The 72,089-nt window shown below is 33.2% G+C and overlaps 2 protein-coding genes across 2 annotated transcripts in view; both read left to right on the top strand.

Annotated features, from left to right (window-relative positions):
• Nucleotides 1-11,932, top strand: part of LOC131957328 (zinc finger protein 62-like) — a 12,733-nt gene extending 801 nt beyond the window's left edge. Inside the window, exons 2-3 of the mRNA XM_059322061.1 lie at nt 10,120-10,966; nt 11,870-11,932. Coding sequence (XP_059178044.1) covers nt 10,120-10,966; nt 11,870-11,932 — 910 coding nt within the window. The remainder of the gene's footprint in view (nt 1-10,119; nt 10,967-11,869) is intronic.
• Nucleotides 11,933-30,122: 18,190 nt separating this feature from the next.
• LOC131957327 (zinc finger protein 271-like) lies at nt 30,123-65,388 on the top strand. Its single transcript, XM_059322060.1, has 6 exons — nt 30,123-30,570; nt 62,770-62,942; nt 63,103-63,196; nt 64,178-64,639; nt 64,862-64,994; nt 65,163-65,388. The coding sequence occupies exons 1-6, from the start codon at nt 30,123-30,125 to the stop codon at nt 65,386-65,388; spliced, it is 1,536 nt and encodes a 511-aa protein (XP_059178043.1).
• Nucleotides 65,389-72,089: the final 6,701 nt, after the last annotated feature.

The following is a 72,089-nucleotide window of genomic DNA, read 5'->3' as shown; positions in this document are numbered from 1 at the left end:
ATAAAGTTTACTAGAAGAAGTAACCTAAATAAACATAAAGCTACACATTCAGCAGATAAGTCACATGACTTTAATATGTGTAATAAAAAGTTTGCTACTAGGACTCTAAAACAACATAAAGCAATTCATATAGGAGAAAGGTTACAAGAATGTGGAGTCTGTCATAAAAAATGTACTACAAGAGGTAATCTAAAACAACATATAGCTATTCATTCAGCGGAAAAGTCACACAAGTGTGATGTATGTCAGAAAAAATTTGCTTCAAAGAGGAATCTAAATCAACATAAAGCAATTCATTCAGGAGAGGGACTACATGAATGTGATGTATGTCATAAAAAAAATATTAACAGGACCAACCTTATTAAACATAAAGCAATTCATTCAGCAGTAAAGTCACATGAATGTGATGTATGTCATAAAAAATTTACTTCAAAGACTCATCTAAATCAACATAAAGCAATTCATTCAGAAGTAAAGCCGCATAAATGTGATGTGTGTCATAAAAGGTTTTCTAGAAAGTCATACCTAATGGAACACAGAGCAATTCATTCAGCAGAAAAGAAACATGAGTGTGATGTATGTCATAAAAAATTTGCAACAAGGACTAACCTAAATCACCATAAATCTATTCATTCAGAAGAGTGGCTACATGAATGTGATGTGTGTCACAAAAGGTTTTCTAGAAAGAGGTACTTAGTGGAACACATAGCAATTCATTCAACAGAAAAGTCTCATGAGTGTGATCGATGTCATAAAAAATTTGCTTTAAAGAGGAGTCTAAAGCAACATAAAGCAATTCATTCAGGAGAGGGGCTACATGAATGTGATGTGTGTTGTAAAAAGTTTTCTAGAAAGTCCTACCTAAAGCAACATAAATTAATTCATTCCACTGAAAAGTTACATATGTGTGATGTATGTCATAAAAAATTTGTTTCAAAGAGTCATCTAAATCAGCATAAAGCAATTCATTCAGCACAAAAGTTATATGAGTGTGATGTCTGTCATAAAAAGTTTACCACCAGGGGTAACCGAAATCTACATAAAACAGTTCATTCAGATGAAAAGCTATATGAATGTGATGTGTGTCATAAAAGGTTTTCTAGAATGTCATACCTAAAGGAACACAGAGCAATTCATTCAACAGAGAAGTCTCATGAGTGTGATGTTTGTCATAAAAAATTTGCAACTAGGACTAACCTAAATCACCATGAAGCTATTCATTCAATAGAGAGTTTACATGAATGTGATGTGTGTTGTAAAAAATTTTCTAGAAACTCCTACCTAAAACTACATAAATTAATTCATTCCACTGAAAAGTTAAAAGAGTATGATGTATGTCATAAAAAATTTGTTGCAAAGAGTCATCTAAATCAACATAATGCTATTCATTCTGGTGAGAGGGTACATGAATGTGATGTGTGCCATAAAAAGTTTACTACCAGTTCTACTCTTATTACACATAAAATAATTCATTCAGCAGAAAAGTCACACGAGTGTGATGTGTGCCATAAAACATTTACTACAAAGGGTAACCTAAATATACATAAAACTATTCATTCAGAAGAGAAGCTACATGAATGTGATGTGTGTCGTAAAAAGTTTTCTAGAAAGTCATATCTAAAGAAACATAAATTAATTCATTCCACTGAAAAGTTAAAAGAGTGTGATGTATGTCATAAAAAATTTGTTTCAAAGAGTCATCTAAATCAACATAAAGCTATTCATTCTGGTGAGAGGGTACATGAATGTGATGTGTGCCATAAAAAGTTAAATACCAGTTCTTCTCTAATAAGACATAAAGCAATTCATTCAGCACGAAAGTTATATGAGTGTGATGTTTGTCATAAAAAGTTTACCACCAAGGCTAACCTAAATCGACATAAAACAATTCATTCAGCACGAAAGTTATATGAGTGTGATGTTTGTCATAAAAAGTTTACCACCAAGTTTAACCTAAATAAACATAAAACAATTCATTCAGCACAAAAGGTCACATGAGTGTTATGTGTGTCATAGAACGTTTGCTACAAAGATTTTCCAAAAATCAACATGAAGCTATTCATTATAGAAAAGTACCATATAAGTGTGATGTGCGTCATCAAGGGTTTTCTTAATATAAAAAAATAAAAACATAAAAAAAATTCATGTCATCGCATGAGTGATTTGTGCTATTAAAAGTTTGCTACAAGGATTAATCTTTATCAACACAAAGCAAGTTATACGGCAGAGGTTGCATGAGCGTAATAGAAAGTTTCTGTTGATAATTACTCTAAAATGCCATCAATTAATTGATTCAGAAGTAGGTCAAATTAAACATTTATGAATAAAGTATGTGTAAACAAACTCATTCATAAATAGATTAAATTATATTTTTATACTGTAAAATGCTGCAAGGGGGTCAACCTTTTATGATCTCCACAAAAATGTTATCCACTTTCAAAGATCCTCCCCTCCCTCTTTTTTTTCCATTTTTGATATACATGTATATATATATATATATATATATATATATATATATATATATATATATATATATATATATATATATATATATATATATGAAATTATTTAGATTTGTGTAAATTAATTCACAAAAAAAAAAGACAATTCATTGTGTGGGTATGGAATTACCCTGTGTGTTGAATTACTACATGTTACCCTATCTGTTTTATGTTTGCTTAAAAATGTTCAACACATACTTCGACTAAATAGGGGAGACTTTTTTTTAAATATAGATCTAGTAAATAATACAATAGTTATTAAGAAAAATGGCAGCTACTTTTAATGATCTACTTAACTTTGTCTTACTAAGCCTACTGTGAGAGAGAGTGAGCCTTAATATTATACTGTTAATGTAACTGATATAACTTTTAAAAATAATGTTTGAATATTTTAAAATTGCAAATAAATAATTAATACTTCTTTATTGTAAAATATATGTCAGCAAACTTGATATTCACAATCTTATAACCATGAGTTATTGACAAACAATAATTATTGGGAAAAATGTTTGAGGTACGTAAAAGATCCTCCATAAAAATAAACCATCGAATCAAACCCGTGATGCGATTTTATCGATTTATTCTCTGAAAGTAGTATATCATAGAAGACAAAACGTAGACAGCTGTTTATGTTATAGTAAGTTCAAAAACCAGAGGCCTAGCTAGGGCGCTTTTTCGGGACTAAAATCAGAAGAATTAAAAAAGGTGTTATGTTTGGCGTATTGTGAAAAGAATATGCATACCGCATAAGTCAGCATTCATGTTTTTGAAGAATATTTTAATTTATGTTTCTTGATTATTTCTGAAAATATTATTTTCGAATATTTTTTTTTAATTATTTATTTATTTATTAGTTATGGAGCTACAGAATAGAAAAAAAAAGAGAAGCTGGTGTAGAAGTATTACCAAGTGTTTTAGGGATCAAGCATGAACTACCTGTGGATATCCAGCCAGATATTGTCAATATAATTTCAGCTGAATTCATAAAACCAGAGGAGTTTACAGAAATTAATGACACAAAAGCAAATGTATTGTCAACAGTTCTACTCTAATTAGACATAAAGCAATTCATTCAGCATGTAAGTCATATGATTGTGATGTTTGTCATAAAAAGTTTACCTACAGGGGTAACCTAAATAAACATAAGACAATTCATTCAGCACTAAAGGTCACATGAGTGTTATGTGTGTCATAAAAGTTTGCTACAAGGATTTATTAAAAAATCAACTTGTAGCTATTCATTATAGAAAAGTACCATATAAGTGTGATGTGCGTCATCAAGGGTTTTCTTAAAATAAAAAACTAAATTGACATAAAAAAATTCATGTCATGGCATGAGTGATTTGTGCTGCTAAAAGTTTGCTATAAGTATAAAAGTAATCTTTTCAACACAAAGCAAGGTATACAGCTAGGGTTGCATGAGTGTGATTTGTGTCAAGTAAAGTTTCCTTTAATAATGACTCTAAAATGCCATCAATTGATTGATTCAGGCAGACATAGATCAAATTAAACAGTTATGAATATATTTATAATAAAGTATGTATAAACAAATTCATTCATAAAATGATTAAATTATATTTTTAAAGTGTAAAATGCTATTTATGACGTCCACAAATATTCCGTCCAATTTTGACGAACCTCCACTCCCTCCACAAGCGCTTGGCGTGTAACATTTGGGTGAGCCTTTCGCAGTGTGTGACCCACCCAGCGCCACTTCCTCCTTCTTATTTGCACAGCCATAGGCTCCTGCCTAGCTTTCCTCCATAGTTCTATGTTCTGCACTTTGTCCTGCCATCTCAGTTTCAATATCTGTCTAAGGCATCTATTCATGAAGGTCTGTACTTCATAAATGGATAACCCCTAAACAATACAGACAACATGAGAATAAAGTGTTTCATAATAAAGTTAGCTTTTATCAAGCAAATTATTCAAGAGAGAGGTCAAATTTATTTTCTTTTTGTGTAAACAAAAATCTTGATTTCTTTCTGAGATCTTAAACTTGAAATAAATTAACACACACAAAAAAAACCCAGATAAACAATGCATTTTATCCATTTTAAAAATATAAAACCTGATGTTTTAACTCAAAGAAAATCTATTCCTTTGAGAAAATTATGGGACATTTTTTTTCCCAAAAAAAAAAAAGACTGTTCTGTGTGTCTTAGCAAGTTTACTTAAAAAAATCCTGTAAAATTTAAAAATAATTCATTCAGAAGAGAGGTCATATTTAAGATATTTCCATAAAAAATCTGATTTTTTTTTTGTTCTTCACCATGTCCATTTGAAAAAGATTCCTTCTTTATTACTATTAGCATTAGTGAAATTATTAGTGAAATTTGCATGATCTGTGTGTAAGATATATTTATGAATATCATCCATGTTGTGAATGATTTCATGTTTGCAATCGTTTTATTTAAATCTAGAATTTTTGTTTTTTACTTCCTTTGATAATCTTGTTAAAACTTCATTAAAATCAAAACTTTTTACATAATATAGTTTAAATGTTTTTTCTGAAAAGTTGATAATTTTGTATATGTCTGTACTGCTAGAGAGGCGTAGCGACCCATATCGGGCACCCGGCTTGAAGTTTCAATTTTGTGCCCACCTCCCATTTATTTATAATATATTTATTCATGTTGGTGGAAAAACGCCCTTCCCCAGTTGAAAAGGTTGGTGGCGCTTTTTACCAGTCACTAGTTTTTGCTTTGGTGCCACACTTTGACTCTGTGTGATAATTCATTACCTCAGCTTGAATTGAGCTTTTAAATATATTTTTTTACTTTTACCTCTTTTTTTAGCACCCCCTTAGTGATGGCGCTAGGGATGGCCGCTCCACCCGCCCTCCCCTAGCTACGCCACTGCGAGAGAGTGAGCTTTAATATTATACTGGTGATGTAACTGATATAACTTTTGAAATTAATGTTTGAATATTTTAAAATTCCAAATAAACAATTAATACTTCTTTACTGTAAAAGGTATGTCAGCAAACTTGATATTCACAATCTTAGAAACATGAGTTGTTGACAAAAAATATATTTTAAAAAAAAAACGTTTGAGGTACGTGTATGAGGTCGTCCATACTGGACATCACACACACACTGGGAGGTGGGGGGAGGATTTTTGTAACTAGGAGGTGGGGTTCAGAAAGTGATCATACACTCCGTATTTTAAAGTAATGTACACTGTCTCAACAAACTATCCGTATGATAAAAAATATATCATCCAATCAGCAATCCTATTTAGTCTAGATCTACGTCTACCCATCGCGATTTTCATCCTAGAATAAGGAAAGACAACACTGTTCTAAAAATAAACCATCGAATCAAACCAGCGAAGCGATTTTATCAATGACGTCAATGTATTTTCTGAAAGTAGTATGTCAAAGAAGACAAAACGTAGACAGCGGTCTATGTTAGGGGGCATCCATAAATGACGTTACGCTTTTTTTTTTACGTTATTTTTAATATTTTACCTCCCCTCCGTCACACATTGTCACAAAAAGCCAGACCCCCCCACCCCCAAAATGACGCTCACCTCAGCCTACAACGCACCTTAAAATTGCAGTTGAATTTTTCTTAAAAAATCGTGTCTTAACGTCTATATTATATAGTTAAAATAATTGAGTAGAAATACAAAGCCCCAGCTAGATTGATTTTGGTTATCTTATTTTTGTAAACACATGTGACATTTCTCACGTGTCGGACAAACGAGCAACACTTCACATTCTAAATCATGGGTTTGTGATTTTTTTTTCTAGATCTTTTTGTAATAATAATATTATTTATTATGTTATTATGAATTATGGCTTTAATACAAGTATATTATATATTTTTGTGTCAAATATAATAGATAATTGAATAATAAACCAAAGGCAATGTCTAAAAATTAAAAAAATATATCAATAAAGGCTAGAAATTGACTACAGCCTTCTGCAAATAAGAGTGGTTTCCCCTGAATTTCTAGCTAAAATCATAAAATGTTACCAAAAAACTTAAAACAAGATGGCTTCTAAAGTAAATGAGCTTGGTTGCCAAGTAGCATCTGATGAAAACATCGCTAATCTTTATTTATTACTGAAAAGTTTTAATACAAGTGTTTATAAACAGGTACATGAATGAAGGGTTGAAACATTTCTGTAATTTTTACTACTAGATCTACTACTAGAGTCTACATAAATCTTTCTAAAAATGTGAAATAATTACAATAATTAATTTGATGAGTCACCCTTTTTTCACACTAGCCTCGGCCGATTTTACGTACCTAAATGATAGATTACCAAACATAGATCTACTAGAATCTGGACCAATTTTAAAGGGGCAAAGCATAGCCACACAAATTTTATTAAATTAAATTAATAAGTAATAAATTAAGCAATGCAACTCTTGAACTCACTCACACACTGAACAAAACAACTGTCAACTGAGTCTAAAAATTGAGGAGTGCCTGAGTCCACTGCTAGTAGGTCTAGTGCTAGGCCACTAGAAACTCTAGTCTAGTGACTAGTCATAGTACTTATATATATAGTGTAGTATATGTATACAATGCTGCTAGCTACTGTCCTGTAAGTGAGAATCCCTATTTGCAGTGCTTACTAATAAACATACTATGTAGTTTAGTAGTACCACACTACTACACTATGTTTTATTTTAGTTTTAATAACACATGGCATAAGTAATATAGGTAGCTGAAGATAATAAAAATAATTTAATAAAAGTCACCTCATATAGATCTAGTTTCAATTGAAATTTGAATTACAATACAATTATTATGACTAATTAATATTCAATAATACATTTTGTTTAATATGTTTCCTTTTAGCCTAACCTTCTCTTTAAATGTAAGACTATACATATTTCAGATATAAGATAGGTCTACTCATTTTGAAAATGCTATGCAAAACTAAAGTAGGCCTAACTGCTGTTTAGACTCACGAATAAATGCAATAGATGGATCAAAGTAGAAAATTAATTTCATTTTACCCAGAACCCATATAAAATATAGAGAATAAAAAGACCCTTTGCTCAAATTCCTTTTTTTTTTAAATATGTAGACTTCTCAGTTATAATGCCCATACTTTATATTTTTATTTTTGAAACAATATGGTAATAGTAATTCGGGGTTGTTTGGTTCTGTGTCAATAAGTGCCATCCATAAAAAACTTGGAGTAAAATAAGATTTCAGACTTAACATAATAATGCAGATGAAATTGAGTTCATCTGAATCTATCCATGTGTGCTCAACAAATAAAGAAATAGTCTGGTTTGTTTTGTGTCTACACATCTTTACTTTCCCTACCTTAAGTCAGGTGTCCATCATAGCTGGTTGATGTTATACTTTTTTTTCTAAATTAAAAACAAAACAAAATACCTGAATGGAATATCATGTATTATATAAAATCGTGCATAGCATATAGAAAATAGTGTCATGTTTTAATTATTTAGCCATTTTTATTATATCCAAAATAGGACCCTAATGGAAAACTATAAATAAAGCACTTGTGTTACGATGAGATCACAGCACCAACCTAGAGGCCAGGCAATGGAATAAATAGGTAACTCTTCAGCTGCAATAACAATGAGGAAAAACTAGTAGTGTGTGACTGCTCTTAATATTCTTGACACAAAAAGCATCCATTGTAATGCTGTTTGACATAGGTGTTATGTTAGGCTTATTGTGAAAAGAATATACATAGCCGCATAAGTCAGCATTCATGTTTTTGAAGAAAATTTTTATTTATGCTTCTTGATTATTTCTGGAAATATTATTTTCAAAAAAAATTATTTAATTATTTAGTTATGGAGCTAAAGGATAGAAAAAAAAGAGAAGCTGATATAGAAGTATTACCAAGTGTTTTAGAGATCCAGGTGGACAACCAGCCATATATTGTCAATATAATTTCATCTGAATATATAAAACAAGAGGAGTTTACAGGAATTGATGATACAAAAGCAAATGTATTGTCAACATGTGAAAACAAAAATCATGATTTATTATCAGAATTTACAACACATGTAGACAATAAACCAGATAGACTTGATTTATTTTCAGTTTTTGAAGATATAAAACCTGATGGTTTGAATGCAGGTTTAAACCTATCACTAGAGACAACTCTAACTGATAATATTTCTCATATAAAGACAGAGATATCAACTGATTTATCAGAGCTTAACCATTAATGTCCCGTAACGCCCGCTGCCGCCCGACACCGTTAATGTCCCGTAACGCCCGCTGCCGCCCGCTTACAATAAGCATAGAAAAATTAAATTTGTTTTATTAAAATTTGGCCTACAAATCCTAATTTTTAACTAAACAGGAAGTCGGATGGTTTCAGCATCCTTTTCCGGTCTTGTAATTTCAATGGCGCTTTTGAAAGATAAAAAATAATAGTTTCTTTCTATCTCGAAATTTTCGACTCATCTGTCGTATTTTTAGTAGATTTAATATTAAAAATAAAAAAAATTAATGCCTCTAAACGTATCTAGGCATGTATTTTATGAATTATATATGTTAAACATAACCAAATTGATATTTAACTGTTAAATTCGATGCATAGTTGTTAAGACAAAAATAAATAAAGTTGACTACCGAAAATGACCTGTTTTGAATTTTCTCAGACATTTTTTATTTTTATACTGTACTTTTACCGAATATAATATATTCTATTTAATACTGTTGGAAAGCCAGGTTTATTCCCAACATTAAGCAGTACTTTTTATCTTAATTTTCAATTTCATTTAGACAAAAACAAATATTTTGTGAAACTATTCACTTGATCATACAGAGTTATGCTCCTTACATTGGGCCGTCATGGGTGGAGTTTTGGTAGAATGAATGGGACATTAATGGTTAAGAATACTCAGATAAACAACAATGAAAATCAAACATCAAATCAGGTTGAATTATTAAAGCAGTGTAAGAAGAAAAACTTAAAATCTTCAATGTTTAAAACTCTTCTAGTAAAATGTAAAGAATCACACACAAGTGTGAGGTCATATGAGTGTAATGTGTGTCATAAAAAGTTTGCTACAAGAAGTAAACGAAATCAACATAAATCTATTCATTCAGGAGAGAGGCTATGTGGATGTTATCTGTGTAATCAAAGGTTTCCCTTAAATAGTAAACTCAACCAACATGGACAATTTCACAAAATAGTGAGAGCACAAAAGTGTGATGTGAACCATAAAATGTTAGGTTCAAAGAGGAATCTAAATCAACATAAAGCAATTCATTCAGGACAGAGGCTGCACATGTGTGATATTTGTCATATAAAGTTTACTAGAAGAACTAACCTAAATAAACATAAAGCTACACATTCAGCGGATAAGTCACATGAGGGTAATATGTGTAATAAAAAGTTTGCTACTAGGACATATCTAAAACAACATAAAGCAATTCATTTAGGAGAAAGGTTACATGAATGTGGAGTCTGTCATAAAAAATTTACTACAAGAGGTAATCTAAATCAACATATAGCTATTCATTCAGCGGAAAAGTCACACAAGTGTGATGTATGTGATAAAAAATTTGCTTCAAAGAGGTATCTAAATCAACATAAAGCTATTCATTCAGGAGAGGGACTACATGAATGTGATGTATGTCATAAAAAATTTATTTACAGGACCAACCTTATTAAACATAAAGTAATTCATTCAGCAGTAAAGTCACATGAATGTTATGTATGTCATAAAATATTTACTTCAAAGAGTAATCTAAATCAACATAAAGCAATTCATTCAGGAGAAAAGCTGCATGAATGTGATGCATGTCGTAAAAGGTTTTCTAGAAAGTCCTCCCTAAACCAACACAGAGCAATTCATTCAGAAGAGAAGCTGCATGAATGTGATGTATGTCATAAAAAGTTTTCTAGAAAGTCCACACTAAAGCTACATAAGTTAATTCATTCCACTGAAAAGTTGCATGAGTGTGATGTATGTCATAAAAAATTTGTTTCAAAGAGTCAACTAAATCAACATAAAGCTATTCATTCAGCAGAGATGGTACATGAATGTGATGTGTGCCATAAAAAGTTTACTACCAGTTCTACTCTAATTAAACATAAAATAATTCATTCAGCAGAAAAGTCTCTTCAGTGTGATGTGTGTCATAAAACATTTACTACCAAGGGTAACCGAAATCAACATAAAACAGTTCATTCAGAAGAAAAGCTTCATGAATGTGATGTGTGTCATAAAAGGTTTTTTAGAAAGTCTTACCTAATGGAACACAGAGCAATTCATTCAGCAGAAAAGAAACATGAGTGTGATGTATGTCATAAAAAATTTGCAATAAGGACTAACCTAAATCACCATAAAGCTATTCATTTAGACGAGTGGCTACATGAATGTGATGTGTGTCATAAAAAGTTTTCTAGAACGTCATACCTAAAGCAACATAAATTAATTCATTCCAATGAAAAGTTACAAGAGCGTGATGTACATTATAAAAAATTTGCTTCAAAGAGTCATGTAAATCATCATAAAGCTATTCATTCAGGAGAGAGTGTACATGAATGTGATATGTGCCATAAAAATTTAAATACCAGTTCTTCTCTAATTACACATAAAGCAATTCATTCAGCACAAAAGTTATATAAGTGTGATGTCTGTCATAAAAAGTTTACCACCAAGGGTAACCGAAATCTACATAAAACAGTTCATTCAGATGAAAAGCTACATGAATGTGATGTGTGTCATAAAAGGTTTTCTAGAAAGTCTTACCTAATTGAACACAGAGCAATTCATTCAGCAGAAAAGAAACATGAGTGTGATGTATGTCATAAAAAATTTTCAACAAGGACTAACCTAAATCACCATGAAGCTATTCATTCAATAGAGAGTTTACATGAATGTGATGTGTGTCATAAAAAGTTTTCTAGAAAGTCCTACCTAAGGCTACATAAATTAATTCATTCCACTGAAAAGTTACCAGAGTGTGATATATGTCATAAAAAATTTACTTCGAATTGGAATCTAAATCAACATAAAGCTATTCATTCAGGAGAGAGGCTCCATGAATGTGATGTTTGTCATAAAAAGTTTACTACCAGGGGTAACCTAAATCAACATAAAGCTATTCATACAGGAGAGAGGCTCCATGAATGTGATGTTTGTCATAAAAAGTTTACCACCAAGGCTAACCTAAATAAGCATAAAGCAATTCATGCAGCACGAAAATTATATGAGTGTGATGTTTGTCATAGAAAGTTTACCACCAAGGCTAACCTAAATAAGCATAAAGCAATTCATGCAGCACGAAAGTTATATGAGTGTGATGTTTGTCATAGAAAGTTTACCACCAAGTTTAATCTAAATAAACATAAAACAATTCATTCAGCACAAAAGGTAACTTGAGTGTTATGTGTATCATAGAAAGTTTGCTACAAGGATTTTCCAAAAATCAACATGAAGCTATTATGGAAAAGCACCATATAAGTGTGATGTGCGTCATCAAGGGTTTTCTTAAAATAAAAACTAAATTGACATAAACCCATGGCATCACATGAGTGATTTGTGCTATTAAGGGGATATGCGCGGAAAAAAATCACAAAATTTCTTGTTTTTCGTCATGATCGGTTTCTTGCACTTTTGGATACTTTGTCCATTTTTGTATAAAGAAAATAATAACTTTAAAGCGAAAAAAATATTTTATGTGTTTGAATTCCGATTTTTATGAACCTATTAATTAAAAAATAATCAATTTTTCCCAATCTTACAAGCTCTCTATGAAAAGTTCTATATCCGTCATTATATTGTATTTGACATCATTGGAAAGCTGGATTTCTCATGTGTCTAATAAACTTAATTTCCTACATCTCGGAAACACCCAAAGCTTACAATCGGCTTTGCAGTTTACACAGATATGGTACTTTCCTGACCTAGTTTTCGTTACTTTTGGCTGTTTTTCTCAGTTCGCATGTTTTTAACACTAAAAAGCCTACTACTTTTTTAATTATAAAACAATGCCAACCATATTTTCAGTAATTGTTCTTGATGCAAAAATACAACTTTTGTCACGAGGGAATTGTGATTGCTTTCATAGAAAAAAAGTATTTGTTAATTAATATGCAAATTTTGAAACTTTTGAATACTAAAAAGGGTACGATTTTTTAGACCTTGTAAAATTCTTACTAGTAATTATTTCAAAAAGTTGTCGTGACAAAAGTTTTAATATATACTGAAATATAAGCAGTTTAAATTTAATTGCTATGGGTGCATAAATAAAAAAGCCTTAGTATTTTCAAAAGTACCGAAAAATTCAAAATGGCGGAGGTTTTTTGGGTTTCCATGACAACCAAAATTGTTTTCGACCTTTTTTTTTTGCTGTTTAATACTTACTTTTATATGCCAAATATGATAAAACTATTCAAAAGGCTTTAGATCTTAGACTGTAAAAAATAGAAAAAAACATAGCATATCCCCTTAAAAGTTTGCTACAAGGAGTAATCTTTATCAACACAAAGAAAGTTATACGGCAGAGGTTGCATGAGCGTAATAGAAAGTTTCTGTTGATAATTACTCTAAAATGCCATCAATAATTGATTTAGAAGTAAGTCAAATTAAACATTTCCGAATCAAGTATGTGTAAACAAACTCATTCATAAATAGATTAAATTATATTTTTATACTGTAAAATGCTGCAAGGGGTCAACCCTTTATGATGTCCACAAAAATTCCCTCCCCCCCCCCCCCCCCGACTCCTCCCTTTGACTATTTACTTAAATACCTAAAAACTGACACATACTTCGACTACTTCAACGTTAAGTTCAACATGCCGACCTAGTCAATTTTTTTGTCTCTCCCCACCCCACACCCCTTGTGCTGACTTCATACATGGATGACCCCTAAGCAATAGAGACAACATGAGTATAACATTGTTCATAATAAAGTTAGCTTTTATCAAGCAAATTATTTAAGAGAGGTCAAATTTTTGTTCTTAATGTGTAAACACAAATCTTGATTTCTTATGAGACCTTAATCTTGAAATAAATTAAAATACACAAAAAAAACAGATAAACAATGATTTTTATCCATTTGAGAATATAAAACCTGATGTTTTAAAGCAGAGGAAATCTTTTCCTTAGAGAAAACTGTAATTGACATTTTTTTCCCAAAAAAAAAAAAAGACTGCTGTGTGTATCTTAGCAATTTACTTAAGTTATGTCCAAAAAAATCTGAATGTTTTTTGTGCTTCACAATGTCAATTTGAAAAAGATTCCTTCTTATTACTATTAGTATTAGTGAAATTACTAGTGACATTTTTGCATGATCTGTGTGTATAGTTATGAATATCATCCATGTTGAGCATGATTTCATTTTTGCAATTCATTTAAATTATTAAATCTAGACCATTTGTTTTCTACTTCCTTTGATAATCTTGTTAAAACTTCATTAAAATCAAAACTTTTTACAAAATATAGTGTAATGTTTTTTTTCTTGAAAAGCTGGTAATTTTGTATGTGTTTGTACTGCAAGAGAGCAGAGGCGTAGCGACCCATATCAGGCACCCGACATGAAGTATCAATTTTGTGACCACCTCCCATTTATATTATATTTATTCATGTTAGTGGGAAAAAACGTCCTTACCCAGTTGAAAAGGTTGGTCGGGCTTTTTTACCAGTCACTAGCTTTTGCTTTGTTACTACTTTGACTGTGTATAATTCAATACTTAAGCTTAAAATTTAAATGAGCTTTTAAATATTTTTTTTACCTCTTTTGGCACCACCTTAGTGATGGCGCTTGGGACAGCCGCTGCGAGAGAGAGTGAGCCTTAATATTATACTGTTGATGTAACTGATATAACTTTTAAAAATAATGTTTGAATATTTTAAAATTCCAAATAAATAATTAATACTTCTTTACTGTAAAATATATGTCAGCAAACTTGATATTCACAATCTTATAACCATGAGTTATTGACAAACAATAATTATTGGGAAAAATGTTAGCGGTACGTAAAAGATCGTCCATAAAAAATAAACCATCGAATTAAACCCGCTATGCGATTTTTATCAATTTATTCTCTGAAAGTAGTATATCATAGAAGACAACACGTAGACAGCTGTTTATGTTATAGTAAGTTAAAAAACCAGAGGACTAGCTAGGGCGCTTTTTTCGCGACTAAAATCAGAAGAATTAAAAAAGGTGTTATGTTTGGCATATTGTGAAAAGAATATGTTTAGCTCCATAAGTCAGCATTCATGTTTTCGAAGAACATTTTAATTTATGTTTCTTGATTATTTCTGGAAATATTTCAATTTTTTTTTAAATTATTTATTTATTTATTAGTTATGGAGCTAAAGAATAGAAAAAAAAGAGAAGCTGGTGTAGAAGCATTACCAAGTGTTTTAGGGATCAAGCATGAGCTAACTGTGGATATCCAGCCAGATATTGTCAATATAATTTCAGCTGAATACATAAAACAAGAGGAGTTAACAGAAATTAATGACACAAAAGCAAATGTATTGTCAACATGTGAAAACAAAAATCATAATTTATTATAAGAGTTTACAACAAATGTAGACAATAAACCAGATAGTGATACACTCAATTTATTTTCAGTTTTTGAAGATATAAAACCTGATGGTTTAAATGCAGGTTCAAACCTATCACTAGAGATAACTCTAACTGACAATATTTCTCATATAAAGACAGAGATATCAACTGATTTATCAGAGCTTAAGAATATTCTGATAAACAACAATAAAAATCCAATATCAAATCAGGTTGAATTATTAAAGAAGTGTAAGACGAAAAACTTAAAATCTTCAAAGTATAAAACTCTTCTAGTAAAATGTAAAGAATCACACACAGATGTGAGGTTATATGAATGTGATGTGTGTCATAAAAACTTTTCTACAAGAAGTAAACTAAATCAACATGAGACTATTCATTCAGAAGAGAGGCTACATGAATGTGACATGTGTCATAAAACTGTTTTCTAAAAGAGCTTATCTAAAGAAACATAAAACAATTCATTCAGCACAAAAATCACATGAGTGTGTTGTGTGTCATAAAAAATTTACCACTAAGAGTAATCGAAATCAACATCAAATAATTCATTTCCCAGAAAAGTTACAAGAGTGTGATATATGTCGTAAAAATTTGTCTCAAAGAGTCATCTAAATCAACATAAAGCTATACATACAGGAGAGAGGATACATGAATGTGATGTGTACCATAAAAAGTTTACTACCAGTTCTACTCTAATTAGACATAAAGCAATACATTCAGTAGAAAAGTGGCATGAGTGTGATGTTTGTTATAAAACGTTTTCTAAAAGAGCTTATCTTAAGCAACATAAAACATATCATTCAGGAGAAAAATCACATGAGTGTGATGTGTGTCATAAAAGATTTACTACCAAGGGTAACCGAAATCTACATAAAACTTCTGTTCATTTAGAAGAAAAGCTACATGAATGTGATGTGTGTCATAAAAGATTTTCTAGAATGTCTTACCTCAAGCAACACAGAGCAATTCATTCAGCTGAAAGGTCTCATGAGTGTGATAAATGTCATAAAACATTTGCAACAAGGATTAACCTAAATCAACATAAAGCTATTCATTCAGAAGAGAGGCTACATGAGTGTGAAGTGTGTCGTAAAATGTTTGCTACCAGTTCTACTCTAATTAAACATAAAGCAATTCATTCAGCAGAAAAGTCGCAGGTTAATAAAAATGTTCATAAAATAATTCATTTACCAGAAAAGTTACAAGAGTGTGATGTATGTCATAAAAAATTTGTCTCAAAGAGTCATCTTAATCAACATAAGCAATTCATTCAGGAGAGAGACTACATGAATGTGATGTGTGCCATAAAAAGTTTATTACCAGTTCTACTCTAATTAAACATAAAGCAAATCATTCAGCACGAAAGTTATATGATTGTGAAGTGTGCCATAAAAATTTTATTACCAGTTTCACTTTAATTAGACATAAATCAATTCATTCAGCACGAAAGTTATATGAGTGATGTTTGTCATAAAAAGTTTACCACCAAGTTTAACCTAAATAAACATAAAACAATTCATTCAGCACTAAAGGTCACATGAGTGTTATGTGTGTCATAGAACGTTTACTACAAAGATTTTCCAAAAATCAACATGAAGCTATTCATAGAAAAGTACCATATAAGTGTGATGTGCGTCATCAAGGGTTTTCTTAATATAAAAAAATAAAAACATAAAAAAAATTCATGTCATCGCATGAGTGATTTGTGCTATTAAAAGTTTGCTACAAGAATTAATCTTTATCAACACAAAGCAAGTTATACGGCAGAGGTTGCATGAGCGTAATAGAAAGTTTCTGTTGATAATTACTCTAAAATGCCATCAATTAATTGATTCAGAAGTAGGTCAAATTAAACATTTATGAATAAAGTATATGTAAACAAACTCATTCATAAATAGATTAAATTATATTTCTATACTGTAAAATGCTGCAAGGGGGTCAACCTTTTATGATCTCCTCAAAAGTGTTATCATTTGAATTTTTTTGTGCTTCACAATGTGCATTTGAAAAAGATTCCTTTTTATTACTATTAGTTTTAGTGAAATTATTAGTGAAACTTTTGCATGATCTGTGTGTATAGTTATGAATATCATCCATGTTGAGCATGATTTCATTTTAGCAATTCATTTAAATTATTAAATCTAGACCATTTGTTTTCTACTTCCTTTGATAATCTTGTTAAAACTTCATTAAAATCAACTTCTTTTCATAATAAAGTGTAATGTTTTTTTTTCCTGAAAAGCTGGTAACTTTATATCTGTTTGTACTGCAAGAGAGCAGAGGCGTAGCGACCCATATCGGGCACCCGACATGAAGTTTCAATTTTGTGACCATCTCCCATTTATTTATATTTATAATTATTCATGTTAGTGAAAAAAACGCCCTTCCCCAGTTGAAAAGGTTGGTGGCGCTTTTACCAGTCACTCGTTTTTCAACTTTTTGCTTCAGTGCCACACTTTGACTCTATGTAATAATTCATTACCTCAGCTTAAATTGAGCTTTAAAATATTTTTACCTCTTTTTTTTTAGTACCCACTTAGTGATGGCGCTCGGGGCGGCCGCTCCACCCGCCCTCCCTTAGCTACGCCATTGCGAGAGAGTGAGCTTTAATATTATACTGGTGATGTAACTGATATAACTTTTGAAATTAATGTTTGAATATTTTAAAATTCCAAATAAATAATTACTACTTCTTTACTGTAAAAGGTATGTCAGCAAACTTGATATTCACAATCTTAGAATCACGAGTTGTTGACAAAAAATATAGATCTATTTTTAAAAAAAACGTTTGAGGTACGTGTATGAGGTCGTCCATAAATATATTGGACATCAAACACACTGGGAGGTGGGGGGAGGATTTTTGTAACTAGGAGGTGGGGTTCAGAAAGTGATCATACACTCCGTATTTTAAAGTAATGTACACTGTCTCAATAAACTATCCGTATGATTAAAAATAGATCCAATCAGCAATCCTATTTAGATCTACGTCTACCAATCGCGATTTTCATCCTAGAATAAGGAAAGACAACACTGTTCAAATAAACCGGGAGTGATCTCCCCTAAACTTTCTCGAATATTCTTATACAAAACAACAGGGGATGGTAACTGGGGATATAGTTATGATTTTTAATCCATTTTAAATACTTAAACTTTTAAAAATAGAATAGAATCTCATAAAAAAAACATTGCGCACCAAGCAAACGCCGAATAAAAACGCGTATAATAGTGCGCAATATTATTAGTACTTTAAAAATTTACATTAGTTTTTTGAGAAATCGGAAGTAGCGTAAATTACTCCTTCCAGTCAACGGAAATTACTCAAAATTTAACAGAAGGTAGAGAATTAGATCTTTTACTTACATGTGAAATTTCATTTATCTATCTGAAATAGTACTCAAGTTATAGGCTTTTGAAAAATTCAAAGTAGGAAAAGTACCACTTCCGGTTATCGGAAATCGCTCAAAAGTTGATACGGATCTACGATTTTGATAAAATACTTATATATGAAATTTCATCAACCTAGCTGTAACGGTACTCAAGTTATCGTGTTTACACACGGACAGACAGACAGACAGACAGACACACACACACACAGACATACGGACAAGATTGCAAAATTATGTTTTTCCGTATCAGTGAGGTGTAAAACGTCGAGATTTGTAAAAATCTCGATTTTTTTTTTTTGCACGATTACAATACTTTCTCTATACTACGTATATACGAGAAAGTAAAAATAAACCATCGAATCAAACCAGCGAAGCTATTTTATCAATGTATTTTCTGAAAGTAGTATGTCATAGAGAAGACAAAACGTAGACAGCGGTCTATGTTAGGGGGGCATCCATAAATGACGTCACGCTTTTTTTGACGATTTTTTACCTCCCCTCCCCTCCGTCACACATTGTCACAAAAAACCAGACCCCCACCACCAAAATGACGTCACACCTCAGTCTACAACGCACCTTAAAATTGCAGTTGAATTTTTCTTAAAACATCGTGTCCAAACGTCTATAGTCTATATAATATAATCTAGTTAAAATAATTGAGTAGAGATACAAAGCCCCAGCTAGGTTGATTTTGGTTGATCTTATTTTTGTAAACACATGTGACATTTCTCACACTTCACATTCTAAATCAAGGGTTTGTGATTTTTTTATTTTATTTCTAGATCTAATCTAAATCTCGATCTAGGCCTTTAGTATATTTAAAACATTGGGTAATCCATCGTTTTAGGCACGTACAATCGGCCCCAGGCTAGTCTGACTAGCGAGAAAGGTGGCTCACTTACTTAATTATTATTTATTTATTAATTAATAATTATGTTAATGTTATTAATATTATGAATTAATAGATTATGGCTTTAGTACAAGTATATTATATATTTTTGTGTCAAATATAATAGATAATTGAATAATAAACCAAATGCAATGTCTAAATATATCAATAAAGGCTAGAAATTGACTTAAAACAAGAGCAAGATTTGCTATATAAAAAAGAGGCCATCTGCAAATAAGAGTGGTTTCCCCTGAATTTCTAGAATCTAGCTAAAATCATAAAATGTTACCAAGAAACTTAAAACAAGATGGCTTCTAAAGTAAATGAGCTTGGTTGCATCTGATGAAAACATCGATAATCTTTATTTATTACTGAAAACTTTAATACAATTGTTTATAAACAGGTACATGAATGAAGGGTTGAAACATTTCTGTAACTTTTACTAGCTACATAAATCTTTCTAAACATGTGAAAAAAATTACAAAAATTTGATGAGTCACCCTTTTTTCTCATTTACTGGCCTCGGCCGATTTTACGTACCTAAATGATAGATTACCAAACATAGATCTACTAGAATCTGGACCAATTTTCAAGGGGCAAGGCATAGCCACACAAATTTTGAAATTAAATTAATAATTAATAAATTAAGCAATGCAACTCTTAAACTCACACACTGAACAAAACAACTGTCAACTGAGTCTAAAAATGGAGGAGTGCCTGAGTCCACTGCTAGTAGGTCTAGTGCTAGGCCACTAGAAACTCTAGTCAAGTGACTAGTCATAGTACTTATATATATAGTGTAGTATATGTATACACTGCTGCTAGCTACTGTCCTGTAAGTGAGAATCCCTATTTGCAGTGCTTACTAATAAACATACTATGTAGTTTAGTAGTACCACACTACTCAGAGCCGGCGTTAGGAATACGCGGGGCCTAGGGCCAACCATCCGCGCGGGGCCTTTCCATTATATATATATATATATATATATATATATATATATATATATATATATATATATATATATATATATATATGTATGTATAAAGGCCTATATAATGTGATGTACACATAATAACACAAATGTTTTGGAGTTTATAAGCTAATGTCAAACTTTCCACTATAATAACAGATTTTTATTTCTCCCATGTATTAACCCAGTGTCCGTAGTTTTTTTTTTCTTTGCTAAGATATTAAATCACTTTTGACAGTTATGTAATTCATACCAAATCACGTAAGAAAATTAATTTAATCACGTGCCGAATAATTAGGAAAATAAACTTTACAATACAGCGAACTCTGCCTGATGTATCAAAACAGTATAGACTTCAAAATTTATTTAGAATCCATACAATATTTTAAAACCAAAAACATTATTGTCTTAATTATTGAACGGGTGAATCCTTAAGGTGACACAACATAACAACAGTTTTAACTTTCTTCCAAAAAATAATAATAAATCACTCTGTTTAATGCCGCCTGATATAGATCCCCCCCCCCCCTCGTCGCCCTCCTCCCATCCCTCTGCACGCAACTGAATGTTAATTTTGTTATACCAAGACAACATCTCTTCGGGGGGGGGGGGGGGGGCAAGACCGAAGAAAATCCGCCCCCCCCCCCCCCGAAAATTTTAAGTGCCCCTCCCCCCACCGGAGAAAAAAGTCTGGAAGAAACACTGTACATATACGACATCTACAACAAGAAAGTCAGGACTAGAGTTCATCAGGTCACTGTCTACTACAGACTCACTAAAAGGACGTCTTCATGGGTCCGCATACAATAGGGTATCTCTTTACGTCGTGGGCTAATTCTCGACCGCCATCTCCAGTCAGCTCAGGTCAAATGCCAGGCGACTGTACTCTACACAAAGGGGAGGTGTGACACTGTTTTTGTATTGAATTACGGCCTGTCCCAGTTCAGGTGATAACTCACTAACATCAACCGTGGCCTCAGTTATAACAATCAACAACGTCGGCATTCGACCATTTAGTTTTTCCCAATTGAATTCAGCAACAATTCTTTTAAGTTTATAAACTAATTCAGATTATAATGGCATTGCTGAAGCGCGGGGCCCCTTCAAGCGCGGGGCCTATGGCGACCGCCCCGTTCGCCACCCCCTAACGCCGGCTCTGACACTACTACACTATGTTTTAATAACACATGGCATAAGTAATATAGGTAGCTGAAGATAATAAAAGTCACCTCATATAGATCTAGTTTCAATTGAAATTTGAATTACAATACAATTATTATGACTTCTTAATATTCAATAATAAATTTTGTTTAATATGTTGCCTTTTAGCCTAACCTTCTCTTTAAATGTAAGACTATACATATTTCAGATATAAGATAGGTCTACTCATTTTAAAAATGCTATGCAAAACTAAAGTAGGTCTAACTGCTGTTTAGACTCACGAAAAATGCAATAGATGGATCAAAGTAGAAAATTAATTTCATTTTACTCAGAACCCATATAAAATATAGAGAATAAAGAGACCCTTTGCTCAAATTCCTTTTTTTAAAAATATGTAGACTTCTCAGTTATAATGCCCATACTTTATATTTTTATTTTTGAAACAATATGGTAATAGTAATTCGGGGTTGTTTGGTTCTGTGTCAATAAGTGCCATCCATAAAAAACTTGGAGTAAAATAAGATTTCAGACTTAACATAATAATGCAGATGAAATTGAGTTCATCTGAATCTATCCATGTGTGCTCAACAAATAAAGAAATAGTCTGGTTTGTTTTGTGTCTACACATCTTTACTTTCCCTACCTTAAGTCAGGTGTCCATCATATGATTCATTTGATGAAACAGATTTGGTCGTTTTCTTTAACTCATTTGAGAGTTTAGCGAAGACATGTGAATGGCCCGAAACTTCCATTACTGCTTTATTGAGCACGGTCCTTACAGGGAAAGCTGCAAAAACATACCAGGCACTCTCTCACGACGTTCAAAATAACTATAGTTTGGTCAAGACTGCCATTTTGAAGGCCTACGAACTGACGCCCGAGGCCTATCGGATAAAATTTTCTCAAGGTGGCTACACTCTGAGGAAGTTTCTGAGTTTGAGAGGCTCAGATCACTTGTCCTGAGGGAAGAATTCCTAAAGTCCCTGCCTGAAGACATACGACTGCACATACTGGATAACAAGATAATTGACATCCAGAAGGCTGCTGAGTCGGCTGACACATATATGTTGGTGCATAAGAAACCACCAGTGTCAGGAAACCGCCTCAACCCCGTGCTTCCCCTTTTTGGCAGCAATCCTCCTGTTGGCCAACACTTGAAGGCATTACAGTCCAGAGAGAAACCAAGATCAACTCTCAATCGTCGAGCAGTATGCCAGTTCTGCAAAAGACCTGGTCATCTTGTCAAGGACTGCTACAAACGTCTTCAATTTAACAGAGAGGCGGTGCGTACCTCTGCGCACTATGCTCTATCCCCTCAAGCAGATTTGGTCGTTTTCTTTAACTCATTTGAGAGTTTAGCGAAGACATGTGAATGGCCCGAAACTTCCATTACTGCTTTATTGAGCACGGTCCTTACAGGGAAAGCTGCAAAAACATACCAGGCACTCTCTCACGACGTTCAAAATAACTATAGTTTGGTCAAGACTGCCATTTTGAAGGCCTACGAACTGACGCCCGAGGCCTATCGGATAAAATTCCGAGCACTCCGCAAGTTACCCACTCAATCATATGTGGAATTTCTCTTTGAAAAAGAGAAAATTTTCTCAAGGTGGCTACACTCTGAGGAAGTTTCTGAGTTTGAGAGGCTCAGATCACTTGTCCTGAGGGAAGAATTCCTAAAGTCCCTGCCTGAAGACATACGACTGCACATACTGGATAACAAGATAATTGACATCCAGAAGGCTGCTGAGTCGGCTGACACATATATGTTGGTGCATAAGAAACCACCAGTGTCAGGAAACCGCCTCAACCCCGTGCTTCCCCTTTTTGGCAGCAATCCTCCTGTTGGCCAACACTTGAAGGCATTACAGTCCAGAGAGAAACCAAGATCAACTCTCAATCGTCGAGCAGTATGCCAGTTCTGCAAAAGACCTGGTCATCTTGTCAAGGACTGCTACAAACGTCTTCAATTTAACAGAGAGGCGGTGCGTACCTCTGCGCACTATGCTCTATCCCCTCAAGCAGCCGGTTCAAATATGAACTCTAGAATTCTGAGGGACACTAACCCTAAGTGTCCGCACGAAGGCAGTCAAGTCTCCACACATTATGTTCAGTCACATTTTGACTGTTCACGCCACCATCCAGTTTCTTCCGAGTCTACCGATCTCGAGGGATCGAGAAAGGTTGACTTTTCATCTTTCATTACAGAAGCTATCATTAGCAAACCAGGTGATCCGTTGTCTCAGCAGAATATCACCGTCCTAAGAGACACAGGAGCGTCACAGTCACTTCTTTTGAAAAGTTCAATGAACATTACACCGGAGACGAACACCGGAAATGTTTCCATTATCCAGGGAGTGGGGACAAAATCTACTGTAGTCCCTCTACATAAGTTTGCCCTGAAACATCATCTCGTCGAAGGCGAAGTCATATTAGGTGTGATAGATAGTATTCCTGTCCCAGGAGTACACCTACTTCTAGGGAATGACCTTGCGGGAAGCAAAGTATACCCCTGTACGGTTCAAAACCCTTGGTCAACAGTTCCAGATAATGATAATGACCTGTATCCTGCATGTGTGGTGACAAGAAGCCAGACCAAACAATTGGCTGACACAACGTCTGAACCACACCTACCATCATCGTCAAGAAATTCGACTCCCCAACTGGAGTCTATGCTTCCAGAGAACACAAGCCTGGGCTTACCCCTGAGGATATCTCAGGAAGACATCATTAAAGCTCAACAAGTCGACGCGGAACTCAAAGCAATGGTCGAAAAATCTCTTTCAGCTGACGATGGGGAATATTTCTCCAAGAACGGCCTCTTCTTTCGTCGCTCTGTACCAGTGGATGCCTCACCTGCCGAACCATGGTTGGGTAAAAACCAGCTGTGGGTCCCTCCACCTTATCGGCATGAAATACTGAAACTGGCACATGACCATCCAATGTCAGCGCACCCAGGAGTCACTAAAACAGTGGCGAAGATCAAAGAACTGTTCTTTTGGCCCAAAATGAGAAATGATGTGTCGCGTTACTGCAAAAGTTGCACGAACTGTCAGTTGGCCGGAAAGCCAAACCAGAAAATTCCTAAGGCCCCTTTGAGTCCGATTCCTGTATTAGAAGAACCCTATTCTAAAATCGTCATGGACTGTGTAGGTCCCTTGCCTAAAACCAAGGCGGGCAACGAGTACCTACTTACCTTTATGTGTTCAAGTACCCGTTTTCCCGAGGCGTTCCCCTTACGGAACATTAAGGCAAAGACTGTAGTCAGACCCATGACCCGGTTCTTCACTACCTTTGGATTACCTAGAATCGTCCAAACAGATCAAGGCAGCAACTTCACCAGTCACCATTTTCAGGAAGCGCTAGCCAAGCTAGGCGTTACCCACATCACCAGCTCAGCCTACCACCCTCAGTCTCAAGGCGTACTTGAGAGGTTCCACCAGACCCTAAAATCCATGCTAAGAACATTCGCTAAAAGTAACACCCAATGGGATGAGACTGTTCCATGGATTATTTTCGCCGCTAGAGACTGTGTCCAGGAAGCTTTAGGTTACTCTCCTTTTCAACTTGTGTTTGGACATTCTGTCCGTGGTCCCCTGAAGCTGATCCACGAGCGTTGGACAGGTACCAGTGATCATCCAGTGGAAAACTTTGACGATTTTCACGTTCGACTGAAAGCCGTGTGCGAAATGGCTCACAAGAACTTAAGAAATGCCCAAGTGAGAATGAAAGGACTGTATGATAAGAATTCTCGTAAACGAACATTCAATCCAGGCGAGAAGGTTCTTGTGCTAGTGCCTAATCTGAACAATGCGTTGTCCTTAAGATATTGTGGACCCTTTACTGTGCATTCAAAATTAAGTGATTTGAACTATGTTGTCAATACGCCCGACAGAAGAAAGAAACAGACAGTGTATCATGTTAACTCACTGAAAAAGTATTATGATAATTGTAACAATTTTCATTCCACAGTTAAAATTACTTTACCTGTATGTTCAAATATTTCTGATGATGTGATACATGATAAATTGAAACCCCCAAAATTGGTAAATTCTTCCTTTTTAGATCATCTAAATGACCACCTTATGCATTTGTCCACAGAGGAAAGCCATAAATTGTCTCAGTTATTTGAGACATTTCCCTCTATTTTTGGGATGTCCCCAAAGAAGCGAAGGTACCACCTCATGATGTAGACGTAGGTGACGCAAAACCCATCAAACAACACCCCTATAGAGTTAACCCGGAAAAAGCTGTTTTGATAAAAGATGAAATTGATTATATGCTCAAGAATGATATCATTGAACCCAGTTTCAGCAACTGGAGTTCCCCATGTCTTCTAGTCCCGAAAGACGGTGGATCTTTCAGGTTTGTGACCGACTTTAGGAGGGTAAATGCGCTCACCATAGCTGATTCCTATCCATTACCTCGAATAGAAGACGTTATTGATAAAGTTGGTCAAGCTAAGATAATTTCCAAAATTGATTTACTTTCAGGATACTGGCAAATCCCCTTATCTGACCGTGCAAAAGAAATATCTGCTTTTGTAACCCCTAATGGTTTTTATAGATACAAACGGATGCCCTTTGGTATGCGAAATGCTGGTCAAACTTTCCAGCGGGTCATTAACTCTGTCATTGCTGACATAGACCAATGTGAGGCCTACATAGATGATATAGTTGTATTTTCTAATACTTTTGAAGAACATATTGTTCAGTTGACTAACCTTTTTAGAAAATTGTCTGAAGTGAATTTTACTGTAAACCTGCATAAAAGTGATTTCTGTAAAGGTTCAATTACCTATTTGGGTTATCAAGTGGGAACGAACCAAGTTAGGCCCATTGAAGCTAAAGTAGATGCTATTGTAAAGTTGCCTCCTCCCAAAAATTGTAAAGAAATCAAAAGGTTCCTTGGGATGGCTGGTTACTATAGGCGGTTCTGTCAAAACTTTTCAGCTGTTGCTGAACCTCTTACTGCATTATTGAAAAAGGGTGTTGAGTTTGAATGGTCAACTAAATGTTATGAAGCTTTTTTAACCATTAAGTCATTTTTATCTAATGCTCCTGTTATGGCTGCACCAGATTTCAGCAAGCCCTTTAAACTTACCATTGATGCTAGCAACTTAGCCATTGGCTCAGTCCTATTTCAAGAAGACAACATGGGGATTGACCATCCAATTGCTTTTTTTTCCAGGAAGTTAAATGAGAACCAAAAGAATTACTCTACTATTGAAAAAGAAGCTTTAGCTTTGGTTTTGTCCTTACAACATTTTGAAGTCTATGTCACTTCTTCAACCAATCCAGTCAGAGTGTTTTCTGACCATGATCCCCTGAAATTTACCTCTAAGTTAGGACAGAAGAATCAAAGAATATTGAGATGGTGTTTATATTTCCAAAATTTTAATCTGGAAATTTCACACATTAAGGGTAGTGATAATGTTGTGGCTGATTGTTTGTCAAGGATGTAAAATCTTATTACACACATTGATCATGTGACATGTTTTGTGGTTCATTAGGACCATACACAAGTGTTTTGTTTGGGTGACACCCACATGAATGTGAGTGGTATGAGTTTTGAATTTTTTCAAAATGTCAATCATGTTGAATATTTTGTTTATTTGTAGGTGAACCTTAATTAAAGGTGGTTTTTGATTATATGTAATCTTCTATAATAATATGTCTCATATGACTCAGTTGATATTGTAGCTAGTCATTGAAATAAAGGTTTTACCCTGTCGGGTTTACCACTTTTAATATCCACATGGAAATATTGTGATACCCCTTTCTGAGGGATTTTGATGTATAATTATGTTTTGAAAGGGTTACTCCCCTTTCACAAATTGTAAAAGTTTGAGTTACTTCCCTTTTGTTTCCAGGGATGTTTTCATCTGGTATTAAGATTTTGATTGACTACATTTGTAAAACATTTTTTTATTTCATTGCCAGATTGGTTCCTTATGTATGTTTTTGTGGAACCTATCTGTCACTTCCAAAAAGGGAGGGGATGTGACCTACTTAGGTCCAGTAATGTTTTATTTTGACATTGTGTTAATACCATATATGGATTGATGGTGCAACTACCGGGGTTTTTCCACTGTCTTATTAAGAGTGTCTAAGACGTAGACATTTTCCATCAAGATCTGATTGATTAATTCAGACCAGATGACCACCCCAACCAATGGCCACATGAGTTGAGGATAACCTCCCCTGTTGCCAAAGTCTTTAACTAGATCGCCCACAGGCGACACGAGGCAGTCTACCTTGATCAAGCGGTCCATTATGACCAGGCCGTCCATTTTGTCAGGCAATAGATTCTGACCATTTGAACGTGAGAGAACTTAAGTCCTGAGTGTGCTATGCATTCCTAAGTTGTTAAAGTGTTCTAATATTATATTACTTGTCGCCAAGTGATTCTTGATGCTATAGCAGTGTTATGTGACCAGTGGCTATTTTTATACAGTGTTAGAATCTGTGATAGAATTCTTTCTTACGCTTTGTAAGTTGGGTTTTGTTATTTTCTAAATTAAATATTTTATCTTGTTTAACCTTGTGTTCTGCCACAACTGTGTTCGCTTATTAAAGGTTGTATGCAGATTGAATGAGTTGTTAACTTCAATAGTTTCACTAGTTTTCCCTAGACATCGAAATCGAGCCCTAGTGTGTTGTTGAGTTAATGTTCATTCATTTAGGCTTTAGGTCATTTGCATATAACCCCAAGAAAGAATCCGGGGGCGTTCACCATCTATCTGGCTGGTAGATATGTGTCCGTTACAATATATATATATATATATATATATATATATATATATATATATATATATATATATATATATATATATATACTATTACCGTGTCTGTTCCCCCCACTTCTGGATATTTATTTAGTCTGCCCTCCCGAAAGTTTTAAGCCTCCCCCCCCCCCCCCCTGGTGAAATAAACCGGGAGTGATCTCCCCTAAACTTTCTCAAATATTCTTATATAACTTGGAATATAGACATGATTTTTAATTACTTAAACTTTTAAAAATAGTATAGAATCTCATAGAAAAATATTATTAGTACTTTATAAATGTACATGCGTTGTTTTTTTTTTTTGAGAAATCGGAAATAGCGTAAATTAGTACTTCCGGTCAACGGAAATTACTCAAAATTTGATAGAAGGTAGAGAATTAGATCTTTTACTTACATGTGAAATTTATCTATCTGAAATAGTACTCAAGTTATAGGCTTTTGAAAAATTCAAAGTAGAAAAAGTACCACTTCCGGTTATCGGAAATCGCTCAAAAGTTGATAGGGATCTACGATTTTGATAAAATACTTATATATGAAATTTCATTAACCTAGCTCTAAGTAAAAGTTCTAATTTTCTGCCTTCTGTCTATCAAATTTTGAGTAATTTTCGTCGACCGAAAGTAGTAATTTACGCTATTTCCGATTTCTCAAAAAAAAAAAATAACGCATGTGAATTTATAAAGTACTAATAATATCCCGCACTATTAAGCACATTTTATTTGGCGTTCACTTGGTGTGCAATACTTTTTTTTTTACGAGATTCTTTTCTATTAGTTTAAGTTTAAGTAATTAAAAATGGATTTAAAAAATTGTCTATGTCCCGAGTTGCCATCCCCCGTAGTGTTATATTAGAGTATTCGGGAAAGTTTAGGGGAGATCACTCCCGGTTTATTTTAATTATTATTAGGCTACTAATGATGCAGCATCTTTTTTAAATAGGGGAGACTTTTTTAAATAGGGGGAGACCACTCTAAATATAGATCTAGTAAATAATACGATAGGTATTAAGAAAAATGGCAGCTACTTTTATTAGGTAATAGATCTACTTAACTTTGTCTTACTAAGCCTACTAAATTTTAAATTAGCCTGTGAATAGTTTTTTTTTAAATTACTTTACCTACAAGATTATATTATCTAGATCTAGATCTAGAGTCTAGAAGCCAGGGTCTAGATCTAGTCTAGATTCTAGCCACGATTTTTTTCTGCTAAGGAAAACCAAGCAGTTGAAGTTAAAAATTATTTCCCGCTAAATTATCCAAGCGTGGTTAGATCTAGATTCTAGATCTAGATTTTCTAGGTCTCTATAATACTCTATATAGATCTAGATCTAGATTCCAGAAATAAAACAGACAATAGGAGTTTGACTTTTTGTAATGTGTTTTTAGATGGTTTGTTCTGTGTCTAGCCATCTTTACTTTCCCTAGTCAGGTGTCCATCATAGCTGGTTGATGTTATACTTTTTTTCTAAATTAAAAACAAAACAAAATACCTGAGTGGAATATCATGTATTATGTATTATATAAAATCGTGCATAGAATATAGAAAATAGTGTCATGTTTTAATTATTTAGCCATTTTTATTATATCCAAAATAGGACCCTAATGGAAAACTATGAATAAAGCACTTGTGTTACGATGAGATCACAGCACCAACCTAGAGGCCAGGCAGTGGGATAAATAGGTAACTCTTCAGTTGTCATAACACTGAGAAAAACTAGTAGTGTGTGACTACTCTTAATATTTTTGACACAAAAAGCCTCCATTGTAAAGGTGTTTGACATAGGTGTTATGTTAGGCTTATTGTGAAAAGAATATGCATACCGCATAAGTCAGCATTCATGTTTTTGAAGAACATTTTTATTTATGTTTCTTGATTATTTCTGGAAATATTATTAAAAAAAAAATTTAATTACTTAGTTATGGAGCTAAAGGATAGAAAAAAAAGAGAAGCTGATATAGAAGTATTACCAAGTGTTTTAGAGATCAAGCAAGAACTACATGTGGACAACCAGCCAGAAATTTTGAATATAATTTCATCTGAATACATAAAACAAGAGGAGTTTACAGAAACTGATGACACAAAAGCAAATGTATTGTCAACATGTGAAAACAAAAATCATGATTTATCATCAGAATTTACAACACATGTAGACAACAAACCAGATAGACTTGATTTATTTTCAGTTTTTGAAGATATAAAACCTGATGGTTTAAATGCAGGGCTAAGCCTATCACTAGAGACAACTCATACTGACAATATTTCTCATATAAAGACAGAGTTATCAACTGATTTATCAGAGCTAAAGAATATTCAGATAAACAACAATGAAAATCAAACATCAAATCAGGTTGAATTATTAAAGCAGTGTAAGAAGAAAAACTTAAAATCTTCAATGTTTAAAACTCTTCTAGGAAAATGTAAAGAATCACACACAAGTGTGAGGTCATATGAGTGTAATGTGTGTCATAAAAACTTTGCTACAAGAAGTAAACGAAATCAACATAAATCTATTCATTCAGGAGAGAGGCTATGTGGATGTTATCTGTGTAATCAAAGGTTTCCCTTAAATAGTAAACTCAACCAACATGGACAATTTCACAAAATAGTGAGAGCACAAAAGTGTGATGTGAACCATAAAATGTTAGGTTCAAAGAGGAATCTAAATCAACATAAAGCAATTCATTCAGGACAGAGGCTGCATAAGTGTGATGTTTGTCATATAAAGTTTACTAGAAGAAATAACCTAAATAAACATAAAGCTACACATTCAGCAGATAAGTCACATGACTTTAATATGTGTAATAAAAAGTTTGCTACCAGGACTCTAAAACAACATAAAGCAATTCATATAGGAGAAAGGTTACATGAATGTGGAGTCTGTCATAAAAAATTTACTACAAGAGGTAATCTAAAAGAACATATAGCTATTCATTCAGCGGAAAAGTCACACAAGTGTGATGTATGCCAGAAAAAATTTGCTTCAAAGAGGAATCTAAATCAACATAAAGCAATTCATTCAGGAGAGGGACTACATGAATGTGATGTATGTCATAAAAACTTTATTAACAGGACCAACCTTATTAAACATAAAGCTATTCATTCAGCGGAAAAGTCTCATGAGTGTGATGTATGTCATAAAAAATTTGCATCCTGGACTTACCTAAATCAACATGAAGCTATTCATTCAGAAGAGAAGCTACATGAATGTGATGTGTGTCATAAAAGGTTTTCTAGAAAGTCGTACCTAATGGAACACAGAGCAATTCATTCAGCAGAAAAGAAACATGAGTGTGATGTATGTCATAAAAAATTTGCAACGAGGACTAACCTAAATCACCATAAATCTATTCATTCAGAAGAGTGGCTACATGAATGTGATGTGTGTCACAAAAGGTTTTCTAGAAAGAGGTACTTAGTGGAACACATAGCAATTCATTCAACAGAAAAGTCTCATGAGTGTGATCAATGTCATAAAAAATTTGCTATAAAGAGGAGTCTAAAGCAACATAAAGCAATTCATTCAGGAGAGGGGCTACATGAATGTGATGTGTGTCATAAAAAGTTTTCTAGAAAGTCCTACCTAAAGCAACATAAATTAATTCATTCCACTGAAAAGTTACATATGTGTGATGTATGTCATAAAAAATTTGTTTCAAAGAGTCATCTAAATCAGCATAAAGCAATTCATTCAGCACAAAAGTTATATGAGTGTGATGTCTGTCATAAAAAGTTTACCACCAGGGGTAACCAAAATCTACATAAAACAGTTCATTCAGATGAAAAGCTATATGAATGTGATGTGTGTCATAAAAGGTTTTCTAGAATGTCATACCTAAAGGAGCACAAAGCAATTCATTCAACAGAGAAGTCTCATGAGTGTGATGTATGTCATAAAAAATTTGCAACTAGGACTAACCTAAATCACCATGAAGCTATTCATTCAATAGAGAGTTTACATGAATGTGATGTGTGTTGTAAAAATTTTTCTAGAAAGTCCTACCTAAAACTACATAAATTAATTCATTCCACTGAAAAGTTAAAAGAGTGTGATGTATGTCATAAAAAATTTGTTTCAAAGAGTCATCTAAATCAACATAAAGCTATTCATTCAGGAGAGAGGCTACATGAATGTGATGTGTGTCATAAAAAGTTTACTACCAGTTCTACTCTAATTACACATAAAATAATTCATTCAGCAGAAAAGTCACACGAGTGTGATGTGTGCCATAAAACATTTACTACAAAGGGTAACCGAAATATACATAAAACTATTCATTCAGAAGAGAAGCTACATGAATGTGATGTGTGTCGTAAAAAGTTTTCTAGAAAGTCGTATCTAAAGAAACATAAATTAATTCATTCCAATGAAGAGTTAAAAGAGTGTGATGTATGTCATAAAAAATTTGTTTCAAAGAGTCATCTAAATCAACATAAAGCAATTCATTCCGGTGAGAGGGTACATGAATGTGATGTGTGCCATAAAAAGTTAAATACCAGTTCTTCTTTAATTAGACATAAAGCAATTCATTCAGCACGAAAGTTATATGAGTGTGATGTTTGTTATAAAAAGTTTACCACCAAGGCTAACCTAAATCGACATAAAACAATTCATTCAGCACGAAAGTTATATGAGTGTGATGTTTGTCATAAAAAGTTTACCACCAAGTTTAACCTAAATAAACATAAAACAATTCATTCGGCACAAAAGGTCACATGAGTGTTATGTGTGTCATAGAACGTTTGCTACAAAGATTTTCCAAAAATCAACATGAAGCTATTCATTATAGAAAAGTACCATATAAGTGTGATGTGCGTCATCAAGGGTTTTCTTAATATAAAAAAATAAAAACATAAAAAAAATTCATGTCATCGCATGAGTGATTTGTGCTATTAAAAGTTTGCTACAAGGATTAATCTTTATCAACACAAAGCAAGTTATACGGCAGAGGTTGCATGAGCGTAATAGAAAGTTTCTGTTGATAATTACTCTAAAATGCCATCAATTAATTGATTCAGAAGTAGGTCAAATTAAACATTTATGAATAAAGTATGTGTAAACAAACTCATTCATAAATAGATTAAATTATATTTTTATACTGTAAAATGCTGCAAGGGGGTCAACCTTTTATGATCTCCACAAAAATGTTATCCACTTTCAAAGATCCTCCCCTCCCTCTTTTTTTTCCATTTTTGATATACATGTATATATATATATATATATATATATATATATATATATATATATATATATGAAATTATTTAGATTTGTGTAAATTAATTCACAAAAAAAAAAGACAATTCATTGTGTGGGTATGGAATTACCCTGTGTGTTGAATTACTACATGTTACCCTATCTGTTTTATGTTTGCTTAAAAATGTTCAACACATACTTCGACTAAATAGGGGAGACTTTTTTTTAAATATAGATCTAGTAAATAATACAATAGTTATTAAGAAAAATGGCAGCTACTTTTAATGATCTACTTAACTTTGTCTTACTAAGCCTACTGTGAGAGAGAGTGAGCCTTAATATTATACTGTTAATGTAACTGATATAACTTTTAAAAATAATGTTTGAATATTTTAAAATTGCAAATAAATAATTAATACTTCTTTATTGTAAAATATATGTCAGCAAACTTGATATTCACAATCTTATAACCATGAGTTATTGACAAACAATAATTATTGGGAAAAATGTTTGAGGTACGTAAAAGATCGTCCATAAAAATAAACCATCGAATCAAACCCGTGATGCGATTTTATCGATTTATTCTCTGAAAGTAGTATATCATAGAAGACAAAACGTAGACAGCTGTTTATGTTATAGTAAGTTCAAAAACCAGAGGCCTAGCTAGGGCGCTTTTTCGGGACTAAAATCAGAAGAATTAAAAAAGGTGTTATGTTTGGCGTATTGTGAAAAGAATATGCATACCGCATAAGTCAGCATTCATGTTTTTGAAGAATATTTTAATTTATGTTTCTTGATTATTTCTGGAAATATTATTTTCGAATATTTTTTTTTAATTATTTATTTATTTATTAGTTATGGAGCTACAGAATAGAAAAAAAAAGAGAAGCTGGTGTAGAAGTATTACCAAGTGTTTTAGGGATCAAGCATGAACTACCTGTGGATATCCAGCCAGATATTGTCAATATAATTTCAGCTGAATTCATAAAACCAGAGGAGTTTACAGAAATTAATGACACAAAAGCAAATGTATTGTCAACAGTTCTACTCTAATTAGACATAAAGCAATTCATTCAGCATGTAAGTCATATGATTGTGATGTTTGTCATAAAAAGTTTACCTACAGGGGTAACCTAAATAAACATAAGACAATTCATTCAGCACTAAAGGTCACATGAGTGTTATGTGTGTCATAAAAGTTTGCTACAAGGATTTATTAAAAAATCAACTTGTAGCTATTCATTATAGAAAAGTACCATATAAGTGTGATGTGCGTCATCAAGGGTTTTCTTAAAATAAAAAACTAAATTGACATAAAAAAATTCATGTCATGGCATGAGTGATTTGTGCTGCTAAAAGTTTGCTGTAAGTATAAGAGTAATCTTTTCAACACAAAGCAAGGTATACAGCTAGGGTTGCATGAGTGTGATTTGTGTCAAGTAAAGTTTCCTTTAATAATGACTCTAAAATGCCATCAATTGATTGATTCAGGCAGACATAGATCAAATTAAACAGTTATGAATATATTTATAATAAAGTATGTATAAACAAATTCATTCATAAAATGATTAAATTATATTTTTAAAGTGTAAAATGCTATTTATGACGTCCACAAATATTCCGTCCAATTTTGACGAACCTCCACTCCCTCCACAAGCGCTTGGCGTGTAACATTTGGGTGAGCCTTTCGCAGTGTGTGACCCACCCAGCGCCACTTCCTCCTTCTTATTTGCACAGCCATAGGCTCCTGCCTAGCTTTCCTCCATAGTTCTATGTTCTGCACTTTGTCCTGCCATCTCAGTTTCAATATCTGTCTAAGGCATCTATTCATGAAGGTCTGTACTTCATAAATGGATAACCCCTAAACAATACAGACAACATGAGAATAAAGTGTTTCATAATAAAGTTAGCTTTTATCAAGCAAATTATTCAAGAGAGAGGTCAAATTTATTTTCTTTTTGTGTAAACAAAAATCTTGATTTCTTTCTGAGATCTTAAACTTGAAATAAATTAACACACACAAAAAAAACCCAGATAAACAATGCATTTTATCCATTTTAAAAATATAAAACCTGATGTTTTAACTCAAAGAAAATCTATTCCTTTGAGAAAATTATGGGACATTTTTTTTCCCAAAAAAAAAAAAGACTGTTCTGTGTGTCTTAGCAAGTTTACTTCAAAAAATCCTGTAAAATTTAAAAATAATTCATTCAGAAGAGAGGTCATATTTAAGATATTTCCATAAAAAATCTGATTTTTTTTTTGTTCTTCACCATGTCCATTTGAAAAAGATTCCTTCTTTATTACTATTATTAGCATTAGTGAAATTATTAGTGAAATTTGCATGATCTGTGTGTAAGATATATTTATGAATATCATCCATGTTGTGAATGATTTCATGTTTGCAATCGTTTTATTTAAATCTAGAATTTTTGTTTTTTACTTCCTTTGACAATCTTGTTAAAACTTCATTAAAATCAAAACTTTTTACATAATATAGTTTAAATGTTTTTTCTGAAAAGTTGATAATTTTGTATATGTCTGTACTGCTAGAGAGGCGTAGCGACCCATATCGGGCACCCGGCTTGAAGTTTCAATATATTTATTCATGTTGGTGGAAAAACGCCCTTCCCCAGTTGAAAAGGTTGGTGGCGCTTTTTACCAGTCACTAGTTTTTGCTTTGGTGCCACACTTTGACTCTGTGTGATAATTCATTACCTCAGCTTGAATTGAGCTTTTAAATATATTTTTTTACTTTTACCTCTTTTTTTAGCACCCCCTTAGTGATGGCGCTAGGGATGGCCGCTCCACCCGCCCTCCCCTAGCTACGCCACTGCGAGAGAGTGAGCTTTAATATTATACTGGTGATGTAACTGATATAACTTTTGAAATTAATGTTTGAATATTTTAAAATTCCAAATAAACAATTAATACTTCTTTACTGTAAAAGGTATGTCAGCAAACTTGATATTCACAATCTTAGAAACATGAGTTGTTGACAAAAAATATATTTTAAAAAAAAAACGTTTGAGGTACGTGTATGAGGTCGTCCATACTGGACATCACACACACACTGGGAGGTGGGGGGAGGATTTTTGTAACTAGGAGGTGGGGTTCAGAAAGTGATCATACACTCCGTATTTTAAAGTAATGTACACTGTCTCAACAAACTATCCGTATGATAAAAAATATATCATCCAATCAGCAATCCTATTTAGTCTAGATCTACGTCTACCCATCGCGATTTTCATCCTAGAATAAGGAAAGACAACACTGTTCTAAAAATAAACCATCGAATCAAACCAGCGAAGCGATTTTATCAATGACGTCAATGTATTTTCTGAAAGTAGTATGTCAAAGAAGACAAAACGTAGACAGCGGTCTATGTTAGGGGGCATCCATAAATGACGTTACGCTTTTTTTTTGACGTTATTTTTAATATTTTACCTCCCCTCCGTCACACATTGTCACAAAAAGCCAGACCCCCCACCCCCAAAATGACGCTCACCTCAGCCTACAACGCACCTTAAAATTGCAGTTGAATTTTTCTTAAAAAATCGTGTCTTAACGTCTATATTATATAGTTAAAATAATTGAGTAGAAATACAAAGCCCCAGCTAGATTGATTTTGGTTATCTTATTTTTGTAAACACATGTGACATTTCTCACGTGTCGGACAAACGAGCAACACTTCACATTCTAAATCATGGGTTTGTGATTTTTTTTTCTAGATCTTTTTGTAATAATAATATTATTTATTATGTTATTATGAATTATGGCTTTAATACAAGTATATTATATATTTTTGTGTCAAATATAATAGATAATTGAATAATAAACCAAAGGCAATGTCTAAAAATTAAAAAAATATATCAATATCAATAAGGTGAATAAAGGCTAGAAATTGACTACAGCCTTCTGCAAATAAGAGTGGTTTCCCCTGAATTTCTAGCTAAAATCATAAAATGTTACCAAAAAACTTAAAACAAGATGGCTTCTAAAGTAAATGAGCTTGGTTGCCAAGTAGCATCTGATGAAAACATCGCTAATCTTTATTTATTACTGAAAAGTTTTAATACAAGTGTTTATAAACAGGTACATGAATGAAGGGTTGAAACATTTCTGTAATTTTTACTACTAGATCTACTACTAGAGTCTACATAAATCTTTCTAAAAATGTGAAATAATTACAATAATTAATTTGATGAGTCACCCTTTTTTCACACTAGCCTCGGCCGATTTTACGTACCTAAATGATAGATTACCAAACATAGATCTACTAGAATCTGGACCAATTTTAAAGGGGCAAGGCATAGCCACACAAATTTTATTAAATTAAATTAATAAGTAATAAATTAAGCAATGCAACTCTTGAACTCACTCACACACTGAACAAAACAACTGTCAACTGAGTCTAAAAATTGAGGAGTGCCTGAGTCCACTGCTAGTAGGTCTAGTGCTAGGCCACTAGAAACTCTAGTCTAGTGACTAGTCATAGTACTTAATATATATAGTGTAGTATATGTATACACTGCTGCTAGCTACTGTCCTGTAAGTGAGAATCCCTATTTGCAGTGCTTACTAATAAACATACTATGTAGTTTAGTAGTACCACACTACTACACTATGTTTTAATAACACATGGCATAAGTAATATAGGTAGCTGAAGATAATAAAAATAATTTAATAAAAGTCACCTCATATAGATCTAGTTTCAATTGAAATTTGAATTACAATACAATTATTATGACTAATTAATATTCAATAATACATTTTGTTTAATATGTTTCCTTTTAGCCTAACCTTCTCTTTAAATGTAAGACTATACATATTTCAGATATAAGATAGGTCTACTCATTTTGAAAATGCTATGCAAAACTAAAGTAGGCCTAACTGCTGTTTAGACTCACGAATAAATGCAATAGATGGATCAAAGTAGAAAATTAATTTCATTTTACTCAGAACCCATATAAAATATAGAGAATAAAAAGACCCTTTGCTCAAATTCCTTTTTTTTTTTAAATATGTAGACTTCTCAGTTATAATGCCCATACTTTATATTTTTATTTTTGAAACAATATAGTAATAGTAATTCGGGGTTGTTTGGTTCTGTGTCAATAAGTGCCATCCATAAAATACTTGGAGTAAAATAAGATTTCAGACTTAACATAATAATGCAGATGAAATTGAGTTCATCTGAATCTATCCATGTGTGCTCAACAAATAAAGAAATAGTCTGGTTTGTTTTGTGTCTACACATCTTTACTTTCCCTACCTTAAGTCAGGTGTCCATCATAGCTGGTTGATGTTATACTTTTTTTTTCCAAATTAAAAACAAAACAAAATACCTGAGTGGAATATCATGTATTATATAAAATCGTGCATAGCATATAGAAAATAGTGTCATGTTTTAATTATTTAGCCATTTTTATTATATCCAAAATAGGACCCTAATGGAAAACTATAAATAAAGCACTTGTGTTACGATGAGATCACAGCACCAACCTAGAGGCCAGGCAATGGAATAAATAGGTAACTCTTCAGCTGCAATAACAATGAGGAAAAACTAGTAGTGTGTGACTGCTCTTAATATTCTTGACACAAAAAGCATCCATTGTAATGCTGTTTGACATAGGTGTTATGTTAGGCTTATTGTGAAAAGAATATACATAGCCGCATAAGTCAGCATTCATGTTTTTGAAGAAAATTTTTATTTATGCTTCTTGATTATTTCTGGAAATATTATTTTCAAAAAAAATTATTTAATTATTTAGTTATGGAGCTAAAGGATAGAAAAAAAAGAGAAGCTGATATAGAAGTATTACCAAGTGTTTTAGAGATCCAGGTGGACAACCAGCCATATATTGTCAATATAATTTCATCTGAATATATAAAACAAGAGGAGTTTACAGGAATTGATGATACAAAAGCAAATGTATTGTCAACATGTGAAAACAAAAATCATGATTTATTATCAGAATTTACAACACATGTAGACAATAAACCAGATAGACTTGATTTATTTTCAGTTTTTGAAGATATAAAACCTGATGGTTTGAATGCAGGTTTAAACCTATCACTAGAGACAACTCTAACTGATAATATTTCTCATATAAAGACAGAGATATCAACTGATTTATCAGAGCTTAAGAATACTCAGATAAACAACAATGAAAATCAAACATCAAATCAGGTTGAATTATTAAAGCAGTGTAAGAAGAAAAACTTAAAATCTTCAAAGCATAAAACTCTTCTAGTAAAATGTAAAGAATCACACACAGATGTCAGATCATATGAGTGTAATGTGTGTCATAAAAAGTTTGCTACAAGAAGTAAACGAAATCAACATAAATCTATTCATTCAGGAGAGAGGCTATGTGGATGTTATCTGTGTAATCAAAGGTTTCCCTTAAATAGTAAACTCAACCAACATGGACAATTTCACAAAATAGTGAGAGCACAAAAGTGTGATGTGAACCATAAAATGTTAGGTTCAAAGAGGAATCTAAATCAACATAAAGCAATTCATTCAGGACAGAGGCTGCACATGTGTGATATTTGTCATATAAAGTTTACTAGAAGAACTAACCTAAATAAACATAAAGCTACACATTCAGCGGATAAGTCACATGAGGGTAATATGTGTAATAAAAAGTTTGCTACTAGGACATATCTAAAACAACATAAAGCAATTCATTTAGGAGAAAGGTTACATGAATGTGGAGTCTGTCATAAAAAATTTACTACAAGAGGTAATCTAAATCAACATATAGCTATTCATTCAGCGGAAAAGTCACACAAGTGTGATGTATGTGATAAAAAATTTGCTTCAAAGAGGTATCTAAATCAACATAAAGCTATTCATTCAGGAGAGGGACTACATGAATGTGATGTATGTCATAAAAAATTTATTTACAGGACCAACCTTATTAAACATAAAGTAATTCATTCAGCAGTAAAGTCACATGAATGTTATGTATGTCATAAAATATTTACTTCAAAGAGTAATCTAAATCAACATAAAGCAATTCATTCAGGAGAAAAGCTGCATGAATGTGATGCATGTCGTAAAAGGTTTTCTAGAAAGTCCTCCCTAAACCAACACAGAGCAATTCATTCAGAAGAGAAGCTGCATGAATGTGATGTATGTCATAAAAAGTTTTCTAGAAAGTCCACACTAAAGCTACATAAGTTAATTCATTCCACTGAAAAGTTGCATGAGTGTGATGTATGTCATAAAAAATTTGTTTCAAAGAGTCAACTAAATCAACATAAAGCTATTCATTCAGCAGAGATGGTACATGAATGTGATGTGTGCCATAAAAAGTTTACTACCAGTTCTACTCTAATTAAACATAAAATAATTCATTCAGCAGAAAAGTCTCTTCAGTGTGATGTGTGTCATAAAACATTTACTACCAAGGGTAACCGAAATCAACATAAAACAGTTCATTCAGAAGAAAAGCTTCATGAATGTGATGTGTGTCATAAAAGGTTTTTTAGAAAGTCTTACCTAATGGAACACAGAGCAATTCATTCAGCAGAAAAGAAACATGAGTGTGATGTATGTCATAAAAAATTTGCAATAAGGACTAACCTAAATCACCATAAAGCTATTCATTTAGACGAGTGGCTACATGAATGTGATGTGTGTCATAAAAAGTTTTCTAGAACGTCATACCTAAAGCAACATAAATTAATTCATTCCAATGAAAAGTTACAAGAGCGTGATGTACATTATAAAAAATTTGCTTCAAAGAGTCATGTAAATCATCATAAAGCTATTCATTCAGGAGAGAGTGTACATGAATGTGATATGTGCCATAAAAATTTAAATACCAGTTCTTCTCTAATTACACATAAAGCAATTCATTCAGCACAAAAGTTATATAAGTGTGATGTCTGTCATAAAAAGTTTACCACCAAGGGTAACCGAAATCTACATAAAACAGTTCATTCAGATGAAAAGCTACATGAATGTGATGTGTGTCATAAAAGGTTTTCTAGAAAGTCTTACCTAATTGAACACAGAGCAATTCATTCAGCAGAAAAGAAACATGAGTGTGATGTATGTCATAAAAAATTTTCAACAAGGACTAACCTAAATCACCATGAAGCTATTCATTCAATAGAGAGTTTACATGAATGTGATGTGTGTCATAAAAAGTTTTCTAGAAAGTCCTACCTAAGGCTACATAAATTAATTCATTCCACTGAAAAGTTACCAGAGTGTGATATATGTCATAAAAAATTTACTTCGAATTGGAATCTAAATCAACATAAAGCTATTCATTCAGGAGAGAGGCTCCATGAATGTGATGTTTGTCATAAAAAGTTTACTACCAGGGGTAACCTAAATCAACATAAAGCTATTCATACAGGAGAGAGGCTCCATGAATGTGATGTTTGTCATAAAAAGTTTACCACCAAGGCTAACCTAAATAAGCATAAAGCAATTCATGCAGCACGAAAATTATATGAGTGTGATGTTTGTCATAGAAAGTTTACCACCAAGGCTAACCTAAATAAGCATAAAGCAATTCATGCAGCACGAAAGTTATATGAGTGTGATGTTTGTCATAGAAAGTTTACCACCAAGTTTAATCTAAATAAACATAAAACAATTCATTCAGCACAAAAGGTAACTTGAGTGTTATGTGTATCATAGAAAGTTTGCTACAAGGATTTTCCAAAAATCAACATGAAGCTATTATGGAAAAGCACCATATAAGTGTGATGTGCGTCATCAAGGGTTTTCTTAAAATAAAAACTAAATTGACATAAACCCATGGCATCACATGAGTGATTTGTGCTATTAAAAGTTTGCTACAAGGAGTAATCTTTATCAACACAAAGAAAGTTATACGGCAGAGGTTGCATGAGCGTAATAGAAAGTTTCTGTTGATAATTACTCTAAAATGCCATCAATAATTGATTTAGAAGTAAGTCAAATTAAACATTTCCGAATTAAGTATGTGTAAACAAACTCATTCATAAATAGATTAAATTATATTTTTATACTGTAAAATGCTGCAAGGGGTCAACCCTTTATGATGTCCACAAAAATTCCCTCCCCCCCCCCCCCCCCCCCCGACTCCTCCCTTTGACTATTTACTTAAATACCTAAAAACTGACACATACTTCGACTACTTCAACGTTAAGTTCAACATGCCGACCTAGTCAATTTTTTTGTCTCTCCCCACCCCACACCCCTTGTGCTGACTTCATACATGGATGACCCCTAAGCAATAGAGACAACATGAGTATAACATTGTTCATAATAAAGTTAGCTTTTATCAAGCAAATTATTTAAGAGAGGTCAAATTTTTGTTCTTAATGTGTAAACACAAATCTTGATTTCTTATGAGACCTTAATCTTGAAATAAATTAAAATACACAAAAAAAACAGATAAACAATGATTTTTATCCATTTGAGAATATAAAACCTGATGTTTTAAAGCAGAGGAAATCTTTTCCTTAGAGAAAACTGTAATTGACATTTTTTTCCCAAAAAAAAAAAAAGACTGCTGTGTGTATCTTAGCAATTTACTTAAGTTATGTCCAAAAAAATCTGAATGTTTTTTGTGCTTCACAATGTCAATTTGAAAAAGATTCCTTCTTATTACTATTAGTATTAGTGAAATTACTAGTGACATTTTTGCATGATCTGTGTGTATAGTTATGAATATCATCCATGTTGAGCATGATTTCATTTTTGCAATTCATTTAAATTATTAAATCTAGACCATTTGTTTTCTACTTCCTTTGATAATCTTGTTAAAACTTCATTAAAATCAAAACTTTTTACAAAATATAGTGTAATGTTTTTTTTCTTGAAAAGCTGGTAATTTTGTATGTGTTTGTACTGCAAGAGAGCAGAGGCGTAGCGACCCATATCAGGCACCCGACATGAAGTATCAATTTTGTGACCACCTCCCATTTATATTATATTTATTCATGTTAGTGGGAAAAAACGTCCTTACCCAGTTGAAAAGGTTGGTCGGGCTTTTTTACCAGTCACTAGCTTTTGCTTTGTTACTACTTTGACTGTGTATAATTCAATACTTAAGCTTAAAATTTAAATGAGCTTTTAAATATTTTTTTTACCTCTTTTGGCACCACCTTAGTGATGGCGCTTGGGACAGCCGCTGCGAGAGAGAGTGAGCCTTAATATTATACTGTTGATGTAACTGATATAACTTTTAAAAATAATGTTTGAATATTTTAAAATTCCAAATAAATAATTAATACTTCTTTACTGTAAAATATATGTCAGCAAACTTGATATTCACAATCTTATAACCATGAGTTATTGACAAACAATAATTATTGGGAAAAATGTTAGCGGTACGTAAAAGATCGTCCATAAAAAATAAACCATCGAATTAAACCCGCTATGCGATTTTTATCAATTTATTCTCTGAAAGTAGTATATCATAGAAGACAACACGTAGACAGCTGTTTATGTTATAGTAAGTTAAAAAACCAGAGGACTAGCTAGGGCGCTTTTTTCGCGACTAAAATCAGAAGAATTAAAAAAGGTGTTATGTTTGGCATATTGTGAAAAGAATATGTTTAGCTCCATAAGTCAGCATTCATGTTTTCGAAGAACATTTTAATTTATGTTTCTTGATTATTTCTGGAAATATTTCAATTTTTTTTTAAATTATTTATTTATTTATTAGTTATGGAGCTAAAGAATAGAAAAAAAAGAGAAGCTGGTGTAGAAGCATTACCAAGTGTTTTAGGGATCAAGCATGAGCTAACTGTGGATATCCAGCCAGATATTGTCAATATAATTTCAGCTGAATACATAAAACAAGAGGAGTTAACAGAAATTAATGACACAAAAGCAAATGTATTGTCAACATGTGAAAACAAAAATCATAATTTATTATAAGAGTTTACAACAAATGTAGACAATAAACCAGATAGTGATACACTCAATTTATTTTCAGTTTTTGAAGATATAAAACCTGATGGTTTAAATGCAGGTTCAAACCTATCACTAGAGATAACTCTAACTGACAATATTTCTCATATAAAGACAGAGATATCAACTGATTTATCAGAGCTTAAGAATATTCTGATAAACAACAATAAAAATCCAATATCAAATCAGGTTGAATTATTAAAGAAGTGTAAGACGAAAAACTTAAAATCTTCAAAGTATAAAACTCTTCTAGTAAAATGTAAAGAATCACACACAGATGTGAGGTTATATGAATGTGATGTGTGTCATAAAAACTTTTCTACAAGAAGTAAACTAAATCAACATGAGACTATTCATTCAGAAGAGAGGCTACATGAATGTGACATGTGTCATAAAACTGTTTTCTAAAAGAGCTTATCTAAAGAAACATAAAACAATTCATTCAGCACAAAAATCACATGAGTGTGTTGTGTGTCATAAAAAATTTACCACTAAGAGTAATCGAAATCAACATCAAATAATTCATTTCCCAGAAAAGTTACAAGAGTGTGATATATGTCGTAAAAATTTGTCTCAAAGAGTCATCTAAATCAACATAAAGCTATACATACAGGAGAGAGGATACATGAATGTGATGTGTACCATAAAAAGTTTACTACCAGTTCTACTCTAATTAGACATAAAGCAATACATTCAGTAGAAAAGTGGCATGAGTGTGATGTTTGTTATAAAACGTTTTCTAAAAGAGCTTATCTTAAGCAACATAAAACATATCATTCAGGAGAAAAATCACATGAGTGTGATGTGTGTCATAAAAGATTTACTACCAAGGGTAACCGAAATCTACATAAAACTTCTGTTCATTTAGAAGAAAAGCTACATGAATGTGATGTGTGTCATAAAAGATTTTCTAGAATGTCTTACCTCAAGCAACACAGAGCAATTCATTCAGCTGAAAGGTCTCATGAGTGTGATAAATGTCATAAAACATTTGCAACAAGGATTAACCTAAATCAACATAAAGCTATTCATTCAGAAGAGAGGCTACATGAGTGTGAAGTGTGTCGTAAAATGTTTGCTACCAGTTCTACTCTAATTAAACATAAAGCAATTCATTCAGCAGAAAAGTCGCAGGTTAATAAAAATGTTCATAAAATAATTCATTTACCAGAAAAGTTACAAGAGTGTGATGTATGTCATAAAAAATTTGTCTCAAAGAGTCATCTTAATCAACATAAGCAATTCATTCAGGAGAGAGACTACATGAATGTGATGTGTGCCATAAAAAGTTTATTACCAGTTCTACTCTAATTAAACATAAAGCAAATCATTCAGCACGAAAGTTATATGATTGTGAAGTGTGCCATAAAAATTTTATTACCAGTTTCACTTTAATTAGACATAAATCAATTCATTCAGCACGAAAGTTATATGAGTGATGTTTGTCATAAAAAGTTTACCACCAAGTTTAACCTAAATAAACATAAAACAATTCATTCAGCACTAAAGGTCACATGAGTGTTATGTGTGTCATAGAACGTTTACTACAAAGATTTTCCAAAAATCAACATGAAGCTATTCATAGAAAAGTACCATATAAGTGTGATGTGCGTCATCAAGGGTTTTCTTAATATAAAAAAATAAAAACATAAAAAAAATTCATGTCATCGCATGAGTGATTTGTGCTATTAAAAGTTTGCTACAAGAATTAATCTTTATCAACACAAAGCAAGTTATACGGCAGAGGTTGCATGAGCGTAATAGAAAGTTTCTGTTGATAATTACTCTAAAATGCCATCAATTAATTGATTCAGAAGTAGGTCAAATTAAACATTTATGAATAAAGTATATGTAAACAAACTCATTCATAAATAGATTAAATTATATTTCTATACTGTAAAATGCTGCAAGGGGGTCAACCTTTTATGATCTCCTCAAAAGTGTTATCATTTGAATTTTTGTGTGCTTCACAATGTGCATTTGAAAAAGATTCCTTTTTATTACTATTAGTTTTAGTGAAATTATTAGTGAAACTTTTGCATGATCTGTGTGTATAGTTATGAATATCATCCATGTTGAGCATGATTTCATTTTAGCAATTCATTTAAATTATTAAATCTAGACCATTTGTTTTCTACTTCCTTTGATAATCTTGTTAAAACTTCATTAAAATCAACTTCTTTTCATAATAAAGTGTAATGTTTTTTTTTTCCTGAAAAGCTGGTAACTTTATATCTGTTTGTACTGCAAGAGAGCAGAGGCGTAGCGACCCATATCGGGCACCCGACATGAAGTTTCAATTTTGTGACCATCTCCCATTTATTTATATTTATAATTATTCATGTTAGTGAAAAAAACGCCCTTCCCCAGTTGAAAAGGTTGGTGGCGCTTTTACCAGTCACTCGTTTTTCAACTTTTTGCTTCAGTGCCACACTTTGACTCTATGTAATAATTCATTACCTCAGCTTAAATTGAGCTTTAAAATATTTTTACCTCTTTTTTTTTAGTACCCACTTAGTGATGGCGCTCGGGGCGGCCGCTCCACCCGCCCTCCCTTAGCTACGCCATTGCGAGAGAGTGAGCTTTAATATTATACTGGTGATGTAACTGATATAACTTTTGAAATTAATGTTTGAATATTTTAAAATTCCAAATAAATAATTACTACTTCTTTACTGTAAAAGGTATGTCAGCAAACTTGATATTCACAATCTTAGAATCACGAGTTGTTGACAAAAAATATAGATCTATTTTTAAAAAAAACGTTTGAGGTACGTGTATGAGGTCGTCCATAAATATATTGGACATCAAACACACTGGGAGGTGGGGGGAGGATTTTTGTAACTAGGAGGTGGGGTTCAGAAAGTGATCATACACTCCGTATTTTAAAGTAATGTACACTGTCTCAATAAACTATCCGTATGATTAAAAATAGATCCAATCAGCAATCCTATTTAGATCTACGTCTACCAATCGCGATTTTCATCCTAGAATAAGGAAAGACAACACTGTTCAAATAAACCGGGAGTGATCTCCCCTAAACTTTCTCGAATATTCTTATACAAAACAACAGGGGATGGTAACTGGGGATATAGTTATGATTTTTAATCCATTTTAAATACTTAAACTTTTAAAAATAGAATAGAATCTCATAAAAAAAACATTGCGCACCAAGCAAACGCCGAATAAAAACGCGTATAATAGTGCGCAATATTATTAGTACTTTAAAAATTTACATTAGTTTTTTGAGAAATCGGAAGTAGCGTAAATTACTCCTTCCAGTCAACGGAAATTACTCAAAATTTAACAGAAGGTAGAGAATTAGATCTTTTACTTACATGTGAAATTTCATTTATCTATCTGAAATAGTACTCAAGTTATAGGCTTTTGAAAAATTCAAAGTAGGAAAAGTACCACTTCCGGTTATCGGAAATCGCTCAAAAGTTGATACGGATCTACGATTTTGATAAAATACTTATATATGAAATTTCATCAACCTAGCTGTAACGGTACTCAAGTTATCGTGTTTACACACGGACAGACAGACAGACAGACAGACACACACACACACAGACATACGGACAAGATTGCAAAATTATGTTTTTCCGTATCAGTGAGGTGTAAAACGTCGAGATTTGTAAAAATCTCGATTTTTTTTTTTTTGCACGATTACAATACTTTCTCTATACTACGTATATACGAGAAAGTAAAAATAAACCATCGAATCAAACCAGCGAAGCTATTTTATCAATGTATTTTCTGAAAGTAGTATGTCATAGAGAAGACAAAACGTAGACAGCGGTCTATGTTAGGGGGGCATCCATAAATGACGTCACGCTTTTTTTGACGATTTTTTACCTCCCCTCCCCTCCGTCACACATTGTCACAAAAAACCAGACCCCCACCACCAAAATGACGTCACACCTCAGTCTACAACGCACCTTAAAATTGCAGTTGAATTTTTCTTAAAACATCGTGTCCAAACGTCTATAGTCTATATAATATAATCTAGTTAAAATAATTGAGTAGAGATACAAAGCCCCAGCTAGGTTGATTTTGGTTGATCTTATTTTTGTAAACACATGTGACATTTCTCACACTTCACATTCTAAATCAAGGGTTTGTGATTTTTTTATTTTATTTCTAGATCTAATCTAAATCTCGATCTAGGCCTTTAGTATATTTAAAACATTGGGTAATCCATCGTTTTAGGCACGTACAATCGGCCCCAGGCTAGTCTGACTAGCGAGAAAGGTGGCTCACTTACTTAATTATTATTTATTTATTAATTAATAATTATGTTAATGTTATTAATATTATGAATTAATAGATTATGGCTTTAGTACAAGTATATTATATATTTTTGTGTCAAATATAATAGATAATTGAATAATAAACCAAATGCAATGTCTAAATATATCAATAAAGGCTAGAAATTGACTTAAAACAAGAGCAAGATTTGCTATATAAAAAAGAGGCCATCTGCAAATAAGAGTGGTTTCCCCTGAATTTCTAGAATCTAGCTAAAATCATAAAATGTTACCAAGAAACTTAAAACAAGATGGCTTCTAAAGTAAATGAGCTTGGTTGCATCTGATGAAAACATCGCTAATCTTTATTTATTACTGAAAACTTTAATACAATTGTTTATAAACAGGTACATGAATGAAGGGTTGAAACATTTCTGTAACTTTTACTAGCTACATAAATCTTTCTAAACATGTGAAAAAAATTACAAAAATTTGATGAGTCACCCTTTTTTCTCATTTACTGGCCTCGGCCGATTTTACGTACCTAAATGATAGATTACCAAACATAGATCTACTAGAATCTGGACCAATTTTCAAGGGGCAAGGCATAGCCACACAAATTTTGAAATTAAATTAATAATTAATAAATTAAGCAATGCAACTCTTAAACTCACACACTGAACAAAACAACTGTCAACTGAGTCTAAAAATGGAGGAGTGCCTGAGTCCACTGCTAGTAGGTCTAGTGCTAGGCCACTAGAAACTCTAGTCAAGTGACTAGTCATAGTACTTATATATATAGTGTAGTATATGTATACACTGCTGCTAGCTACTGTCCTGTAAGTGAGAATCCCTATTTGCAGTGCTTACTAATAAACATACTATGTAGTTTAGTAGTACCACACTACTACACTATGTTTTAATAACACATGGCATAAGTAATATAGGTAGCTGAAGATAATAAAAGTCACCTCATATAGATCTAGTTTCAATTGAAATTTGAATTACAATACAATTATTATGACTTCTTAATATTCAATAATAAATTTTGTTTAATATGTTGCCTTTTAGCCTAACCTTCTCTTTAAATGTAAGACTATACATATTTCAGATATAAGATAGGTCTACTCATTTTAAAAATGCTATGCAAAACTAAAGTAGGTCTAACTGCTGTTTAGACTCACGAAAAAATGCAATAGATGGATCAAAGTAGAAAATTAATTTCATTTTACTCAGAACCCATATAAAATATAGAGAATAAAGAGACCCTTTGCTCAAATTCCTTTTTTTAAAAATATGTAGACTTCTCAGTTATAATGCCCATACTTTATATTTTTATTTTTGAAACAATATGGTAATAGTAATTCGGGGTTGTTTGGTTCTGTGTCAATAAGTGCCATCCATAAAAAACTTGGAGCAAAATAAGATTTCAGACTTAAAATAATAATGCAGATGAAATTGAGTTCATCTGAATCTATCCATGGGTGCTCAACAAATAAAGAAATAGTCTGGTTTGTTTTGTGTCTACACATCTTTACTTTCCCTACCTTAAGTCAGGTGTCCATCATAGCTGGTTGATGTTATACTTTTTTTTCTAAATTAAAAACAAAACAAAATACCTGAGTGGAATATCATGTTTTAAAAACAATCGTGCATAGAATATAGAAAATAGTGTCATGTTTTAATTATTTAGCCATTTTTATTATATCCAAAATAGGACCCTAATGGAAAACTATGAATAAAGCACTTGTGTTACGATGAGATCACAACACCAACCTAGAGGCCAGACTGTGGACCAAATAGTTTACTCTTCAGCTGCAATAACAATGAGGAAAAACTAGAAGTGTGTGACTGCTCTTAATATTTTTGACACAAAAAGCATCCATTGTAATGGTGTTTGACATAGGTGTTATGTTAGGCTTATTGTGAAAAGAATATGCATAGCCGCATAAGTCAGCATTCATGTTTTTGAAGAAAATTTTTATTTATGCTTCTTGATTATTTCTGGAAATATTATTTTCAAAAAAAATTATTTAATTATTTAGTTATGGAGCTAAAGGATAGAAAAAAAAGAGAAGCTGATATAGAAGTATTACCAAGTGTTTTAGAGATCCAGGTGGACAACCAGCCATATATTGTCAATATAATTTCATCTGAATACATAAAACAAGAGGAGTTTACAGGAATTGATGATACAAAAGCAAATGTATTGTCAACATGTGAAAACAAAAATCATAATTTATTATCAGAATTTACAACACATGTAGACAATAAACCAGATAGACTTGATTTATTTTCAGTTTTTGAAGATATAAAACCTGATGGTTTGAATGCAGGTTTAAACCTATCACTAGAGACAACTCTAACTGACAATATTTCTCATATAAAGACAGAGATATCAACTGATTTATCAGAGCTTAAGAATACTCAGATAAACAACAATGAAAATCAAACATCAAATCAGGTTGAATTATTAAAGCAGTGTAAGAAGAAAAACTTAAAATCTTCAATGTTTAAAACTCTTCTAGGAAAATGTAAAGAATCACACACAGATGTCAGGTCATATGAGTGTAATGTGTGTCATAAAAACTTTGCTACAAGAAGTAAACGAAATCAACATAAACCTATTCATTCAGGAGAGAGGCTATGTGGGTGTTATCTGTGTAATCAAAGGTTTCCCTTAACTAGTAAACTCAACCAAAATGGACAATTTCACAAAATAGTAAGAGCACAAAAGTGTGATGTGAACCATAAAATGTTAGGTTCAAAGAAGAAACTAAATCAACATAAAGCAATTCATTCAGGAGAGAGGCTGCATAAGTGTGATGTTTGTCATATAAAGTTTACTAGAAGAAGTAACCTAAATAAACATAAAGCTACTCATTCAGTGGATAAGTCACATGAGTGTAATATGTGTAATAAAAAGTTTGCTACTAGGACATATCTAAAACAACATAATGCAATTCATTTAGGAGAAAGGTTACAAGAATGTGGAGTCTGTCATAAAAAATTTACTACAAGAGGTAATCTTAATCAACATATAGCTATTCATTCAGCGGAAAAGTCACACAAGTGTGATGCATGTCATAAAAAATGTGCTTCAAAGAGGTATCTAAATCAACATAAAGCAATTCATTCAGGAGAGGGGCTACATGAATGTGATGTATGTCATAAAAAATGTATTAACAGGACCAACCTTATTAAACATAAAGCAGTTCATTCAGCAGTAAAGTCACATGAATGTGATGTATGTCATAAAATATTTACTTCAAATAGTAATCTAAATCAACATAAAGCAATTCATTCAGGAGAAAAGCTGCATGAATGTGATGCATGTCGTAAAAGGTTTTCTAGAAAGTCGTCCCTAAACCAACACAGAGCAATTCATTCAGCCGAAAAGTCTTATGAGTGTGATGTATGTCATAAAAAATTTACAACCTGGACTTACCTAAATCACCATAAAGCTATTCATTCAGAAGAGAAACTACATGAATGTGATGTGTGTCATAAAAAGTTTTCTAGAAAATCCTCCCTAAAGCTACATAAATTAATTCATTCCACAGAAAAGTTACAAGAGTGTGATGTATTTGCTTCAAAGACTCATCTAAATCAACATAAAACAATTCATTCAGGAGAGATGGGACATGAATGTGATACATGCCATAAAAAGTTTACTACCAGTTCTACTCTAATTAAACATAAAATAATTCATTCAGCAGAAAAGTCACACGAGTGTGATGTGTGCCATAAAACATTTACTACCAAGGGTAACAGAAATCTACATAAAACAGTTCATTCAGAAGAAAAGCTTCATGAATGTGATGTGTGTCATAAAAGGTTTTCTAGAAAGTCTTACCTAATGGAACACATAGCAATTCATTCAGCAGAAAAGTCTCATGAGTGTGATGTATGTCATAACAAATTTGCAAAAAGGACTTACCTAAATCGACATGAAGCTATTCATTCAATAGAGAGTTTACATGAATGTGATGTGTGTCATAAAAAGTTTTCTAGAAAGTCCTACCTAAGGCTACATAAATTAATTCATTCCACTGAAAAGTTACCAGAGTGTGATGTATGTCATAAAAAATTTGTTTCAAAGTGGAATCTAAATCAACATAAAGCTATTCATTCAGGAGAAGGGCTCCATGAATGTGATGTTTGTCATAAAAAGTTTACCACCAAGGTTAACCTAAATCAAAATAAAGCTATTCATTCAGGAGAGAGGCTACATGAATGTGATGTTTGTCATAAAAAGTTTACCACCAAGGGTAACCTAAATCAACATAAAGCTATTCATACAGGAGAGAGGCTACATGAATGTGATGTTTGTCATAAAAAGTTTACCACCAAGGGTAACCTAAATCAACATAAAGCTATTCATACAGGAAAGAGGCTGCATGAATGTGATGTGTGCCATAAAAAGTTAAATACCAGTTCTTCTCTAATTAGACATAAAGCAATTCATTCAGCACGAAAGTTATATGAGTGTGATGTTTGTCATAAAAAGTTTACCACCAAGGCTAACCTAAATCGACATAAAACAATTCATTCAGCACGAAAGTTATATGAGTGTGATGTTTGTCATAAAAAGTTTACCACCAAGTTTAACCTAAATCAACATAAAGCAATTCATTCAGCACGAAAGTTATATGATTGTGATGTTTGTCATAAAAAGTTTACCACCAAGATTAACCTAAATCGACATAAAAGTAAAACAATTCATTCAGCACTAAAGGTCACATGAGTGTTATGTGTGTCATAGAAAGTTTGCTACAAGGATTTTCCAAAAATCAACATGAAGCTATTATGGAAAAGCACCATATAAGTGTGATGTGCGTCATCAAGGGTTTTCTTAAAATAAAAACTAAATTGACATAAACCCATGTCATCACATGAGTGATTTGTGCTATTAAAAGTTTGCTACAAGGATTAATCTTTATCAACACAAAGCAAGTTATACGGCAGAGGTTGCATGAGCGTAATAGAAAGTTTCTGTTGATAATTACTCTAAAATGCCATCAATTAATTGATTCAGAAGTAGGTCAAATTAAACATTTACAAATAAAGTATGTGTAAACAAATTCATTCATAAATAGATTAAATTATATTTCTGTACTGTAAAATGCTGCAAGGGTCAACCTTTTATGATGTCCACCAAAATCCCCCCCCCCCCCCCCCCCCACCCGACTCCCCCCTTTGTGGACCTCTACAAAAATTTAGTATATCTTGCAAAAGTCACTACCAATTGACTATTTAAATACCTAAAAACTGACACATACTTCGACTACTTCAACATTAAGTTCAACATGTGGATGTAGTCAATTATTTTGTCTCTCCCCCCCCCCCCCACCCCACCCCTAAGCAATAGAGACAACATGAGTATAACATAGTTCATAATAAAGTTAGCTTTTATCAAGCAAATTATTCAAGAGAGGTCAAATTTATTTTCTTTATGTGTAAACACTAATCTTTATTTCTTATGAGACTTTAAACTTGAAATAAATTAAAACACACAAAAAAAAAGATAAACAATGATTTTTATCCATTTGAAAATATAAAATTTGATGTTTTAAAGCAGAGGAAATCTTTTCCTTAGAGAAAACTGTAATTGACATTTTTTCCCAAAAAAAAGACTGCTGTGTGTATCTTAGCAAGTTTACTTAAGTTATGTCCAAAAAAATCTGAATTTTTTTGTGCTTCACAATGTCCATTTGAAAAAGATTCCTTCTTATTACTATTAGTATTAGTGAAATTTTTGCATGATCTGTGTGTATAGTTATGAATATCATCCATGTTGAGCATGATTTCATTTTTGCAATTCATTTAAATTATTAAATCTAGACCATTTGTTTTCTACTTCCTTTGATAATCTTGTTAAAACTTCATTAAAATCAAAACTTTTTACATAATAAAGTGTAATTGTTTTTTCCTGAAAAGGTGGTAATTTTGTATCTGATTGTACTGCAAGAGAGCAGAGGCGTAGCGACCCATATCAGGCACCCGACATGAAGAATCAATTTTGTGACCACCTCCCATTTATTTATATTTATAATTATTCATGTTAGTGAAAAAAACGCCCTTCCCCAGTTGAAAAGGTTGGTGGCGCTTTTTACCAGTCACTCGTTTTTTAGCTTTTTGCTTCAGTGCCACACTTTGACTCTATGTAATAATTCATTACCTCAGCTTAAATTGAGCTTTAAAATATTTTTTACCTCTTTTTTTTTAGTACCCCCTTAGTGATGGCGCTCGGGGCGGCCGCTCCATCCGCCCTCCCTTAGCTACGCCATTGCGAGAGAGTGAGCTTTAATATTATACTGGTGATGTAACTGATATAACTTTTGAAATTAATGTTTGAATATTTTAAAATTCCAAATAAATAATTAATACTTCTTAACTGTAAAAGGTATGCCAGCTAATTTGATATTCACAATCGTAGAATCATGAGTTATTGACAAAAATATATTAAAAAGAAAAACGTTTGAGGTACGTATGAGGTCGTCCATAAATATAAAAGACACACACTGGGAGGTGGGGGAGGATTTTTGTAACTAGATCTAGGAGGTGGAGTTAAGAAAGTGATCATACACTCCGTATTTTAAGTAATGTACACTGTCTCAACAAACTATCCGTATGATTAAAAATATATCATCCAAACAGCAATCCTCTCCTTTACGTCTACCTATCGCGGTTTTCATCTTGGAAAAAAGAAAGACAACACTGTTCTAAAAATAAACCATCGAATCAAACTAGCGAAGCGATTTTATCAATGTATTTTTTGAAAGTAGTATGCCATAGAAGACAAAACGTAGACAGCTGTCTATGTTAGGGGTCATCCATAAATGACGTCACGCTTTTTTGACGATTTTTACCTCCCCCCCCCCTCCCCTTCGTCACACATTGTCACAAAAAGCCAGACCCCCACCCCTAAAATGACGTCACACCTCAGCCTACAACTACAACGCACCTTAAAATTGCAGTTAAATTTTTCTTTAAACATCGTGTCCAAAATCGTGTCTGAACGTCTATATTATATAATATAGGCCTATAGTTAAAATAATCGAGTAGAAATACAAAGCCCCATCTGGGTTGATTTTGGTTGATCTTATTTTATTTTTGTGAACACATGTGACATTTCTCACGTGTCGGACAAACGAGCAACACTTCACATTGTAAATCAAGGGTTTGTGATTTTTGTATTTATTTTTTATTTCTAGACGTCTAGATCTAATCTAAATCTCGATCTAGAGATCTAGGCATGTATAACTGTATACTGTATTATATTTAAAACATAGGGTAATCTATCGTTTTAGGTACGTAAAAAAATCGGTCGAGGCTAGTCTGAATGGCGAGAAAGGTGGCTCATAAATCTATAATTTAAAATTTAGGCCTAATAGCCTATCAATTTTCAATATTATATTATGAATTAATATGAATTATAGCTTTAATACAAGTATATTATATATTTTTGTGTCAAATATAATACACAATTGAATAATAAACCAAATGCAATGTCTAAATATATCAATAAAGGCTAGAAATTGACTTTAAACAAGAGCTAGATTTGCTATATAAAAAAGAGGCCATCTGCAAATAAGAGTGGTTTCCCCTGAATTTCTAGCTAAAATCATAAAATGTTACCAAGAAACTTAAAACAAGATGGCTTCTAAAGTAAATGAGCTTGGTTGCATCTGATGAAAACATCGCTAATCTTTATTTATTACTGAAAAGTTTTAATACAATTGTTTATAAACAGGTACATGAATGAAGGGTTGAAACATTTCTGTAACTTTTACTAGCTACATAATGATAAATCTTTCTAAACATGTGAAAAAATTACAAAAATTTGATGAGTCACCCTTTTTTCTCATTTACTGGCCTCGGCCGTGAAGTAGATTGTAATGACTGACGAGAAGCCGCGTTGGTTGTTAACAGCCTTTATTATGTACAGACGCCATAATGCAGAGAGAGAGAGAAATGGCGAGAGAGAGCTATTTATAGATAACAACATGTAAGGGACATCACTCAAGATAACAATATAAATATAATACTAATACAGAGAGTGAGTTCCCTTGACCTCACAATTAACTCAATCTATTACATCCCTTTACCCTTAGAACACAATAACACATCTCTCAATAGAACAATTGATAGTATCCTAAAATCACCAATTATATTGTAGCATGAACACTATGGTAGATTACATCCTTACAAACAATGCACAATATGCCACAACATAATCAAAATACAAAACAATAATGTCAAAGTCCTTTTGACCTTTAGAATCATAGGTCTAACTTATTTGGGACTTTGATTGTCCTGCTTGACCTTCTCAGTGGCTTCTGATTTGGTGACTCAAGATTCTGACCATCTGGATTCTCTATCTCAGGAGGTCTAGGATTTAAATCATTAACTCCAGAATTTACATTTTCTGACTCCAGACAACTTGGTTCACTCATATCAACAGAACTTGGTTGTGGAACAAACTGAGTTGGTGTGAACTGATCAGACTTGGTGGGATTGACAGATTCACCCTTATTATCTGCACAAGTTATTTTTAACTGGTCTGCATGTCTACGGACAATAAGTCCATCATTTGTTTTTACTTTATAAGACACAGGTCCTGTACATTGAACAATTTGACCTGGAATCCATTTTTCCTTTCTCCCATAATTTCTTAGATACACATTATCATTAACTGCAAATTCTCTTTCAATGGATGATTTGTCATGATTTACTTTTTGTGTATGTTGATGTTGGGAAACAGACCTTTGAACAGTTGGATGTAGTAGGTCAAGATGAGTTTTAATTTTCCTACCACATAGCAATTCACATGGTGCAACACCTGTTGTTATATGAGGAGTTGTGCGGTATTTGGTTAAGAACCTGTTTACTCTTTCTCTAAGAGAAAACTTGTTACCGGTATTCATTTTTACCATAGCGGTTTTGAATATGCCTACCGCTCTTTCAGCTAAACCATTCCCAGCAGGATGATAGGGGGATGTGGTTATATGCTCAATACCATTTGCCACACAAAACAGTTTAAACTCATGAGCTGTGAAACTAGGCCCATTATCTGAAACAATTTGATCTGGTAATCCATGAGTTGAAAATATTTCCTTAAGTTCTATAATGGTATCATTTGCAGTGATTGTGTTCATGATTTTAACTTCTAACCATTTAGAATGTGAATCAATAACAATTAAGAACATTTTGTTCATGAAAGGTCCTGCGAAATCTATATGTATACGTTTCCATGGTTCAATTGGCCAGTCCCAGTTTTGCAAAGGTGCTGTAGCTGGTTGATTTGAATGTTGTGCACAGCTTGAACAAAGTTTTACATATTTTTCAATATCAGCATCCATATGTGGCCACCAGAACCATGATCTTGCTAGACTCTTCATTTTGGAAGAACCAAGATGAGTATCATGTAAAGTTCTTAAAACTTCTTTTTGTAACATTTTGGGGATAATTACTCTTGACCCCCATAGTATACATCCATCTTCTAGACTTAACTCTGTTTTTCTTATTTTATATGGCTTTAAGTCCTCATTCACTGACTCTTCAGGCCAACCATTCTTACAGTACTCATATACTTTTATTAAGCACTCATCTTTTTGTGTTTCTCTCTTAATATCATTCACATTTATATTGGAGTTATCCATGATAGTGAAGAGAACAAATACATCTTCTGGTACATAGCTCAGGCTTTGGTTTTCTAAAGGTAATCCACTAAGACTATCTGCACTATTCTCAGATCCAGGTTTGTATTTCAATTCATAATTGTATGCAGTTAGTGTGATAGCCCATCTTTGAATTCTTGGTGAGGCATGCTCAGGTAGGGTTTTGTTTTCTCCAAATAAACCTAGCAATGGTTTATGATCTGTAAAGATGGTGAACTTCCTACCAAACAGAAACTTATGAAATTTCTTAACACCAAAAATGATGCCTAAGCCTTCCCTATCTAACTGAGAATAATTTTTCTCAGCCTGGTTCAAAGATCTACTGGCAAAAGCAATGGGTCTGTCACCCTTCTCATCCATGTGGGACAAGACTGCTCCTACACCATCTGGTGAAGCATCACATGTCAATACAAGTCTTTTCCCTGGGTCATAGTGAGTTAGTAAGGTGTCAGCAGACAAAGCCTCTTTTGCTGTGTTAAAAGCAGCTTCTTGTTGTTTACCCCAGTGCCAAGTTGCATTTTTCTGTAGCAGCTTGTACAGTGGTGATAGTCTACCAGACAGATTCCCTATGAACTTTGCATAGTAATTTATCAAGCCCAAAAAAGCTCTTAGTTGTTGGGTATTTTCAGGTTTGGGTGCTTCTTTAATGGCTTTAGTTTTCTCAGGTTGAGGTCTGATGCCTTGTTTGCTCAATATATAACCAAGAAAACTAATTTCTGTCAGCATGAATTGACATTTATCTTTGTTTATCTTTAAACCTTTTTCACCAACAATTTTCAATACTTTATCAAGTGTTTTAAGATGTTCAGTGTCATTCTTACCAGTTATGTACACATTGTCAAAGTACACACAAACATTTGGAATATCCTTAAAAATACTGTCCATGACCGCTTGGAAAATTCCAGGGCTAGATGATATGCCAAAACATAGTCTTTCATATTGGTAGAGTCCTTTATGTGTGTTTATTGTCGTATAGACTTTTGAATCTGGATGCAGTTCTAGTTGAGTGTAAGCATGACTAAAGTCTAATTCAGTGAATTTGTCTCCTCCTGCCAAATTCAAAGAAATTTCCTCAATGTTAGGTATAGGGTACCTATTTAGCTCTATTTGCTTATTCAGTGTAGTTTTATAATCTCCACAAATTCTTATAGAACCATCCTTCTTTAACACTGGCACAATGGGTGTCGCCCAATCGGAATAGTCTACCTTCTTTATAATGCCATTAGATTCCAATCTACTTAGCTCATTTTCAATTTTATTCCTCATTGCATAAGGTGGAACTCTAGCTTTGCAGTATCTTGGATTTGTATCTTTAATGCTTAACTTCACTGTTCTATCATTTAGTAAACCTGAATTACCAAAAACACATTTATTTTCAGATATAACTTTATCTAGTGAAGTAAGACTAGATTCTTTTACATTCTTCAATGAACAAATACTCTCCCAATTTAACTTAAGATCACTTAACCAGTTCCTACCCAGTAATGGCGGTCCATTTCCTTCAACCACAAGAAGAGGAAGTTTAACACTTTGACCATTATAACTTACATGAACCATACACTCTCCTATTACCGGAACATTGTCACCAGTGTATGTTGTTAGACACTTGTGACACGGCTGTAGAGGCACTGATCCTCCTGTGACAGCGTCAAAATCTTTCTTTGTTATGACTGTTAGAGATGCTCCAGTGTCAAGTTGGAAGCTGATGCTCTTACCGTTGATATTAACTTGTACATTGATGGGAGCATGACTTATTGATTTAACAGAGAATAGGTTGAAATCCGGCTGCGAATCAGTTTGAGCATTTTCACAGGTAGAGTGGTTCATTGGTTGGGTTAGGTAGTCTTGGTGAGAGTTAACATAGTGCTGCTTTTGGTTGCGGTACTGTCTTGACTGGCTAGATTTAGCAATAGACGAAGACTTTGCGAAGCAGGCCTTGGCAATGTGACCTTGCTTACCGCACTTATAACAAGTTGCTAACTTGAACTTGCACCGATGAGATGCATGGGGACCTTTGCATCGATGACATTTTTGATAATTATTACTAGATTTAGATCTAGGATTTGAACGAGCAGGCTGTTTAGCATAAGTTGGAATGCTCTGATGGGGATGATGTTTATCGACTAACCTGCTGTTTACTGCATGGATCCCTGAAGGCGTTAGAGATTTCGCCGCATCTGATGACTGCTGGTATGAAGTTGCAAGTTGTATTGCTTTTTCCAATTTTAGATCTGACTCGAGCAGCAACTTTCTTTGAATATCAGGGCTGTTTACACCTGTCACAAACTTTTCACATAGTCTGTCAGACAGCGTATCGCCGAATTCACAAAATTCACTTAAATGATGTAAAGCAGCAACATATTCTGTTATTGACTCGTTTGGTTGACGAGTCCTACTGTCAAATCTAGCTCTACATAAAAACTTTGATGGGGTAGGCGCATGGTGGTCTGTTAGCAATTTGCTCAGCTCGTTAAAGCTCTTGGTAGTTAGACTAGCTGGTGCGCATAAGTCTTTTAGTAGCCTAAATTGTTGAGGCCCTATGACTGTTAACAAAATAGCTCTCTTTTTGGCTTCTATCGTCACGTTGTTTGCTTCTAGGTAAAAGCTTAACCTCTCTAGGTAATCTTGAATGATTTCATCATTCGCATCAAATTCTTTTATTTGGCCATACAGCGCCATAATTCTAGAAATAATTAGCTAATAAGCTCTAGCAAACCTCTTTTTTGCGTAAGTAGGTGCTCTTTCTAGTAGATGTTTATCCTTCGTCGCCAAATGAAGTGGATTGTAATGACTGACGAGAAGCCGCGTTGGTTGTTAACAGCCTTTATTATGTACAGACGCCATAATGCAGAGAGAGAGAGAAATGGCGAGAGAGAGCTATTTATAGATAACAACATGTAAGGGACATCACTCAAGATAACAATATAAATATAATACTAATACAGAGAGTGAGTTCCCTTGACCTCACAATTAACTCAATCTATTACAGGCCGATTTTACGTACCTAAATGATAGATTACCAAACATAGATCTACTAGAATCTGGACCAATTTTCAAGGGGCAAGGCATAGCCACACAAATTTTGAAATTAAATTAATAATTAATAAATTAAGCAATGCAACTCTTAAACTCACACACTGAACAAAACAACTGTCAACTGAGTCTAAAAATGGAGGAGTGCCTGAGTCCACTGCTAGTAGGTCTAGTGCTAGGCCACTAGAAACTCTAGTCAAGTGACTAGTCATAGTACTTATATATATAGTGTAGTATATGTATACACTGCTGCTAGCTACTGTCCTGTAAGTGAGAATCCCTATTTGCAGTGCTTACTAATAAACATACTATGTAGTTTAGTAGTACCACACTACTACACTATGTTTTAATAACACATGGCATAAGTAATATAGGTAGCTGAAGATAATAAAAGTCACCTCATATAGATCTAGTTTCAATTGAAATTTGAATTACAATACAATTATTATGACTTCTTAATATTCAATAATAAATTTTGTTTAATATGTTGCCTTTTAGCCTAACCTTCTCTTTAAATGTAAGACTATACATATTTCAGATATAAGATAGGTCTACTCATTTTAAAAATGCTATGCAAAACTAAAGTAGGTCTAACTGCTGTTTAGACTCACGAAAAAATGCAATAGATGGATCAAAGTAGAAAATTAATTTCATTTTACTCAGAACCCATATAAAATATAGAGAATAAAGAGACCCTTTGCTCAAATTCCTTTTTTTTTTAAATATGTAGACTTCTCAGTTATAATGCCCATACTTTATATTTTTATTTTTGAAACAATATGGTAATAGTAATTTGGGGTTGTTTGGTTCTGTGTCAATAAGTGCCATCCATAAAAAACTTGGAGCAAAATAAGATTTCAGACTTAACATAATAATGCAGATGAAATTGAGTTCATCTGAATCTATCCATGTGTGCTCAACAAATAAAGAAATAGTCTGGTTTGTTTTGTGTCTACACATCTTTACTTTCCCTACCTTAAGTCAGGTGTCCATCATAGCTGGTTGATGTTATACTTTTTTTTCTAAATTAAAAACAAAACAAAATACCTGAGTGGAATATCATGTATTAAAAACAATTGTGCATAGAATATAGAAAATAATATCATGTTTTAATTATTTAGCCATTTTTATTATATCCAAAATAGGACCCTAATGGAAAACTATGAATAAAGCACTTGTGTTATGAATGATGAGATCACAGCACCAACCTAGAGGCCAGGCAGTGGAATAAATAGTTTACTCTTCAGTTGTCATAACACTGAGAAAAACTAGTAGTGTGTGACTACTCTTAATATTTATGACACAAAAAGCCTCCATTGTAATGGTGTTTGACATAGGTGTTATGTTAGGCTTATTGTGAAAAGAATATGCATAGCCGCATAAGTCAGCTTTCAAGTTTTTTAAATAACATTTTTATTTATGTTTCTTGATTATTTCTGGAAATATTATTTAAAAAAAAAAATTTAATTATTTAGTTATGGAGCTCAAGGATAGAAAAAAAAGAGAAGCTGATATAGAAGTATTACCAAGTGTTTTAGAGATCAAGCAAGAACTACATGTGGACAACCAGCCATATATTGTCAATATAATTTCATCTGAATACATAAAACAAGAGGAGTTTACAGAAACTGATGATACAAAAGCAATGGTATTGTCAACATGTGAAAACAAAAATCAGAATTTATTATCAGAATTTACAACACATGTAGACAACAAACCAGATAGACTTGATTTATTTTCAGTTTTTGAATGCAGGACTAAGCCTATCACTAGAGACAACTCTTAATGACAATATTTCTAATATAAAGACAGAGTTATCAACTGATTTATCAGAGCTTAAGAATATTCAGATAAACAACAATGAAAATCAAACATCAAATCAGGTTGAATTATTAAAGCAGTGTAAGAAGAAAAACTTAAAATCTTTAAAGCATAAAACTCTTCTAGTAAAATGTAAAGAATCACACACAAGTGTGAGGTCATATGAGTGTAATGTTTGTCATAAAAGCTTTACTACAAGAAGTAAACGAAATCAACATAAACCTATTCATTCAGGAGAGAGGCTATGTGGGTGTTATCTGTGTAATCAAAGGTTTCCCTTAACTAGTAAACTCAACCAACATGGACAATTTCACAAAATAGTGAGAGCACAAAAGTGTGATGTGAACAATAAAATGTTAGGTTCAAAGAGGAATCTAAATCAACATAAAGCAATTCATTCAGGACAGAGGCTGCATAAGTGTGATGTTTGTCATATAAAGTTTACTAGAAGAAGTAACCTAAATAAACATAAAGCTACTCATTCAGTGGATAAGTCACATGAGTGTAATATGTGTAATAAAAAGTTTGCTACTAGGACATATCTAAAACAACATAAAGCAATTCATATAGGAGAAAGGTTACAAGAATGTGGAGTCTGTTACAAAAAATTTACTACAAGAGGTGATCTAAATCAACATATAGCTAGTCATTCAGCGGAAAAGTCACACAAGTGTGATGTATGTGATAAAAAATTTGCTTCAAAAAGGAATCTAAATCAACATAAAGCTATTCATTCAGGAGAGGGACTACATGAATGTGATGTGTGTCATAAAAAGTTTATTAACAGGACCAACCTTATTAAACATAAAGCAGTTCATTTACCAGAAATGTCACATGAATGTGTTGTATGTCATAAAAATTTTACTTTAAAGACTCATCTAAATCAACATAAAGCAATTCATTCAGTAGTAAAGCCGCATAAATGTGATGTGTGTCATAAAAGGTTTTCTAGAAAGGCGTACTTGATGGAACACATAGAAATTCATTCAGCAGAAAAGAAACATGAGTGTGATGTATGTCATAAAAAATTTGCAACAAGGACTAACCTAAATCACCATAAAGCTATTCATTCAGAAGAGTGGCTACATGAATGTGATGTGTGTAATAAAAGGTTTTCTAGAAAGGCGTACTTGATGGAACACATAGAAATTCATTCAACAGAAAAGTCTCATGAGTGTGATATATGTCACAAAAATTTTGCTTCAAAGAGGAGTCTAAATCAGCATAAATCAATTCATTCAGCACAAAAGTTATATGAGTGTGATGTCTGTCATAAAAAGTTTACCACCAGGGGTAACCGAAATCTACATAAAACAGTTCATTCAGATGAAAAGCTATATGAATGTGATGTGTGTCATAAAAGGTTTTCTAGAATGTCATACCTAAAGGAACACATAGCTATTCATTTAACAGAAAAGTCTCATGAGTGTGATGTATGTCATAAAAAATTTGCAACTAGGTCTTACCTAAATCAACATGAAGCTATTCATTCAGGAGAGAGGCTCAATGAATGTGATGTGTGTCGTAAAATTTTTTCTAGAAAGTCCTACCTAAAACTACATAAATTAATTCATTCCACTGAAAAGTTAAAAGAGTGTGATGTATGTCATAAAAAATTTGTTTCAAAGAGTCATCTAAATCAACATAAAGCTATACATACAGGAGAGATGGTACATGAATGTGATATGTGCCATAAAAAGTTTACTACCAGTTATACTCTAATTACACATAAAATAATTCATTCAGCAGAAAAGTCACACGAGTGTGATGTGTGCCATAAAACATTTACTACAAAGGGTAACCGAAATATACATAAAACTATTCATTCAGAAGAGAAGCTACATGAATGTGATGTGTGTCGTAAAAAGTTTTCTAGAAAGTCATATCTAAAGAAACATAAATTAATTCATTCCACTGAAAAGTTACACGAGTGTGATGTATGTCATAAAAACTTTGTTTCAAAGAGTCATCTAAATCAACATAATGCTATTCATTCAGGAGAGAGGCTACATGAATGTGATGTGTGCCATAAAAAGTTAACTACCAGTTTTTCTCTAATTAATCATAAAGCAATTCATTCAGCACGAAAGTTATATGAGTGTGATGTTTGTCATAAAAAGTTTACCACCAAGGGTAACCTAGATCGACATAAACCAATTCATTCAGCACGAAAGTTATATGAGTGTGATGTTTGTCATAAAAAGTTTACCACCAAGGGTAACCTAAATCGACATAAAAGTAAAACAATTCATTCAGCACTAAAGGTCACATGAGTGTTATCTGTGTCATATAAAGTTTGCTACAAGGATTTTCCAAAAATCAACATAAAGCTATTATGGAAAAGCACCATATAAGTGTGATGTGCGTCATCAAGGGTTTTCTTAATATAAAAACTAAATCACATGAGTGATTTATGTTATTAAAAGTTTTGCTACAAGGATTAATCTTTATCAACACAAAGCAAGTTATACGGCAGAGGTTGCATGAGCGTAATTTGTGTAATAGAAAGTTTCTGTTGATAATTACTTTAAAATGCCATCAATAATTGATTCAGAAGTAGGTCAAATTAAACATTTACGAATAAAGTATGTGTAAACAAATTCATTCATAAATAGATTAAATTATATTTTTATACTGTTAAATGCTGCAAGGGGGTCAACCTTTTATGATGTCCTCAAAAATGTTATCCACTTTCATATATATATATATATATTTCATATATACATATATATATATATATATATATATATATATATATATATATATATATATGAAATTATTTAGATTTGTGTAAATTAATTCACAAAAAAAGACAATTCATTGTGTGGGTGTGGAATTACCCCATGTGTTGATTGAATTACTACATGTTACCCTACCTGTTTTATGTTTGCTTAAAAATGTTCAACACATATTTCGACTACTTCAACATTAAGCTTAACATGCCGACATAGTCAATTTTTTGTCTCTTCCCACCCCCTACCCCTCGTGCTGACTTCATACATGGATGATCCCTAAGCAATAGAGACAACATGAGTATAACATAGTTCATAATAAAGTTAGCTTTTATCAAGCAAATTATACAAGAGAGGTCAAATTTATTTTCTTTATGTGTAAACACAAATCTTGACTTCTTATGAGACTTTAAACTTGAAATAAATTAAAACACACAAAAAAACAGATAAACAATGCTTTTTATCCATTTGAAAATATAAAATTTGATGTTTTAAAGCAGAGGAAATCTTTTCCTTAGAGAAAACTGTAATTGACATTTTTTTTTTTTTAAAAAAAAGACTGCTGTGTGTGTCTTAGCAAGTTTACTTAAGTTATGTCCAAAAAAATTGAATTTTTTTGTGCTTCACAATGTGCATTTGAAAAAAATTTCTTTTATTACTATTAGTTTTAGTGAAATTATTAGTGAAATTTTTGCATGATCTGTGTGTATAGTTATGAATATCATCCTTGTTGAGCATGATTTCATTTTTGCAATTCATTTAAATTATTAAATCTAGACCATTTGTTTTCTACTTCCTTTGATAATCTTGTTAAAACTTCATTAAAATCAAAATTTTTTACATAATAAAGTTTAATTGTTTTTTTTCTTGAAAAGGTGGTAATTTTGTATCTGTTTGTACTGCAAGAGAGCAGAGGCGTAGCGACCCATATCAGGCACCCGACATGAAGTATCAATTTTGTGACCACCTCCCATTTATATTATATTTATTCATGTTAGTGGAAAAAAACGTCCTTACCCAGTTGAAAAGGTTGGTCTCGAATTTTTACCAGTCACTAGCTTTTGCTTTGGTAGCACTTTGACAGTGTATAATAATTCAATACTTTAGCTTAAAATAAGCTTTTAAATATTTTTTTTGGCACCACCTTAGTGATGGCGCTCGGGACAGCCGCTGCGAGAGAGAGTGAGCCTTAATATTATACTGTTGATGTAACTGATATAACTTTTAAAAATAATATTTGAATATTTTTAAAATTCCAAATAAATAATTAATACTTCTTTACTGTAAAATATATATCAGCAAACTTGATATTCACAATCTTATAACCATGAGTTATTGACAAACAATAATTATTGGGAAAAAATGTTTGAGGTACGTAAAAGATCGTCCATAAAAATAAACCATCGAATCAAACCCGCGATGCGATTTTATCAATTTATTCTCTGAAAGTAGTATGTCATAGAAGACAAAACGTAGACAGCTGTTTATGTTATAGTAAGTTCAAAAACCAGAGGCCTAGCTAGGGCGCTTTTTCGCGACTAAAATCAGAAGAATTTTAGGTATTCAAAATGAAATTTTTATAATGAAATTAAATAAAATTTAACAAAATTTAAGTTTTGTCGAAGGAAAAATCGTTTGTCGGTGATTGCTGAGGAACTTAGCCAGAAAAATCAAAGACATGCCTGGAAAAAACTGGCCCCCGAACTGAAATTTCAAATTCATAGTTAATATTAGTTTGTTTTGGTGTTGGGAAAAAATAATTACATAATTAGGGGGGATTGATCAAGTGCAAATGTTGTAGGTATTTTACGGATAAGCTTGGGGTATTATAATTGTTCATTTGGTTTGGTTTGGCACCTACGTTCGTTTAAGTGAGTGCAAAAGACTATGAATAAGTTGGGGTACTGTAGTCGTTTATTAAGCTGAAACAGGCGATTCTGCCCCGGGCTAGACTGTGAGCACTTTGCGTTTATGTTCGCGTTTGTGTTTTCTTTGGGTTGGGTTTGCGTTAGTGGTTGCGTTTTGATTTGGTTAGTTTTTTGTTCTTTCTTTTTTCGTTTTCGTTTGTGTTTTTTTTTTTGTTTGTGTTTGTGGTTGGTTTTGCGTTTGGATTTGGTTTGTTTTCGTTTGCTTTTTCGTTGGTGTTTTTTCTTTGGGTTTGTGTTTGTGGTTGGTTTTGCGTTTGGCTTTGGTTTGTTTTCGTTTTCGTTTTCGTTTGCTTTTTTTTTTTCTTTGTGTTCGTATTGGTGGTTGTGGTTGGGTTTGTTGTTAGGTTTTTGTTTTCGTTTGTATTTGTAGTTATGTTTGCGTTTTGTTGTTTTGGTTTTGGTTGGTTGTGGTTTGGGTGGGCAGTGCCGGGTTTATGATGATTGCTAAACACACAGGTAATGGGCTTTAACAGAAAGGTTTTTCACAGAAGCCAGAGCAGGGCCTGGCCGGGACGGCTAGTATACTATTAAAACGGATAGTGCGACCAGCACTATGCCTAGCTGACTTTATTTTCCCTACTATGCATCAGTTCTCCCTCAGATCAGTGGCGTAGGCAGGGGGGTGGTGGGTCATAACCCCCCCCCCCCATAGACCCCTCGGTATATATATATAAAGTATGAGGGAGGTGCAAATCAAAAGTCTGAGGGGGGGTGCAAATCGAAAACTTGTTCCCGCGTAAAAATTGGAACCCCCCCCCTCCCCCTTGAGACGATCCTGGCTACGCCACTGCCTCAGATTTATCAGATTTGACCTAGAGACTTTCGGGTTTCAGAAACTTTTACTAAAATATTTCAACACAAAAGAAAATTTAAATAATAGGGCCTAATTAGAAGTCCGCCCGCCCCCCCCCCCCTCCCGAACGAAATGGAATTTACATTAAAAATATACGCTTTTACCAGTGTCCGCCCCATCCCCCGGAATTATATCAAGTGCCTCACCCGAGATAAAAATCTGAAAGAAATACTGCTATGTGTTGAACTTGATATGTGTGACGTTTTTGTTAATAAAACTACCTTCCACAAATATATTTTATCACAAAAATTCACAATGTAACTGAATTAATGAAGTCTCGTTATTTTAATTATCAAAATATTAATTAATGTTTCAAAGTTAATGTTAAAGGTGTGTGTAAGATTGTTATGCTCAGAGTTTCTTCCAGGCAACTCCCCCCTCCCCCCTGAACGAAATGGAATTTATATAGCAAACATTTACTAGTGTCCGCTCTGTCTCCCCCCCCCCCCCCCCCCGAGAAAAAAGTCTGGAAAAAGCACTGGTTATGCTTGTATATTATTATATCTATAACTAGGCATACTGCCTAGCTTCGCTTAGGTTTTCAAAAAAAATTGAGGAATTGAATGATTAATTAATAGGTGATTGGCTGCTATGTTAAATGCTTAGGGCCTAAATTTATACAGTTAAATTTCATGTCATCGAAATATTGATGGAATATTCGCAAACGTATTACTCGCATGGTAATTAGAACTGCAAGGGATTTCTTAATAGTATCAATCAAATATTATAATAAATTACTTTCGCAATTAATTTTTACAATTTCAGTACAATGCAAAACTTAATTTATAACAAAATATTTATTTAAAACAATGCTATACTTTATGATTTTTGTTTTGTTTTTTTTTGAAAAGAGTATACAAAATATTTAAAAATTATTACATTAAAAAGTTACCTCCCCTGTTCATAGACCAAATGACCAAATCTCGTATAATGAGAATTTCACTCGCGGTCATTTTTAGCCCTCTTAGAGGGCTTTAAGTCAGACCAACAGTTTTTCCATACGGCGTAGTCATCTATAGAGGTGTATACAAAAATTTAGCCAGATGTAAAGTGGGTAAGTGCCCTAAAATCCGTTTTGAAATCACCCTCTGTTTTTCCCATAAAATACAAAGATTATATAGGGAAATACGACTGGTCAGTTTTGACCCATTTAACGAATTTTCCCGGACATGGCGAGTTTTTTGTGACACCCCGAGGCGTTCTCCTACCACCTCACAAAATTTCAAGGGGGGTCGTCGTCGGAAATTTTTTTTCGTAATAGAGCTCATATAAAGAGAATTTCACTCGCGGTCACTTTTTAGCCCTCGTCGATGGCTTTGAGTGAAACCGACAGTTTTCCCTAAAGGTCAAGCCATTTACCTAAGAGCATGCAAAAAAATTAGCCAGATGTAAAGAGGGTAAGTGCTTTCAAATCCGTTTTGAAATCACCCTCTGTTTTTCCCATAAAATACAAAGATTATATAGGGAAATACGACTGGTCAGTTTTGACCCATTTAACGAATTTTCCCGGACATGGCGAGTTTTTTGTGACACCCCGAGGCGTTCTCCTACCACCTCACAAAATTTCAAGGGGGGTCGTCGGAGGAAATTTTTTTTCGTAATAGAGCTCATATAAAGAGAATTTCACTCGCGGTCACTTTTTAGCCCTCGTCGATGGCTTTGAGTGAAACCGACAGTTTTCCCTAAAGGTCAAGCCATTTACCTAAGAGCATGCAAAAAAATTAGCCAGATGTAAAGAGGGTAAGTGCTTTCAAATCCGTTTTGAAATCACCCTCTGTTTTTCCCATAAAATACAAAGATTATATAGGGAAATACGACTGGTCAGTTTTGACCCATTTAACGAATTTTCCCGGACATGGCGAGTTTATTGTGACACCCCAAGGCGTTCTCCTACCACCTCACAAAATTTCAAGGGGGGTCGTCGGAGGAAAAATTTTTTCGTAATAGAGCTCATATAAAGAGAATTTCACTCGCGGTCACTTTTTAGCCCTCGTCGAGGGCTTTGAGTGAAACCAACAGTTTTCCCTAAAGGTCAAGCCATTTACCTAAGAGCATGCAAAAAATTAGCCAGATGTTAAGAGGGTAAGTGCCCTCAAATCCGTTTTGAAATCACCCTCTGTTTTCCCCATAAAATACAAAGATTATATAGGGAAATACGACTGGTCAGTTTTGACCCATTTAACGAATTTTCACGGACATGGCGAGTTTTTTGTGACACCCCAAGGCATTCTCCTACCACCTCACAAAATTTCAAGGGGGGTCGTCGGAGGAAATTTTTTTTCGTAATAGAGCTCATATAAAGCGAATTTCACTCGCGGTCACTTTTTAGCCCTCGTCGAGGGCTTTGAGTGAAACCGACAGTTTTCTCTAAAGGTCAAGCCATTTACCTAAGAGCATGCAAAAAATTAGCCAGATGTTAAGAAGGTAAGTGCCCTCAAATCCGTTTTGAAATCACCCTCTGTTTTTCCCATAAAATACAAAGATTATATAGGGAAATACGACTGGTCAGTTTTGACCCATTTAACGAATTTTCCCGGACATGGCGAGTTTTTTGTGACACCCCAAGGCGTTCTCCTACCACCTCACAAAATTTCAAGGGGGGTCGTCGGAGGAAATTTTTTTTCGTAATAGAGCTCATATAAAGCGAATTTCACTCGCGGTCACTTTTTAGCCCTCGTCGAGGGCTTTGAGTGAAACCGACAGTTTTCCCTAAAGGTCAAGCCATTTACCTAAGAGCATGCAAAAAATTAGCCAGATGTTAAGAGGGTAAGTGCCCTCAAATCCGTTTTGAAATCACCCTCTGTTTTTCCCATAAAATACAAAGATTATATAGGGAAATACGACTGGTCAGTTTTGACCCATTTAACGAATTTTCCCGGACATGGCGAGTTTTTTGTGACACCCCGAGGCGTTCTTCTAGCACCTCACAAAATTTCAAGGGGGGTCGTCGGAGGAAATTTCTTTTCGTAATATAGCCCATATAAGGCGCCGGTCAGTCGAGGTCAGTTCTGACCCCCTCCCCGTGGACTTTTCTGCCAACCGTCACCGGCCCTCGCGTTCTATCGCCCCAAGGCACCATCGTGCCAAATTTGACGCGCCTGCGGCGCCGGGAAGTGCCCTGTCGGGCACTTGACCACTTTGCTTTATATATATAGATAATAGTTTCGCTGTCTGTCTATGTATCTCTCTAGCTATCTGACAAGAACGCTCTAGAGAAAACACAAGCAAATTAAAAACTTTCACAGTAAAGCGGAACCGAAATATGACGTCATATTCAGCATATAGTAGAAAAAAGTCGACAGCCGGGAGAGTGCACAAAATAATATGACGTCATTGAATCTCGTGTAAACATTGAATTAAAAAGCCAATTTTGTCTAATCTAAGTGGTTTGCGTGAAGAGTTTCTTTCATACAATTCTTCGGGTAGGGGCGAAGCCCCACCCTCGAGAAAGAACGTCTAAC

Source organism: Physella acuta, unplaced genomic scaffold, assembly GCF_028476545.2.
Source record: "Physella acuta isolate Inbredline_101_S28 unplaced genomic scaffold, ASM2847654v3 ptg001232l, whole genome shotgun sequence".
Lineage (NCBI taxonomy): Eukaryota > Metazoa > Mollusca > Gastropoda > Physidae > Physella > Physella acuta.
The sequence above is the reverse complement of the archived record's forward strand: the minus strand, read 5'-3'. Positions and strand labels throughout refer to the sequence as shown.

What these genes read in the sequence shown, in the direction of transcription:
- LOC131957327 (XM_059322060.1), top strand. Translation starts at nt 30,123, where the DNA reads ATGGAGCTAAAGGATAGAAAAAAAAGAGAAGCTGATATAGAAGTATTA. An exon ending in CTGATGATACAAAAGCAATG is followed by an intron (nt 62,943 to 63,102) that starts GTATTGTCAACA and finishes TCTAATATAAAG; the next exon opens with ACAGAGTTATCAACTGATTT. An exon ending in GGTTGAATTATTAAAGCAGT is followed by an intron (nt 63,197 to 64,177) that starts GTAAGAAGAAAA and finishes ATCACCATAAAG; the next exon opens with CTATTCATTCAGAAGAGTGG.